Here is a 72,089-nt window from a genome sequence, read left to right on the forward strand (position 1 = left end):
ACAGTTTGAGTCATTATAGCCTACTGAGGACTTGTTAGTCAAGGGAGACAAGGGATCAGTGTAGAGGGGGTGTTAATTCAGGATCCATCAGATCCACCGGAGTTTTTTTTTTATTTATTTATTTTTTATTAGAATTGAATTGACTTTATTGCACAGGATAGTCCCTTGAGATTTGCCATCTCGTTTTCGAGGTTATTATTATTAGACTAAATGAAAAATCCCCTCTCTGTTCCCACTATAGTATCTCTAGTTAAGCGTCTGTTTGGATTTCTTCTATTAAAACCAATTCATTTCTAATGTTTTGTTTTTGAGAGTGGGTTTGTCATATGAACAGCTGATGGGGTCAACCCCCTGAAACCAGTTCAGTAAAATCCTGAAGTGAAACTGTAAACTGTATCAGTATCACAGGCCCACGGCAGGTCCTCCACATCCAGATCCACATCTAAATCCAGATCTGCTGCAGCACCATTACGCACGGGAAGAGGAGGAGGAGGGTGCATATATATTATATGGGGGTGGGGTCAGGGTATGATGGAGGACTGGGGGGGGGGGGGGGGGGGGGGGTTAGGCGCCTCTTTCCCCTGTTACCATGGGAACCAAATTTTAAAAACTATAGTTTCCTAAATATAGAGAGGGTTCGTCCTGTGTGAAAATGTTCAGACGCATCAAGGGAAAAACTAAAACAAAAAGCACCTGATCCGAAGTGAATCATGGGAGCTTTAGCCACGCAGGCCTCAGTCAGCTGTTCCATTTAACATCTATAGGCCTAGAAACTAGTGAGACCACAATCCAGACCAGAACCCAGAGTCCAGCTCAGACCCACTAGAAGTCTTTTCTCGGTCTATAAACAAGTGTTTTCCTCTGACGGAGGCCTGGTGGTGGTCTGTGCTGCAGCACCCCCCCCCACCCAGGACCCTGTGAGGGTCAGACCCTGCAGGCTCAGGCCTCATGGAAACTTTCAGTGCCTCATTACAACAATAAAACATCATCAGTGAGCGGATCAGACCCGTTCTCACCAAACCTCTCTTCGATAAAACACAAAACTTTCCTGCGCTCAGCTGGTCTCTCCTGGTTCTAGAAAGACCAGCTCCTTGAGTCTAAACCACGACAAAGGAAAAGTCCAAGTCCACCACGCGTCCACTAAATAACCTCTAACATTAAACTCCGAGTTGAGGCCACGAAACCCGGTTTTAAAGCGGACTCAGGTGGTCTTCAGAATCCAAGACGCGCACGAAAAGCGTTTTTACGCATTTATTTATTTAGGTGTTTTTGCGGTGTAAAGACTTTAAAGTCTTGGTTTAGCATTTCACATCCAATCCAGATCCTCCGGGACTCACGGCCTCACTTTTTAAACCCCCCCTCCACCATTGTCAAAAAAAATATGCTAATGGATATTAACAAAGAAGACTGAGGAACAATGGCGTTAAACTTGGTTTTACTTCACTTCTGCTCGTTTTCATTTGATTTTTCTCTGTTATTTCATTTCTCTTTTATTTTTTAAATCACTTTCCTGCAATCTCTCAGACTTTTATCTTTATTTTAGATCCAGGATCCGGATCGAATCACCCACAACAACGGGAACTACTTTCTATTCCGCCTTAAACTACTTTTTTGTGTCTAAAATCGCTTTATGATGAAAGAAATTTTAAATAAAATGGTAAAAATCTTTTCCCCTAATGTTGAAGTTATGAAATATTAAATATATAAATCAATTATGATGGTGGAATAATCGGTTTGTCAGTTGATGAGTGTGTTAATAGAAGTGTGGAACAGCTGGAAGAATAAAAAGAATAAAACCGAAGTCTTTTGTTTTCTTTCTTTCTTTCTTTTGTGGATTTTACTTCTTTTTTTTTTTTTACTTTGCATGTTTCTCTCTGAATAAAGAGACTGAGTTTTCTGCATCTCAGTTGTTGTTGTTTTTTCAACAATTCAAAAGGAGCCTAGTTTTGTTTTTTGCACTGTTCAGTCTATTGTTATAGGCTATTTATCTTGTTTTATTTTTGTAGAATTTTGTCTTGTTTTTTTATTTCATTAAACAATATATTGGACATTGTTTTTTTTCCCACCAACCTGAGGACGGACGGTCAGAGTAGCGGGTACAATAAACCCAGGCCGGCCACAGCATCGGCTTGGCTCCGGGGGCCGCGCTGGCCTGGGGGCTGAGGCAGCGGTCCTCGTCGCCCGCTCGACCCTTCACAGCCGCGTCATCATCCCCGACTCTCAGGTCAGGCGTCCTGGCCTCTGGGTCCGGATGCTGGTCCTCGGATGCTCCCGTGTCGTCGTCCTCCTCCTCATCATCATCACCATCACCACCACCCTCGCCTCCTGCTCCACCCTGCTGCGGGTTGCCAGTTTTGGGAGCCTTATTTCTCCCCGTCAGCTCCTCTCTCCGTAGGATCACTCCCAGTCCCAGACTGTCTCTGTCCCGGACCAAAGTCCCGTCCTTCCTCTTTCGGCCGAAGTCCGGTCTTAAAATGTTGTCGATGTAGAAGTTGGTGATCCTGTGGGACTGCTGGTTTCCAGGCGGCTGGAGGAGAGGCAGAATGGCCCGGTTGGACTCCTCGCCACGGATGGAGTCCTCTGGGCGCTCCGGGTCTCGGCGAGCATTTTCTTCCATAATGATGAAGCCTGGCCGCCCTCAGGACCTGTTTCTGTGCGTCCTTTTTGCAGAGCAGTGATCCCACAGTCCCGGCGCGTCCTCTTCACCTTCTGATTAATTAATGAGAATAATTCAGGAGCTAATAATTCAAAGTGAGAGCTTTAAAATCCTGTTTGAACACTTCACAGTGTTTCTGCGGAGAAAAGGCGCCTCTTATGATTTTGACAAAGAGAGCTCATGCTTCAGTTGGAGAGGCCGCTCCTCATCCTCACACCTTCATCAAAACATGAAACTCAGCTGAAGAAGGGGAGGAAAAAAAAATCTCGAGTGTGTTTTTATTTCTGCGGCTCTGCACAAAATCATTGAAGCTTCCAGCAGCTGAAAGAGTCTGATGAAGACGAAGCTCAAATACTTTCACTACGGATTTTGGTTCTCATTTCTGATTGGCTGCGAGGGGCTGCCATGACGTTAAATTACGGGTTCTCCGACACGTGCCTCGGACCAATAGAGGCGGAGAGCCGCTGTCACGTGAAGCTCCCGGAATTCCCTGGAGGCGCAGATTAACCCAATCCACGGTCAGTGTGTGGTGCGTTCACTGCACAGCGGAAACGTCTCATTATTGCAGCTTTATTTCTTATTTTTTCCAAGTGGTGGTTCTATTGCTGACCAGATAGCCTCGGTCCGGACCGGGTCAGACCAGAAATCCCTGGATCAAGCCTATGACCTCTGGTCTGGGGTCCAGCAGCCACAGGTGGAGGTGATGATGTCATCAGACTGTGGGATCAGGGTGGAGCTGGAGACAGTAAACGCATCTTCTGTAAACAGAGGTGAAGTGCATCAGCAGGTGGTCTTCTTAGAATTTACAGGTATGTCACTCTGTTAAGACTTCCAATTTACTACATCACCTGAACGCAACAAGGGTCAAAGCCTGTCTCTTCTTCTTCTTCTTCTTCTTCTTCTTCTTCTTCTTCTTCTTCTTCTTCTTCTTCTTCTTCACGTGTTCCTGTTTAAATGATTTTGTTATTGTGTTGTTCAGAGCAGGTTCTGAGTCTTGAGGCCAGCAGTGTGAGATCTGAGCCTTTAACCCAGGGTTTGATCATTTCCAGCTGATCCAGGGTCACAGGAGGTCAGCAGAGAAACAATCTGCCTGTCTCTAATTGGCTGAGCGAACTTGTCCTTTTTTAATTGTTGTAAATTAAATGCATTAAATGCTTAAAGAGACACCAGATTCAGTGTGTTTCTGTATTTTGTGTGTGTGTGTGTGTGTGTGTGTGTGTGTGTGTGTGTGTGTGTGTGTGTGTGTGTGAAACTGTCATTGTTTTTTTTTTTCTGAAATAGCCTAAATCATAACTTTGTTCTGTGTCTTCATGTAAAACAAAACAAATGGCTGTAGTGTAGTGTAGTGTATAGCTACTGTTGCTGTGCTCATTGGTTGAGTTCATAGGCCGCCTCGTGCTGCAGCCAGCAGGCGAACACAGACCGCTTCGCTCGTGTTCGCGCCGCGAACCCAGGCGAAGTCACGTCCGTTCGAGCTGAAACCATCGCACCGCAGATCAGTGACCCAGACCAGGACCTGAAGAGTCAAGTCAAGTGAAGACACCCCACTGGACACAGTGCGGGTGTGTGTCGGTGTCAAATCAGTGTGATTTTGTAGGCATCCTGAACGCAGCATCCGGTTGTTGATTGTTGTGCCCCTTACCCAGAGAGAGAGAGAGAGATTTTTTTTTTTTAAATCGGCAAAAAAAAAAGTTATTGACAATTTGACAGAAAAGCAGTTCATAGAGAGAGAAATAAAGAAAGAAAGAAAGAAAGAAAGAAAGAAAGAAAGAAAGAAAGAAAGAAAGAACAGGTATTGCTATTAGCCTATATGATACGTTTAATTTCCGTTGGACCATGTAGGCCTATTATCTCTAATGACTGGGACTGAACCGCGGCTCATGCGGGCGGAGGACAACCCCGTATCTGCAACTTTGTGTGTAAATGGTCTGTTATGAATCTTATAGCTGTAATAGTTTATATTACAACTTTAATTTCAACAAGCCTATTTATGTTGTAGCTATAGCCAATATTATTCTCATAGTCCATTATCATTATGTAAAATAGCCTACTATTTTATATTATGGCAATTATATCGTATTCATTACGCTTTCATTATATTATATTATATTAAATTATATTAGCTATATTATATTATAGCCTATTATATTATATTTATATTATATTCTAGTATATAATTCTACTGATTTTTGTTTTTATCTCATATGTCTTCAGAAGTCTTATGTAAATTATTAGTCATATTACAGAAGAATTAAGGATATCACAGAATTTGATGATTAAACCTCCCTCCGCCTTCCCTTCATCTTTTTCTGAGCTGCGTGTCTCTGCAGCTTGTTCACCTTTCGCGCCTCCAGGACAGAGTCAGTGTGATGTTATGAGGTCCCTGACATCTGATCTGAACTCAGTTTAGATACGTTTCTCAACAGGCCTCTTGGAGCTCGACGTCCACGCGGGTTTCCTCCTCCTGTCAACTATATACGACAGCTGTAGGCTACGAGATGCGGTCCACCTGTGACCTTATTTGAGCCAATCACAAGCTCTGGACGTCTAGCATGCAGGTAAGACACAGGTATCTACGGCTACAGCATCAAACACCGCTGGAAGTAAAAAATAAATAAATCCAGAATGTTGAAATCTGGCCTATCTGTATAAATAAAGGTTAATTTTAAAAATAAAACAAGAAAGCTAAGATACATGAATTTCAGCACGATGAAGAGGAGCGGGGTTATGAGGTCATCAGGGCCGTGTGTGTTTAAATTAAATTTTCTCTGTTAAAGTCCAGGGGAAGAGTGAAGCTGTGGTTCAGTGTGGAAATGTTTTTGGTGGATATCATAAATATAGATGAGCTTGCTGTTGGCTCCATCACAGAACTGTTTCATCCTCACAACCAGTCACACCTGACTCTGATCCTCCAACCAGACCAGGGAACCACAACCACATACTCTGGACATAGAACTAAAGCATTGATATAACAGTCAGACTCCACATAGTCTGAGTCTTAATTCATCTATTGCACGAAGCACGTTAGTTCTTGAAAACCTTAAACTGTCTGTGTACAATGCATTCTGGGGAAATTAATGAAGACTTTCTTTTTCAAAATTGAAAAAAAAGAAAGAAAACACAGATTTATCAGTTCACTTTACCCAAGCACAAAATTATTTCCCTTTCACACACAAATAAATTAACACATATGACAAAATATGACATTCAGCAAAGAGCGAAACAATTGAAAGTAAAATTTGATTCTGGTCTCCAAAAACTTTGGTGCTGCTGGTCAGGCCAGGTGTCATGGGATGGTACCATGGTAATACTGGTCTTAGGGCTGAATTAAATGAGAGGAAATGTTTTTGGTATAACATTGAGTTTGTCTTTATTTTCTTTTGCGTAATATTGGACTGATGTGTGAGCAGAGTGAAGACGGGCCTGACACAGGTACACACAGACCACAGCGTCAGTGATGTCCTGTCTCAGCCCGTGGTATAACGGACGTCCTCTCTGAGTCCTTGCATGCCGTCTCATTGTGCTGGTGTCCAGATGTGAGATGAGCCTGGAGACAAAGCAGAGGTCAGCTGAGACCATCAGCTTCCTGTCCCCCTTTACAAAACCTCCCTGAAGGGGAGGAGGGACGAGAGGGGGACACTTCCTATTCCTCTCTGTCTGCTCTGCGGGGACGAGGGTCAGTGATGACACACTGATGATGAGTGGGTATCTATCTATCTATCTATCTATCTATCTATCTATCTATCTATCTATCTATCTATCTATCTATCTATCTATCTATCTATCTATCTATCTATCTATCTATCTATCTATCTTGGAGGCACAGCATAACAAGAGTCAGAGTCCTACCTGGACACAGACCCAGTCCTTGTCCTCCGGTCCAACATGCTGACAGGCCTGTTGCTCTCTCTCTGACTAACTGCTCTGATCCTCCTGGTCGCCGTGCCGTGGATAAACCCGGTGTGAAAGCAGCCTGCAGCCTGCAGGCCGCACTGACTGGCAGAGCCTGGTCTCCCGGACCATGGCTCGGTCCTGCATGACTTAACAGCAGCGCTGGCTGACAAAGGAAGGTTTTGCTCCGGTGCTTTTTTAATTAATTCCTCCCTGACTTTGTCCTCTGTAGAAGAAAAGGATGCAGCGCACACAGGAGACAAAGCTTGAGCCGCTCTTCTTCTTCTTCTTCTTCTTCTTCTTCTTCTTCTTCTTCTTCTTCTTCTTCTTCTTCTTCTTCTTCTTCTTCTTCTTCTTCTTCTTCTCCTTTGGTCTTTATGTGTTCTAAAGGAACATGGACAGGTTCTTCAGGACCAGCCAGAGCCTGGATGTGTCTTGGATGAGGTTTAGTTTCATATTACTTTGGTTGTCACCTTGCAGTTTTTCTCTGTTGTTTTTCTGACATCAGAAACATCATTCCCACAATTCAATGCTATTTTCAATAGTTTATCATTTCCCAACATACAATAGAAATTCTCCTTCTATTTGTACTACAAGCTTTATTTGTATCCACACAGTTTACTATTACAAGGTTTTCTCATTACGTTGATGTGTGTGTCTCATCTCACTCGGACAACTCATGAAAACAGTTTTAAAGAAAGAGAAAAGCAAATCACACACACACACATGTATTGTGAATTTACTCTACTTTAATTGATGTCATCTTCTAAGTTTGATTGCATAATTGTGTTTGTCTATTTTATCATGTATAGTTTATGCCTTTCCACAGTTTTATAATTATAAATTCATTCTTTGAATTTACAGATATTGCGTTTTTATTTCCTTGAATGCTTTTACACATTTTCATAACTTACATATAAATCCAGAAATTGCAAGTTGTGTGTGTGTGATTGTTCTCGGTCTTTTAAACATAGAGGGGCATTTCAAATTATAATAATGATGATCATTTATTTCAGTACTTCAATTCAAATAGTGAAAATTTTCATGTCTTTATTTTTCATTTTTAAATTGTAATGATTACGGCTTACATTTAATGAAAACCCAAAATTCAGTAAATCACACAATTAGAACAGTGAAAAAGTTCACTATTGTAACCTAATGGTGTCACCTGTAAAGGTTTCCTGAGCCTTTACAGTAAATGGTCTCTGGTTCAGTAGCTCCACTATCATGGAGAAGACTGCTGTCCTCCATCCTATTCTACTTTATTCAGATGCATGTATAAAGTTTAAAGTAATCTGATTGAGAACTCTGATGTGATGCAGGACGGAATAATGGGGACTGGTCTGTTATTCTGTCTGATGAAGGCACAGACTGTTGTTAATTTTACAGACACATCAACACAATAAGGAAACGTCTTGAGCAGTGAAACGTGTCAGTACGATGGAGGTCTGTGCAAACACAATGAGAAATACCCATATCATACCTTAACATATACTTGCAAACACAATAGGAGAAAAGTGAGCTGTTCTAAGGACGTCATTAAAAGCTGTGAGAATCATATTTATATGATATATATCACTGAGAAATGAAAACTTATGTGATTATAATAATTCAGTTTTTTTGTTTGTTACCTTGTCAAAATCCCACATGTGCTCTGTCACTGAAAATGCCGTCTAAGAAATATTTTTCGTTTTCAACTGAAGAGCAGCAAAGCACTCAAAAGTACATGAAGTGAGACTTAAACAGACAGTATAGGGCGCATACCAAATAAATCAAAACAATAACAAAATGCATAACAGTGTGGAATCATGGTACAGTAAGGCAAGGCAAGGCATGTTTATTTGTATAGCCCATTTTTACAAACAGTTTGTCTCAAAGGGCTTCACTTCACACAGCATCACAACAACATCCTCTGCCCTTAGACCCTCACATCCACTGAGGAAAAACTCCCAAGAAAAAACACAAGAAACCTCAGGGTGAGAGACAGAGGAGGGACGCTCATCCAGGACAGGCAGACGTGCAATAGATGTTGTATACAGACGGGAAAACTGTTTACAACACGGAATATGTAAAGTGGGATTGTTCAGTCAAAGAAGAGACAGTGAAGGCAGCGCCTGGTGGGCAGGCTGGTTCATACAAAGGGAGAGCAGGGAGAGCAGACCAACTTAATGGGAGTACTGGTGGGCAGACTGGTTCATAAACAGGGAGGGCAGGCCGGTTTACAGTAACAGCAGGGGAAAGGAGGTGATGCAGGCGGTGGTTGGTGCAGAGGGATGGAGCTCTGGAGAGATCTGACAGAGTGAGACACCAAGGCCAAACTACAAAGTACAACAGATAAAGACAAGATAAAAATATGTGAGAGGAGAGGAGAGGAGAGGGTTCCATGTAACCAGATGTATCCCCCAGCAGTCCGCCAGAGTAGACCCTCCAGAGAAGAAGGGTCTGGCTGGTCCACCTATGATTCTGCGATCGGACGCTCTGCCCTTTTGGAACTCTTTTAACCAGTCACAATCGTTGAGGTTGGCGCCATAGCAACAGTGCGCTTGCAAAATATTGCCGGTTGGATTTGGGTCCGCGGTGAAACGACAGTCTTGACGGATATTTATTCTTTTGTTTGGTTTAACGGCGGTTGGCAACTGCTGACGGATATGTCGTCTTCTGTTCAGTTCATGACATGGATGTATAATAAATCTATGGTTCGATTCCTGTTGTTGTTTGTTGATCAAACTTTCAAACTTTATTTATTTGTATAGCACCTTTCATACATATAAAAATGCAACACAAAGTGCTTTACAGTGTTAAAAAGACCCGACCCCCCCCCCCCCACACACACACACACACACACACAAACGCATGCATACACATGCACACACACACACACATATTTGAAAGTATATGTTAAGGTATGATATGGGTATAAGGCTGGGCACTGACACTCAGCTGTTTGATGTTTCCCTTTACCGGGCAGACTGCTGCAACACGGAAACTTCCGCCGGGTCAGTCAGCAACATTCACAATGATAGTTTTGGCTACAACATGGGACCTTTAATGGCTACATGCTTCATAATACACTGCATTGACCATGTCTGATTTGTCACATGTTGAATTATCTGTTTTGGTTGTTTACAGTTACAGTAGGCCTAATGACAATAAAGGGGTGAGGTTGTGTGACTGGTAGAATAACCAGAAGATCTTGGGGTTTCTCAGTCTGTGACCTTGACCTGGTGCATAACAACCATCTCCCTTTCCTTTCCATTATCTTCTCTGCCACCACGTCCCATCAACTCTCTACCAACCATCAGGCAAAGGCTATTATTATTCCAGCTAAATATCATACTTCAAAATGCCCTAATTAAAACTGTGCTGCTTGTTCTGGTTAATCTGATGGTGCTGATTGAATCTGGGTGGCAGTAAGTACCACTGTGTGTAAACCCTGGGGAACTTTTCTATTAGACACTCTCTGGTTTCGCTCTGTCTCTTGGAGGTCATTCTCTCGTTTTCAATTAACAGCCTGGTTTTTAACATTGTGCCGCTGTTCCAAAATGTCTGATGACAACATTTAACCTACAGAGATAAAGTCTGGAGGAGGAGTGTGTGCCGTTTGAAGAGTCTCCTCTGCAGCTGCTGCTCATCTTCTTCTGCAATGCAGGTTCAGGTAAGGCTGTTTGAATAATGGCAAAAACCTTAATAAAGATTATTCTGATTAATATTGAGATCATTATTATTTAACACTTTGGAAATACATCATATTATTATTATCTCTTGCAATTAAATGCAAAGAAATGATGAAAAATAAATCTAAAAGCTTAGATTAATAGATGAAATAATAAATGAAAGCATAATAACCCAATAAAAACACTTAAACAATAAAAAAAAATACACAATACATCTCACATTTGATTTTCTGCCTTTAGATCATCTATGTGTTCTATTTCTTCAGCTTGTTCCCTCAAATGAATCAAAAAGAACAGACATAGAAATGAAAGTGTCCTGATTACCAGAACTTTAGTGTAACCACATTGTGATGTGGATGTGGCCCAGGGCTTCCAGTGTAACTGAATCAACAACCAATCAGATTACATGTATCTGGGTGGATAAAATGCAGTTGTTGTGAACATTTCTCATGGACATTGTTAATAATCATAATAACAATGGCATTGTATATTTCAATAAAAATGTTTCTTGTGTTTTTTTTTTTATAAATTCAATATGTTGTCAGTCTCTAATTTTAAAATGCTTCAGGACATTACAGTGTTGAGTGGTGCAGTGGTCAGCACTGTCCCCTCACAGCACAAAGGGTTTGAACCCTGGTCCAGGCCTTTCCAGAGCAGCTGTCAATGTCTCCTGCTGACAGGTATTTTATGACCAAGTGTGTCTGATTCCCCTAAGCTCCAGAAACTATTAGTTTATCACCATGAACAATAGTTTCCTCAGATCCACACACACACGCACAGATAGGCTATGCTTCCTAAATTCAAACTACATGTGAGATGATTTTAAAGGACTGAGAGCCACAGACAAAGAAGTGATGGTTTAATTATTTCATTTGTTGATGAGTAACGTATAGAAGGAGTTGTTGAGCAGACTGATGTGTTCACCAGGACATGGATACTTGATTTACCTTCATGTAAGAACCCACAACACAACAATTTATATCTGCTCTAATTGACTCTAGCACATTGACTCATGTGTTCATTCAGAATCAGTGAATACGAATAAGAATGACTTTATTAATCCCCAAAGGGAAATTAATTTGTCTGTCAGCTCATCTACAATTTGCAAAAGAATTATAAAGCCTGATGGCTGTAGGTACAAATGTCTTCTATATCTCTAAGTCCTGCAGTAAAGAGAGGGGAGTGGTCCACCACTGCTGTCTTTTTTTCTTTCTTTCTTTTTTTTTGGTCCATCAAGGTGTTATGAAGTGGACGAAATTTAAAAACTTTGACAATTCATACCAAACCAACCGTACGTGCTACAGTTTTGCAACTTTCGCCAAAATGTAGCCCCTTTAGAAATGTTTAATAATAATGAAGTCCATCACTCTATTTTTTCAAAAAAGAAAACTTATCTCCTCCCACAATCTTTGCTCAATTGACACCAAATTTGCTGTACTGTATCTTTGACTGTAAACAGTAGTGTCAACATCCATCTATCCAGCCTCCGCGACCCGGTCCCGGATGAAGCAGTCTGAGCAGGGACCCGGACTTTCCTCTCCCCAGACACTTTCTCTAGCTCTTTCCCGGGAGGTTTTAAGGTGTTCCCAGGCCAGCCGAGTGACATAGTCACTCCAACGTGTCCTGGGTCTTCCTCGGGGTGTCCAGTGGGACATGCCTGGAATACCTCCCCAGGGAGGTGTCCAGGGGGCATCCGATTCAGATGCCCGAGCCACCTCAGCTGGCTCCTCTCGATGTGGAGGAGCAACGGCTCTACTCCGAGCTCCTCCTGGGTGACAGAGCTCCTCACCCTATCTCTAAGGGAGCGTTCTTTCGGTCATGACCCAAAGTTCATGACCATACACAGGAAAAATGAGAGAGTAATTTTCTCAGAGTTACCATTATTTTACTCTAAAAGAGTATTTTTTATTCATTTTGGATAGTAATTATTTCCAATGGCCACTAGAGTAGGAGGAAAAAAATAGAGTAAATCCTATTGGAGTAATTTCAAGAACACGCCCACTAATTTTTCTTAGGTTTCGTTTCTGCCGCCATTTTCTATCCCACCGGTGGAAGGTCGAGGTGAACGGCAGTGGTGGACGGCGGTAAGCCAGGTAAGTCAGCAAAGTACTGAAATCGATTTTATTTAAGATAAAATGTCAGCAGAATTTTTTGTTGGTTTACTTGAAAGGTAATTTGTGAGTAACATTGCAGCTGGCGAATGTGTGGGTCTCACACACTGCAATGTCGATGCTAACGTTAGCTTCAACACAAACTATAGCCTAAGTTAATGTTAAATGTGAATTTAAACCGAGCCTCACTCTTGTTAGCTTAATTTACCACGTGTGTGTTTTATTGAGCTTAATTTTTACTGACCATTTTATCGAAGGTTTACTCTGAATTGAGTTGTGCCTCGGTTAGCAAGTGTTTGAATTTTTTTTTTTTATGGACCAGTCTAGTATGTGTGGACTGTTTTCTCTGCTGTTCGGTTAGCAAGCATGTGTGTTTTACTCTGAGTCATGAAGTTTTACCAGACTTGTTCTTCGGTTACTAAGTGGGTTTTTGTGTGTGGACCGCAAGCACGTGTATTTTACTCTGAATTGAGGCATTTACAACACCTCACTGTTTTATTTGCTCTTCGGTTAGCTAACCGACATGTGGACCGTTAGCAAGCACGTGTATTTTACTCTGAATTGAGGCATTTACAACACCTCACTGTTTTAATTGCTCTTCGGTTGATATGTGAACTGTTAACAAGCACGTGTATTTTACTCTGAATTGAGGCATTTACACCAACCGTTTTAATTGCTCTTCTGTTACGTTAGCTACCGACATGTGGACCGTTAGCAAGCACGTGTGTTTTACTCTGAATTGAGGCATTTACACCGACCGTTCTGATTGCTCTTTGTGTGGGCCGTTTTCACCTGCTGTTTGGTTAGCAAGCATGTGTATTTTACTCTGAATTGAGTCATGTAAGTTAACGAGCGTATCCTCGAAGACATGTTCGGACAACTTTTTCAAAAACATGAATTAATTTCTGAACCGTTTGTGAAAAAGACTAGCAGTAACACAGTCACAGTCTCTCACAGGGGGGGAACAAATTTTTTTTTTTAAATTTCTCACGTGTGTCTACATGCAGAGAGGCGGCAGTTTGAGAGGCTGACTGGCAGAGTAGAGCTGGTGAAACGCTAGCATGGTTGTTTAAAACACCATCTCTGATCTCTGCCTGCACATAGATTTCCATTACAAGTCCCATATTTAGTTTTTGTTGCCTTCTGGTCTTCCATTTATCAACATTGTCTATTTTCCAATTATACTGTATATAACACTTTTATGTGAGCCAAAGTCATCATCTACTATTGTTGAGATAAGATAAATGTTGACAAAATGTATTTATTTGCTGTTAGTAGTTGTTTATCTGGCTTCACATCAGCTTCAAAACACTTAAGAGTTTTAATTAGATGCAAATGCAGAGTGGTATCAAGCCTACCTGTAGATAGGGCTTTTGTAATACATGAATTGTTGTGCTCTATATTATCTTAGTAACTGTCTTATTTTTTTTATTTCCCATAAAGGATGCAGGCTGTAAGAGTGAAGTACCGAGACCGCCAGAAATACATTTGTTATGAAGGGCAACTGACCTTCAAATCATTTTTGGAGTGTGGTGAGTGAAACAAATTGCACAACCTACTGAGTGTCATGTTTAAATTAGTGGTGCTGTCTTACATTTATTATTATTATCATTATTATTGTCAAGGACCCATAGAAGTATATTTATTTGATTTTGGACCCCCATCTCTAAATGTTGTTTCGTGTACCCTGAGAAAAAGAATGATTTGAGTTAGAAATGTTTGCTGTAAAAGTATATTCAAAGATTTGCTTGTGCTATGAGCTTGCAGGTCTGCAATCTTGAATATATATTTTTTTATTGCTAAAGTATAAAATCGTTGTTTTTAAGTGGTTCAGATCTAAAGTGACACAGATGTGTGACATTTTATAATAAAAATAAGATTAATGGCACAACAGAATGTCAATCTTGTGCAATATTGTTTTGTCTTCACAGTTTCCAAGAAATTTGAAATTCCTACCTTGGACTTAAAAGTCTATGATGATTTGAACACTGAAGTTGACGAGGATGCGTTTGCGTTTCTTGTAACGAAACCAGACCTGGGTGTGCTTGAGGTCTGTTTGCCCACGGACTCAGATTTTGAGGGTGAGTCACTTGTTAACTTGGAGTCTTATAATCCACGCAGTCCTGGCTAACCTTGTAATGCAACATAGTAAAGAGACTTATCCACGTTGCATCATATTTTGAATAAACATGCCTTTTCAGACACTAAAGAAAGCATCTGAGGAATAACTAGCTTGGTGTGTGGATCCATCCTAATCTATTGTGATCTTTTACATTATTCTTATTACAGATGATCCCCTCTTGCTAATGACATGTTATTATTATCACACCTGTTATGTCAACATGCTAGATTCAGTGAGCCCCTCTACAAGCCACTCCATTGCCAGCAGCAACAGCTCCTTTCTCAGCTCTGGTGCAGATAATGAAGGGGGCTCTGATGACACCATCATTTTGCAGCCTAGTCCTGCCCAAAGAAACAGAGCCGACGTGACTCGTCTCGCTCAGGTAGTAAGCTTTGCAGATGGAGAGATCAAGATCAAGATTCTGATAAAAAGGGTAAGGGGGGGGGGAAATGGCCAAGTAAATTTGCAGAGCAGTACGGGGCATGGTTTACATTTTTGTCACTGTAAATGTAATGGGGCACCAAATCCCTGTGTCCCTCACCTCTTTTTTCCTCTCACACTTAGAACATTGAAAACATTCTGAGGGAGAAACCTGGAGGAGAGAGGATCCTTGCAGAGTATGCTCGGAAAAAAAGCCTAACAGATTCCAGAAGACGTGACATGGTGAAGATATTGGTTGCACACATGGCAAGTGAACATGGGTATGTTATGTAATTAATATCCGACCCTAACATTTATGGTTTTATTTGGTGCAGACCAAGTGCTGAAGGCATCGGCATAGCACTACTTTTGATTGGATCTCATACGTGTGTGTGTGTGTGTGTGTGTGTGTGTGTGCGCTGTAGGACAAGTCCTTCAAGGCGTGTTAAAGAGGACTACGCAAAGGGCATCACTGCCTTGTTTCCATACCTGGCCGATCCCCAGGGCACTTTGGGCTATGTAAGTACATAAAACAAGTCTAACCTCTTTACTCATTACTTCTGGTATTGATTAAAAAAAAAACGAGTGAGATTTCAACTAAATATTAACATTTCTGTATGCTGACCCTTTCTCCTAACCTCAACAAGTTGAACACAGCAGATGTTAGACTGGTTGATCTTGATTTTAGCAATTCTCCAGACAAGGACATGTGTTAGTTTTTTAAGGAGGAAAAACAAAACACTTTCTTGGTTTTTAGGAGCAGTATTACAATCCAGTAGATGGGAGTGGATTTCTTGCATGGAGAGTGAAAACGCTTCAAAAAGAAGCCTCAGAAGGACAAAAGAAAAGAAACCCTCAGCCACTGACAGGTACATGATTTTGAGTGTAGTCAGATTTTTTTTATGAGAATGGGCTTTATGCACCGCTCCACTACTTCCTGAACTTCAGCCAACTCCTTTATTTCCTGTCTTACATTATTGGACCAACTGATGAATTCAGGTGTGCCTGATCATTGTTGTGAGGTCAGACATACCTGGATTAATCAGTTTGTCCGATAATGTAAGACAGGAAATAAAGGAGCTGGCTTAGATTCAGGAAATAGTGGAGCTGTGCATAAAGCCCATTCACATGTTTAATTCATTTTTAATGTGCATAGTCCTTGTTTTGTTACAGTGGTGGGCATCGCAGGGGGTTTAGCAAAAAGACGAGTGGTCGTCTGTGTAAGGGGTGAAAGTGGCTCAACTTTTTTGAGAAGTAAAGAAAGTATTGCATCAGTGTGTGGTTTCACTGTTACATGTCACTGTTTACTGATCACTGTTACAGGTGGTCCAGATTCTGGTGACAGAACCCCCTTCAGTAAGGAAAACAAGCTAACCACAGAAACCCAGTGTCATGAGGCCATCGCACTGATGAAGCATACAACTGATGAAGCAATCATCAAGGAGAAGATGAGACAGACCTTCACCCATCGCCAAGCAATGGTTCATGACCCAGTGAAGTCCTCTGAAATATTCACCACCTTTCCAAGATTTCTTGACATCACGGGACTGGTATATCACTCTTAAACTGCCTTGCATTAAAATCAAGCTGAAATGAAAAATGAGTTTAAACAGACCACATCCCTGGTCATCCCTGGTGCACCTATTAACAATGTATGCCATGTTGTTTTCTGTATTCCATCTTGTCTGCAGATAGAGCAGGATTTCAGTCTGATGTTTGGTGATGACATCTCTGCAAAGTTCCTGGAGAAGTGGCCTACTCACTACAGGCAGAAAGTCCTTGAACAAAGCCGTGGCCTCACCCAGACAAGCGACCTTGAAGATCTCCTTCATAACGCTGAATCCACAACAGAAGAACTGGAAGATGGTACACTCGAATTAAAGAAATAATAATGGAAGAGGGAAATGGTTTTGGAACAAAAATATAAACATTGTAGTAAAAATGTCTTTCTGAATTTGCTTGTATTTTCAGGATGGGACAGTGAGATGTCCTCCATCTTGCTCCTTATCCACCTCATGCCACCATCACCTCATGGCCGCAACAAGAGACCAGGAAAGCTCTCCGCCAGACAAGCCATTGAACACCTTGTGAAATTTATCAAGGTAATGTTACAGTTTAATTAAAGTTTAAGAAGGCTCACTGTTCTGTCTGTAATATTAAACCATAAAACTATACTCTTGTGCATGTGATGACCATGCTCATCTGTAATCAGCGAGTGCCCTGTGATATTTATCTGATTTGGCTCCCCACAGATCTATCACCATCTGCCTCAGATACGCTAATATGAATATGTTTATTTCTTTTACATTTAGCAGAATAAAAGCTTCATTTTAAAAAAAATAAATAAAAAAAATAACGCTCATGGTGGTGGAGCTGACAACAGTTGAGTTTCCTCTGCTGCAGCTGAAAAGCTGACATGTGGTCAAGACGTAGCTAATGACCTGCCACTGTCTCACGGTGCATTTCATTATTATAAACTTCACCCTCAGAGCTGTCTGTCCTCAGACTGTCCTGACCTGTCCCTGAACATCACACAGGGACAACATGGAGCTGCCTGTGTGATTGGTTACTAAGTTTTATTCATGTTTTCATCAGGAGTTCAACAAATCAGTTTATGCTATTGATCGATTTAAGTAGTTAAATACAGTAATCATCATTGTGTAGTGGCAGGAAAGACCATTTAATCTGTATTCTCACTGTTCTCAGGTCAAATATTTATATGCGATTAAAATGTGATTAATTTTGATTATTAATTACAAAGCCTCTAATTAATTAGATTCATTTCTTTAATCGAGTCCCGGCCCTATAAAAAATATAAGACTGGAAATGTAATGGTTCATCTTGCATTTTGTGGCAATAAGTGATTCTGGTGGTGATGATGGGGCCTTAAACTGCAACAGATTAATTTGAATAGCAAGACTAATTAAGTTTTCTTGTCACAGACTGGGACCAGTGTTGAGGGGCATCTGGACACCATCACAGAGAGCCGTCAACCCTATCTACTGGCTGTGGGGACCAAGAGGAGCGCCGTACACAAATATTTCATTGTGATTGACAAACATGCAATCCCGTGTCAGTCACCAGATTCTCTTGCCTCTTTTGACGAGCTTTTCAAAGCTCATTTCGTCTTCGCTACCTCGTACAACAGGGATCTGGCCAATGTCTACCACTTCTTGCAAACCGCTGTTTACCAGATTGATGCTGCTACCACCAAGGTGAATCCCAGGGTCAAAGAGATGAGAGCTCGGATGCTGCACTGATTTGATAGAGATGTTTTGTTTTATTTGCAAAGGTCCTCAGGCAAATGCCAGACTCTTGCCTGACTCTTGAAAAGATCTCCATCACAGAAGTCATTAAGAAGATCTTCTCTTGAACTGGAATGACTCTGCATCATCTCTTTTATCTTAAATGAAGTCTAATGTTTGCAAAATTGGGATATAAACAAATTTATCAGTAACAACAGCTGGATCATAAGTTCCTGTAGTACGATTGCGCTGTGTATCAAATCTTGTACCAAGAACACATTCAACGGGTTCCACCCTTCCCCACTTCTCTGTGAAATACTGCCTTCTCTTAGTTTCAGAATTTAAGACACCAAAAGGATTTTCAATATTTTCAAAGCACTGATCAATTTTACACTCAACCTCACTTTTGATAGGTTCCTGTAAAGATAGACACTGCTTCACAGATTCTTTTGCTTGATTATGGTTATCATCAACAATCTCTTCCATTGAAGTAACCAAAGAGTTAATGATTGTTTCGCCTACACCTGCCACTTTAAGTTCAGCCACTGTTGCAGCACAGCTGTCTACAAGACTCTTATTAAGAAGGACTGGGTCAGAAGGGGCACTGTTTGATGGAAAGTCATCAAGCATTTTTATGCATTTAAAGTTGTGTGTACTGCAGAAGGACCTCATGTTGTTGATGTCAAAGAGCTTTTGTGTTACAAAGCATTTGATATGCAGATGTCATACAGCAATGATGATTCAAGTTCATTTATTGTTCCATACTGTTTCCTGTGATAAAAGAATCGCTAAGCTGTAACTGTTGCACTAGGGATGAACAATGGATTTCTGAATTTCTTTGCCCATAACTCATATATTTTATTTATTTATATTTTCTCCTCTTTTATCGAATCCACCCAATTTCAAAGAGCACATTGTGTCCAAATTGTGATGGCCCACCAATTGGGCGTAAATGTTTTGGCTGGGCTGATGGCTATTGCAAAATTTTACAGCCTTATCTGCAGCTGCTGATGGCGTGGTGATAGTGTGCATACAGTACATGTTTGCAATATTCTATTTGTTTTCATTATGGAATTATAGGGAATTTGTCACCATGAAAGACTTTTTTTTCCTCATATTGATTACTCTGTCCATGGAGTCTTATTCATGCAGATTTTGTTGCAGGTTTTGAGGGCATTTGAATTTTTCATGTATGTTCAATGCTGTCATATTACAAAGGCCAAACGGTATGGACATGTATATTATGGGTGCTCATGTGTTATGCATTTAAGAAAAATACAAGTCGTGTATTGTTGAACATTCATTTCTGGTCTTTTTTATTTAAATATTTGATTTAATCCAGAGTTATCATTATTAAAATATATTGAGTAAAATACAACTAAAATACTTACTCTGTACAGAGTAGTAACTGCCTCAAAATAGAGGTCAAATTCTACTATGAATAGAAGAATTTGACCTCTATTTTGAGGCAGTTACTACTCTGTACAGAGTAAAATACAACTCTATTTATAGTAGAAAAAGAACTCTCTTATGAGGCAGTTACTACTCTGAACAGAGTAAAATACAACTTTATTAATAGTAGAATTATAACTCTATTATGAGGCAGTTACTACTCTGAACAGAGTAAAATACAACTCTATTAATAGTAGAATTATAACTCTATTATGAGGCAGTTACTACTCTGTACAGAGTCAAATACAACTCTGTATTGAGTGAAATGGTGTTGGAGTTGTTCTCATTTTATGCTAAATAGAGTAAATTTTAATCTTGTGGAGTAAAATATGAACTCTAGATGGAGTAGAAATAACTCTGAAAATTTAACTCTATGACAAGAGTAAATTTTACTCTTTTTGGACTGGGACCAAATACTATCTTTTTGGGAGTAAAATTTTACTCAAATTGAGTAAAATTTACTCTTCAAAATTTCCTGTGTAGGTGAGGGTAGGAATGTAGATTGACCGGTAAATTGAGAGCTTCGCCTTTCGGCTCAGCTCCTTCTTTACCAAGACAGACCGATACAACGACCGCATTACTGCGGCCACTGCACCGATCCGCCTGTCAATCTCGCGCTCCATCCTTCCCTCACTCGTGAACAAGACCCCAAGATACTTAAACTCCTCCACCTGAGGCAGACAAGACAACATCATCAGTGAAAAGCAGAGATGAGATCCAGTGGGTCCTGAACTGGACCCCCTCCGGCCTCTGGCTGCGCCTAGAAATTCTGTCTATAAAAATAATGAACAGAACAAGTGACAAAGGGCAGCCCTGCCGGAGTCCAACACGCACTGAACAGGTCTGACTCACTGCTGGCAATGCGAACCAAGCTCCTGCTCCAGTCGTAGGGACCACACAGCCCTTAGTTTTCGATGTGATGGTCTAAAGGCAGAGGATGTGATGCCATGTAAAGCCCTTTGAGACAAACTGTTTGTAAAAATGGGCTATACAAATAAAATTGCCTTGCCTTAGCAGAGGGCCTCCGACTCCATACTCCCAAAGCACCTCCCACAGAATGCCAGGAGGGACAGCCTTCTCCAAGTCCACAAAACACATGTAGACTGGTTGAGCAAACTCCCATTGAGCGCCCTGTGGAGGGTATAGAGCTCGAGGGCATATTCAATTTTCCTGAAAAAAAATGACAATATTTTGGAGTCATGGTCGATGAAGTTTAGCAAATATCAGAATTTTATCTCAAAAACTGAATTTTTGAAAACATTTTGAATTCTGCTCTCATGGGAACAGTCAAGAGAGCAGTCAATGTAAGAATGGCATTTTTGAACATCCGTTTTTCCCTTGTGGAGCAAAACACTTATTGTTAAAGGGGAACTATGCAAGTCCGGTCGCTTTTCCTCTGCTTTGCTAACCCTCCTCCCGACCACGTGCATTATAATGTACAATGTTATAATGTGCATATTTGTGTGATCTTATCTGTCATAAACAAGAAATTACAGGTTATGGGGCGCGTCTGTGTCGTGGTGCTGCAAAGATGAGATCTGGGACACCGGGTCGGAGGCTCTTGGAAGGTTGGTTTTCAGCCAAGAGACGCTACGTGGAAGGCAGAGAGCCTCCATTTTCCCTGTCATTTAACTATCACAATTACTAGCCTACTCAGAAAGTGTTTGAAATAGCATAGTTAAGGTAAAAATCCTTCATAGTTCCTCTTTAAAAACGAGTGGCCAATATTCCCACGCTGTCAAGATGCAATAGGCCTAGAGACTTGTCTTAAAGCAGAAGTAAGCGAAATGTTTGTGTTAATATAAGTCTTAAATAGTTATATCTTCCGACAGCAATCACTTTCATAGAGTGTTTGGTCCAAAACACGGGTCTGTCAGTCACTCTGCTCTGCTGTAAGCCGAGGAGAAAACTTCTTGTATACTTCCTTGTATCCTACAAGCTTTATCCAATGAGGAGAGAGAACGGCATGAAGGGCTGTGTGTGCAGCCAAGGGATGTGTGTGAATGTGGTGACGTAGGGACGAGGACAAATAGATCCATGACGAGGGCGGGGGCTGCTAACTCCATCAGCTGACAAAAAGTTAGCCAAAACGACCGGATCGCTTACTTCTGCTTTAACAGAATTATGGACATTTTGACAATTTTTGAAATCTGCCTTGACAGCTGCTGTCATCATGGTGACTGGCTTTTAGTCCTTTTATGAAGCCACACACCGGGTCTCAACTCTAGCCAATTAGCTCATTGAGTTAGAAGATGGTTCTTGGTGTCAGAGGTTGTGAGTTGAAGCCTCAGCCAAGGAAAAATAGACATTGTAATGCTGATGTTCTTGTTGTCTTCCTATTCTACTTGTATATCAGAATTGCCAAAATGTATCTAGGCATCTAATTGCCTGGCCCCAACCACTGCTGCGAAGCAGCTTCAATTCACCGTAGTCTTTGAGGTGTTCAGTAGGAGACAGTTTTTGTGACTCCAGTAAGGCTTTTATCAGATCAGATTCCTGTCAATTCCTGATACACACAGCAGTGTCATCCGAGTATTTCTGGATGTGGCAGGACTCAGAGTAGATATTGTATGTTACCACTATTAATATATGAGCACTGTGTTAATATGATAAATGTGTGTGTATTCACACAAAATTAACAGAAATTAAGTGACCAGACTGGAAGAGTCAAATCCACTGATTAAGATACAACTGTCATACCTGAGAGAGGACATCAACACCTTAAGGAGTAAATGTTCCTTTATCGTGCCTAAAGAGAGATGATGTCTATATCCAACAGGTGTATTTGGTCATCAGGTGATCAGTCTGAGCATTAATGTAGCTGTCAAATGGCTCATCCAATCAGTGTTCTGCTGGCTGTGTCTCACTCTGATCCCGGTGATGGCGGAGTGGGGGTGATGTGTGAGGATAAGGTCCAAAATCGACATGATGCATAATGACAGGTGGTGTGTCTGCGGTAATGTCTAGATTTGATACCAGCGAGGTCAGGAGGTGACGTCTCCACCAGGGGTGGAGCTGTCACAGAGCTTCTCCAGTCACTGCTCTCAATTTGCTGCAGCTCCGTTTGTCAAGGTCTTTTAGCTCTGAAGCAGCTATGATTCACCATGCAGCACACACACACACACACACACACACACACACACACACACACACACACACACACACACACACACACACACACACACACACACACACACACACACACACACACACACACACACACACCTACCTGTGTGGACTGTACATGCCTGACAGCTGATGTGACACACACTAATGAATGAAGCAATTAACTGCTGCAGGAACCAATTGTAGGAGAAATGATGTGTTAGAAAATTAGCCACATGAGCAGAGAGGCAGAATCTGTCAGATGGGGACAGAGGGGGAGCTGTTGGACGGCCCTAACCCAGGACAAGACCCCCCCCCCCCCCCCATCCCAGGAACTGCTGTGTGCCAATGTTAAAATGTTTAGATATTCCCTATTTCGTGCCACATGGGGACATTGTCCTAATACCAAATACTTTTTTTTTTTTTTTTTTTTTTAAATCTTGGCAAAGATATATGAACCTGGGGCACTTTATAGCTCAGTGGGTTGAGCAGACACCTCATATGCAGAGGCTACCGTCCTTGCTGCGGCCGGCCCCGGTTCAAATCCCAAATCTGGTGGCGCTTTGCTGCATGTCAATGTATTGTATTGTATGCTGCATATGTACGGACAGGTTGATTGCTGTAATTTCGCTGTACTTATAGTGACAATAAAGGCTAATTCTGATTCCCCCCCTCTCTGCCTCATTTCCTGTCTTTCTCAACTATCCTATCAAGGCAAATAATGAATACTAATATATTTATATGTAGGCTACAATTAAATATCTTAATATAATTTATAAAAAATAAAAATATTATATAGAATATAGATCATAGGTTCCTAACCTAGGGTCCGGGCTGCCCTCAGGGAGGCGACAGAGATCTCAGGGGGGCAACTTTGTTTGTTTTATATTTTAAAATTTAAAAGTCCCAATAACTCCCATTAGGAGGGCTTGAGGGGGAAAAAAGGGTTGGGAACCGCTGGCGCTGGCATAGATGATGTGTTTTAGAAATTACTTTTTTAATTGTTAGTTTTTGGTGTGTGTAGTCCACAGTTTGTTGTACAGCATGACAGCTGCAGTAAGGCAGTGAACAAGGCAGCTTTAGTTTGGTCCGCATTTTTCTCTTTAGAACAGTAAACGATCACACCCTGAATTCATAATGAAGACATAACAGAAAGTTTTTTAGTGATACTTTCAACAGTGTGACTTGAAGGACACTCAGAGGTCACAAACCCGAGCCAAGGCCAATGCCAACATACACCAGACACATACACACACACTGCACACATTGTAGCCTACACATACACCAATAAATTCTCTCGGTCCTACTCAAAGATCCAAATCTGCACCAAAGTATTATGGTTTATTCTCTGCCCCATGTTTCACCCCTCCCTCCACAAAGTTCGGTACTTTTTGTATAAACTCCGCTCATAAATGAACAAAGACACAAAATATATCCGTATTGAGGATGGTGATAAAGAAACAATGGCAACGAAATAACAAATCAAAACCCAGAAATTATGAAATGTCCTCACTTCACCGTCTGGACGGATAACCCGCGTTACGCGTTTAGAAGAACTGTCCAACTGTCATAAAACGGGGGTTTCATTGTACTTAAGAAAAACATAGTTATACATCCCTGCCCCTCTAAGTCTGTTGTATTAGTCATCTGTATACGTCCGCTCTTTAAATAGCCATTATGTGCTATACAACGCCTTAGATAATCAATAGAAACTTTGTGAATGACTCGGTAATAGTAATGGACAAACAGACTCCCCCCCTCGAAGAATGAGCGAATGCAGCGGTCCAAGGCGCGCTCAGTGGTTTGGCGCTACAGAGTGTCCCGGGGTACAGCGGTTCGCTCCAAAGTAGCGGCGGCACCGAGTACCGACGCTCACTCACTCCCCTCTAGCCCCGGCGTCAAGCCCGGGACCTTCATGGACAGACATGTCTCAGGAGGAAAACGCTGTTGCAAACGAACTTTTCAAAGACGTCAAGTTCTACGTTGTGGGGGACATTGACGAAAAGGTGAGCCTCTGGACGTTAGCTTCCTGTAGCTAAGTATGTAGCATACACTAGCTAGCACCATTCAATGTGAACGAGGTGCTACCAGAGGAGCTAACTAGCTAGGTATGTGGGCTGACTACATGAGAAACAGTGAGCTGACACTGAGGGTTTAGCAGTCTCTCCGTGCTGGCTCGTGTGCAGTGTTGTTTTTGTGGTACACTGAGAGTGTAAACATTTGGATAGAAGCTACTTAACCCTGTACTTTAGCATTAGCACAGACATTTAGCTGGGAGCTCTTGGGGCTGTGGCTTATCTCGCTAAGCTACTGCTAAAGGCGGTGTTTGGTTGGGTGCTTGTTTATCCCAGAGCCTCGGGTCGCACCGCTGTCACTGCCTCTGAAGTGACTCGTAATGAAACATGTAAATGTAAATATAACCGATCAGACTCTGAGGCTGCAGCAACCTGTCACTGTTAGCATCCTGCTGCATAGTGCGCCCTTGCACTGCGCATGTGCGACAGCTGTTTCAGTCGGCTGTACCGGAGACCTGTGGCACAGAGCTGGACTTCCTGCCAAATAGTGACCCCTCCAAGTCCTTGTTTGAGTTGTTTTTGCATGTTTGGTGCAGACACGTATAAAATCGTTCATCTATAACTACTGCAACTACCCGGTGTTTACAATTGGTGGTGCACAACAGCGTAGTCAGGCGACATGGCAGATTATCATGTTACTGTTCAAGAGAAAGAACATGAAAACAATGTTCTTTTCATCCACAATGTCAAGCTGCTTCTGGAGTTTCGTTCTAGGTTTTAGCTCAAATGATAGTTTATCTGATTTCTTGTTTTACTCCAGCACACGTGGCTGTCTCCTGAAAACTGCTACAGAATATTCTTAACTAAGTCTGAACAGTGACAGGATGAGATCTAAAACATAAGGCCCAACAGTATGAGGATTTGTGAAGTCTTAGGCAGAGGATCCGTGCGGAAACAGTGGCTACTGGCAAGACAAAGAGTGTAAACATCAGGATTTAAAGGCAACTGCACTGTGACTGACACTTTGTTGACGTCCTGCAGTCTTTGAAATCTATTCATTCAATAGGCTTCAAATGTTTGAACGTGTTCAATAGACATTCTGTAGTGTCAACACATTATGACAGTGAATGTTTGCTTCATTTTAACTGGGATAACTTCTAGTGCAGGTCGATCAACTAACCAGGCAAAGTTGCATTAAATGTTCATATTCTTCCTCATTTGAAAACCTGCTGCAGTCATGCTTATGATCTTCTGACTTTATTCACAATGAATAATTGCTATGAAGCATGGAATTTAGAAATATTTTTTAGAACATTTGTGTTTTGCTGCGAGTTCTTCATTTTCCCATTCTGTGACCTTTGGCCGGTGTCTTGCATGTCAAACACAAAATAGATCAGGTCACCCACTGATTGTGAGGTTGGTGCTTTGTTTAAACCTTCCTCCAGCCCACATGCCAAAGTGTCCTTTTATAACATACTGAAATGCACTTGCTCTTTATCAGTGTTGAGTCTGACTGACTGAATGGTCTGTCGATCCCCCAGGTGGTGCAGCTGCTGAAAGCAGGAAAAGGGAAGGAAGTATCCTACAATGCTCTGGCCACACACATCATCGCAGAGGACGGGGACAACCCTGAGGTGGGCGAGTCCAGGGAGGTTTTTGACCTGCCTGTTGTCAAGGTAAGAGTTGTGTCACATTACGTCTGTGTCTATGTCTTTTTTTTTTAAATATATGTCCCTAAATCGATGTTTTCTTTCTTTTTTTCTTTTTTGAAATCGGCAGGTCACCATAAAACATAAAATGCAATGTTTGTATGTGATGATGGTTGAGGTTTAAAGGGATGGTTCAACATTTTGGCAAATTGGCCCATTGCCATAATCCGTTAAATTCGTTACCTTTAATTGTCGGTGCAAGCTGTTTTTAGAACGGCAGAGCAGAACCGCGAGCTGCTCAGAGCTACGCTACGGAGGCTCATGGGATTTCTTGGTTTCCCTCATCAAACTCATCAAATACACAATCCAACAACTCCAAAACGCTCTGGTGGACAAGTTGTGACCTGCACATTCACCACGCTATGAGATAATAATGGAACATTATGAGACAGAGTTGTTTTCAAGGTAAATGCAGAGACTGCTTGCTGAAAAACTGCCCTCGACAGGAATGCGCATCAGCGGTTTTGCATGAATTTACCTCGAAAACAACTCCGTAAACAAACCATAAATGATGAAGAATGAACCTACCTCTCCCTTCATGTTTTCCAGCCTTCCTGGGTGATCCTCTCAGTCCGCTGTGGAGACCTGCTACCGTATCCTTCCACCACCAGAATATGTGTGAACACAATACCAGTAGTTATAACAGTGTATTAATGTTTAGAGTTGCAGAAATCAAAACTGTTTTAGAGGATTCGCAGACCTAAAACGTCACAGAACAGGTAGCTGCTTTACTTTTGACTGTGTTTTTTCCCATAACCCTGAACACACCACAGAGTCACCGGTTTCTCCCCAGAATCAGGCCAGATATTCTTTGGTGTGACAGCTTGTCTTCCCAGGGTAAGTGTGTGTGTGTGTGTGTGTTGTCTTAAGGAAGTTTTCTAAATGTTCATATCATCAGATTTACCACAGGTACTCGAGGTCAAATTTGATGGTCCTGTATTTTTTTCTTGTGTGTGTGGACACGTGTACAGCTTCCAGATGATCTCAATGCCCTGTGGGCTTACATCGCCTTTCATGGAGGAGAATGTCAGCTTAACCTCAACAAGAAGGTCACTCACCTGGTGGTGAAGGAACCTAAGGGGGTAAGTGTGTGTGATTGGGATTAATTCACTCAACTTTCTGTCAGAACATTCGGTCCATCAGTGCTCTGATGTAAAAACAGCTCTCCTGCACAGGAAGTGGAAGTGAAATGTTTATCTTAATGGACACAAGTGGTTATCAAATGTGTACTTGTTGTATTTGTCCTTCCAGGCCAAGTTTGAGTGTGCCCTGAAACAGCCAGGCATCAAGATCGTAACCCTGGACTGGATCACAGACTCTGTTAAAGGTAATGGGCCTCATTCACGAACCGTTCTTAAGAACAAATTTGTTCTTAAGTCCTACTTATCCAGAATTTGGTCTTAACTAAGAACAAAATCTACGAACAGTCAGGAGAATACTTACGCACTTTTAGGTGCTGAGACTTCTGCAAAAATAACCGATTATAGCGTTTTCTTTTGTTCTGCAGTTGTATGATATTATATGATTTGAATAAGAATTATTTTCTTATCTTTTATGATGTTTTTAATAATCATATATATTAATAATAATAATTGACAAATCATTGCAGTCTCTTAAAAAACATTATAGACACTTAATTCATATCAGTTGTTGTTTTTTTCTCTTTTTTGGGGGGGTGAGGGGGCATACAGCTGCCGATATGATTTTTTTTTTCCTAATTGCGGGCTGCAACAGTGCACTTACTGCAAGTGTTCACACTATACACAACAGTTTTTTTTTTCATATGTGATAATATGATAATATTTATGATGGCACACGTGAGAGTGTGGTCTCTCTGATAACAACCGAAGAGCTGCATCCACTGCTGACGCTACTAAATATAGCCTAAATATAAATATAATAATATGAACTAAATATAAGCCTTTTGTTTGTTTCTTTGTTTCATTCCTGCCGCAGTAGCGCCACTTCACTACTTAAGTTCTTTTTACGTTTGGAGTCTGGTGCTCCCTCCCAGATCCCTCCCTCTGCTCAGTGCCTGTGGGTGCTGTGTGCACACGGCCCTGCAGTCTCAGGCCCCTTTACGGGCATTGATGGGGCGGTTACCTATGCTAATCCTATGTTAATTAGACTCACCTGGTACACGCCCTCAACTTACGAGGAGATGGCATTCATCAAGTAGGAACACAGCTGCGAACAATTCTGAGGCTTACGAACGCGTTGATGAATCTGATGTAGGGTTTTCTTAAGGAACCTCTTAAGAACAACTTAAGAAAGAATCTTAAGAAGATTCTTAAGAAGATATTGGTGAATGAGGCCCAGTCTGATGTAGTTTGTATCTAGATCACAGATTATTCTGATAACACAGGGTTCTCACTTTTGAACACATTTTTATTTTTTTTAATTATTAATTTTGCACGGACATATCATTTAAAATAGTATGAACAATTATTATGATTGGGATGTGCGAAGGGGAGGTATGAAACCCAAAAGTGCTTATATGAAAACCTCAACCATGAAGAACAAAATCAAAAACCAAATTTATTACGAATAAAGACAAGAAAATAAGGAACAATTAAATGATAACACATGTTTCTGTCATACGGATGTAATAGAACAGATACTGTGGTACCAAGTAACTGGAGTTGTGATCCTATAGTCTGACTATATGGCTTCAAAGGAGGCGAATCACTGCACATTTCACACTCAGTACTCGCTGGCTTGCAACTGGGCAGAGCTGAGGTTGTTAAGACTTCAAAGTACACAACTGATGCTTTTTCATCCCATATCTTTGGTTGTAGCTCGTCAGCCAGATATCTAGTGTCTAATATTATTTGAATATTTAACATAAGATGGGTTAGAAATTCGAACCTGATTTGGGGGGAAGATTGACAGCCCTACCTGGTACCAGGTACTAGGGCTAGTGGAAAAGCAAAAAAAGCGGGCCATGCCTTGCCGCTCTAGTGGAAAAGTGCCAAAAAACAGACACTCACTCTGCACCTGTGGTTGCTATGAGGACAGTGCTACATTATGTGCAATGTGCTTCATTGCAGCCAAATCTAAATGTGTGCATGAACCACAACTGTTATTTTACAGGCACGTTAACAAACAAAGATAAAACTGCTGTAATATCATGTGTGTGCTCAACAAAACAACTGAGACTTGATTTCTCTTTTCCAGACAAAAGCAGGAAGGATGAGGCTCTCTATCACCCCAGACTCACGTATGTGGAGCCTGAGGAAGAGGATGAGAGTGATGCGGATTCATACGACCAGCCGTCAGACGGAAGCTACAGCCCCCGGCGATCCCGAATGTCCAGCGGCGGCTCGTCCGGCGAGGAGTCCAGCCCCCGCAGACGGCCAGGGCCCAAAAAACTGAATTCCGTGTCCCCGTCGTCGCCCAAAAAGCCCGAGCGTCGCAGCGAGCGCATGTTCGACGACTCTGACGACGACTCCTCCACGGAGAAGGAGGGCACCAACCTCAACTGGACGCCGGCCGAAGTCGTCACGCCGACGCCGCCCGTCTCGACGGGCACAGCCAGGCGGCGAGCCGGGCCGCCCGGCAGCAAAGACCCGGTGGCGTCCACGGGCAGCGGGCTGATCAACCTGTGTGCCACCGTGCCTCCTGTTCCCGGCAGCGGAGGAGCCATTCCTGCAGAGGCTCGCTCTGCTGCCGCCGCCATCAGCCACAGCACACAGCAGGGTCAGTGGTCGCCACGACATCCTGTCACTTTCTTCTGGTGTCACAACACCGCCTGAGTTGCAGGGTTATTATAGTTCACTAAACTAGCAGTGATTTTTTTTTAGTAAACTGAAATAAAAATAAAATGACAATTTCTCCAAAAAGGAGAACTAAATAAAAACTACAATGAACAATGCAAAACTAACTAAAACTAAAGTTCAGTCAGATAACATCAGCTTAGTTTTAGTTTTCTTAGAGATGTTAAAGCTGCAGGAAGAAAACAACACAGCTCAATATGGGATGATTTGGAGTACGACCCACAGGTAGATAAGAGTGAATGGAACATGATGAAGACTGATGGGAACGTTATGGGATGCAACTAAAAGGGAAAAATCCCACACATTTGGAAGTTCATCCTCAGAGGTCTCACAGGCTTTCTCAAGCAAAGTGAAAAACTAAATAAACACAAATGAATATTTTAAAACTATGATCAGCTTGCTGAGTTGTAGTTGACATCTTTCAAACTACATTTAAAAGAGCTTAAAGGTGTACAGAAATGGCCGTTTGTCCTGTTTGTCGCGCCGAGTTGTCACGAGCTGCAACACAAGTTTACCCGAGTGAGGAAAACGAATTTGATTGGTCGTTATCGAGCGGGCGGGATATTCAAAGCTTGGGGCAAGCCCGAGCTCCGTGTGTGTGTGCGTGTCTCAGACGTTTGAATGACGGATGACGGATCCGATATCCGTGGCTGGTGAATCGTGTACAGGCTGACGTATAATCCGTGCGCCTGCACTATCCAATACGAAAAAAAAAATACACACTTTCATCCCGGATTTACTCAAAAATAGAATTTTGCACAAAGTTTGGCCTACAACGTCTGAAAGATGAGTTATCACATTAATTTTATGACCCAAAGTGGGCTCAAATTCAATTTTCTTTTCTGCACACCTTTAAGTTTTTCTATCATTACATAGCTAAAATTAGCATTAGCAGCTGTCTACTTACTGATAGTTCAGCATCAAACATCCCTGTAAACGCTTAACACTGCATCCTGACATACAGTGAGCGAGCAAACTGGTGACAAAATCTTACACGAAAGTGTCCTGATATGCAGCGCAGAGTATATTCTATTGGTTCAGAATCCAAACCAATCAAATTATTGAGGGATGTAAACAAACTTCTGGTGCTATTTTTAGATTCCTGACATTTCCTGGTTGCCGCTTTTGACAATCCTGTGCCATCTTGGAGTATTTTTTTTTAGTCTTTTCAATGCAATTCTCTCATATTCTCCTTTCTGTAACTAGCTTGTCAACAGGAAAACCATCTAACCAAAAGTCTCACGGGAAATCTTAGGTAGCTAAAGCTGTAGAGATGGGTGATATTTGGCAATGTCATAGAGTCAACACTGATTCAGTGACGGTTCAGTCGGGTTGAGTTAACAGAGTGTTCGACCAAAGCTTCACACAGCTATAGAAAGTTCTTCAGCAGGTTGAATTCCTTTAAAAAAGTTTTTAGTTTTTCCAACTTATCTAAATGGATGAATTTAAGTAGTAGTAGTTAGTAACTGTTGTAAATAAGTATTCTATGTTTCCAAACCAGAATCCTGCCACTGAAGGTTTCACCTCTTGCTGTTTTAGGTCTGTCTGTTCCAGAGGGAATCCCTGGCTGGAGTCCAGCTGCACGAACCCTCCGCAACATCACAAACAACTCCGACATGCCGCCAGCCAATCGACCTGCCAACGTAGCACATGTAAGAGATCCACAGATTAAGAATCAGGTGCTCATCGTCTGCCGTCTCAAGAGCCCCTCGTCACAGTATCATTCTGATACGAGCGATGAGTCAAGCTTGAATGACTCGCATCATTTATGCCAGTGTTTTTCTTCAATTTGCTCTTCTTTCTCCTCTGTTGCAGATCATCCAGAATCTAACGGGCAACCAGACCAAGCCTCTGGAGCAGCAGGCCAATCAGAGCCACATCCAGGCGCCCAACAGCACCAACCCTCTTCTGTTCAGTCAGGCCAAACTGGCCGGCCAGCCCCTCACGGCAGAGCAACAGCTGCTGCAACAGCAACAGTCGCACCAGGCCGCTCAGCAGCAGCAGCAGCAGCACCAGCAGCAGTCATCACAGCAACAGCCGCATCCCATGATGCACCTCCAGCAGCAGCACCAAATGATGCAGCTACATCACCAACAACAACAGCAACAACAACAACAACAACAACAACAACAACAACATCAACAACAGCAGCAGTCTCAGGTTGCACAGCAACAAGGATTCCCGCAGTTGCCTCCACAGCAGCAGCAGTTCCTGCAGCAGCAGCAGCAACAAATGCATCAACAGATGTTTTCGCAGCAGCAACAACAACAACAACAACAACAACAACAACAACAACAACAGCAACAACAACAGCAACAGCAACATGCATTTTCCCAGCAGCAGCTGCGGCCCCAGCAGCTCCTACGGCCTGGTTTACAGCAGCTGCAGCAGCAACAAGCCCTGCAGCAACAGCTTCAACAATTCCAACAGCAGCGTATGCAGATGTTGCAGCAGCAGCAGCAGCAACAACAACAACAACAACAACAACAACAACAACAACAACAACAGCAACAACAGCAGCAGCAGCAAAATCAGCAGCAGTTACACCAACAGCATTTGCAACAGCAGCAGCAGCAGCAGCATTTCCTGCAACAGCAGCACCTGCAGCAAATGCAGCAGCAGCAGCACCTGCAGAATCAGCAGCAGCAGCAACAACAACAGCAACAACAGACTCTGCAGCATCAGAACCAACAGGTGCTACAGCAGCAGACCACCACGCTGCTGCCTCAGATGCAGCAGCCCCCCCACGTCTCGCCGCTGTTCGGCCACGAGCATGGGCAAGAAAGTGAGTACAACCACCTGGTCTGACACACTGGTCCATAGTGAACCAGTGTGTAGGACTGACCACAAGCAGAATCACTCTTGGAGTTCTTGCATTTATACAAAATTGAATGGAATTTCACAATGCACAAGTTTATTTAACCAGCTCCTCAGAAAGATAGAGAGACAGAGAGACAAGGAACTGAGAGGACGCACCAACACACATGGACAAACATGTCTATCAGTATTTCCGCTAGGATTTTTTCAAGTAGTGGCGGCGATGCGCCACGATCAATTACATGTAGCGGAAACTCTATCAACAGGAGCAGAGTGGTAAAATTACAGTTTTTACTCTTAGTTACTCTTATTTGTCATATTAGAACGATGTGATTAGAATAAATGTATGAAAGCAACTGATGGCTTTGAATACACCCACATTACTTACTGTGTTGAGTTGTATATCCAAGTTAACACCATCAGCAGGTTGACAGTGAACAGTCACATAGATGTGGTTGTGTTAGGTGTTGTGGTTGACTGACTCATCATCAGTCAGTCAGTCAGTCAGTCTGCGCTCACAAAGCTGATAAACAGAAGATGTCTGCAGGCAGGGTTATCAGTGTGGCTGCTCCTTTGTTTCAGAATCGCCGTTACAAAGATACTTTGAAGGTTGGTTCACACAGAGCTCAAACAGAGGCAGAGACCTTAAAGATCCTTCCTTCATCATTCAACATTCTTAAGATTAAAAATTCAGGTCTTGTTATAAAGTCTTGAAATGTTTCTGTTGGACCTGCAGAATAACCTCCTCTGTTCTAAACATCAGTCCCACAGGACGGCTTCCTGCTGGGCTGTGTGTTTGCTATTGCTGACTACCCTGAACAGATGGCTGACAAACAGCTCCTGGCCACGTGGAAGAGGGTAAGACACTCCTTCATTCATTCAGTCCTTTACCTACTCACTCACTCACTCTGTGGTGTCCCTGTAGGACTTGGTTGGATAAAAGAGCAGAAGTCTGTGTTGTCGTAAAATTCCATGAATCATGATAAAAACAACAAAGTGAACAGATATTGCTGATGACTTGATGTTACTGAACTCCACCCTCAGGTGATCCAGGCCTGTGGAGGTGCTGTTGACACCACCCTGACCAGCCGCTGCACACACCTGCTGTGTGAGAGCCAGGTCAGCAACATGTATGTACAGGTGAGGCTGCGTGTGACCCCGAGACACTGTGAGTCGCTCTGTTTTTTGTATTAAAGGGGAACTATGCAAGTCCAGGTCGCTTTTCCGCTGTTTTACTAACCCTCCTCCCGGCCATGTGCATTTTGTTTTCAACGAAGCAGACGAGAAATCAATCCATGGAGCGGTACATAGGTTTATGGATAACATACGATGTTACAAATGTATATTTATGTAGCTTAATCTGTCATAAATAAGAGATAATAGGTTACAGGGCGCGTTCTAGGTGGAAGGCAGAGAGCCACACCGAAGCTGTTTAATTAAGGTTCCAATGTAACATAGCTAAGGTAAAAATCCTGCATAGTTCCTCTTTAATGTATAAAAACTGTAAACTCTCAGACAGCAGAGGCTTCTTCTGTAATGACAAGTGAGCATGCCGACAGCACGGTTTGGTTAAGTGAATCATGTTGGTGACTGATTCTTGTTGACTGACGTTGATGAGTGTTGTTGTGTGTGACAGGCGCTCAGGGAGGGGAAACGCTGTGTAACCGCCCACTGGCTCAACACTGTACTGAAGAGGAAGAGGATGGTTCCTCCTCATCGGACGTTACATCTGCCCTTCGCCTTCCCTCCCGGAGCCAAACCCTGTTCTCAGCACGTAGGTCCACGTCCGTCACTAACCTGAGCTCTGCCAACAACAGCTCCTCTGTGACGTGTTCTCTGGTGTGTGATGTTCTCCCTCACTGTCTGTCTTCTTCAGATTATCTCAGTGACGGGGTTCGTGGACGCCGACAGAGACGACCTGAAGCTGATGGCCTACCTGGCAGGCGCTAGATACACTGGATACCTTTGTCGCAGCAACACAGTCCTCATCTGTAAAGAGTAAGACTGGGGGGTTGAAGGAGTGTTTTCTGGGGCTATCATGTGTAGAGGTTAGGGCTGGGCCATAAATTGTTGTTTATATCTCTTATTTTTTTGCTTTTTGTGTGTGATTGCAAAACAATATCAAAGTTAAAACCTATTTTGAACAATTTCTTTGTCATCATTAAAGGGATAGTTCACCCTAGAATGATATTTCGCTCATTATCTACTAGGGATGAGCGAGTACAGCATTATCTGTATCTGTATCTGTATCTGTTAACCATATGAATTATCTGTATCTGTATCTGTACTCGGAGTGGGCGGGGCCTAAACCGGAAGTGGGCGGGGTTTAACCCAGAAGTGGGTCGGGTTGTCTTGAAATGGGCAGGGCTTTAACCGGTATGTTATTTTAAGCATGCAATTGATAGCCTATGGGTTGATCAGAAATTGTTATATTTATTGCTAATTAGAAAACTGTTTACAGGACAGCATCAGCATTGAGCTTCAGATCAATGGTTTTGATCACGATAGCAAACAAACTATTTACACAACAAGTTTTGCAACAATGAATAGCCTACAACACATGCGGTTGCAATTATGAAGGAAGATGTAATGAACAAGAGTTTTCATACTCAACAACTTTTTTTAAATTTTATTTCCACACCAGGTGTGTGTGTGAGAGTGAGTAAGAGAGAGACAGAGGCACCTGAGTGTCAGCTACTCTCTGTGTATCACTCATTATTCTGTATCACTGATCATGAGAGAGAGAGAGAGGGGAGGGGGGAGAGAGTGTAGCTTAATTTGTAATTTACTATTTTTTATGAAATACAGCAAGAAAGTGTCAGACACTCAGTGCGTGAAGTAAAAAAAATGGTTAGAGCCAGCTGACGGTTAAAAAAAAAAAAAAAACTCCGACGACCGACAGAGAGAGGGAGAGAGAGAGAGAGAGAGAGAGAGCTTGTGTGTGAAAAAAAAAAAAAAACCTCCGTCAGGCAGAGACGCAACGCGAGTCGGCACCACGTCTGAACGAACCCACGTTTACCAGAACTCTACTGGTTAATAAGTAAGTAACTGAAGTAAAAACAAAGCTGAAGCTGAAGAAAGCCTAAACGTTAAGGGAGAAGACCGGCGAACCTGAGTGACTGAGGGAGAGACAGAGAGAGACAGAGCTGTCAGCTGTTCTGTGTGTGAGTGATCAGAGCGGGACACAGCAACACACCTGCATGTGTGTAGGGGAGGGGCTGTAGCCTATCGCAGAACGCAGTCAGCTACCCAATGAGGATTTTCATTCAATCTTTTTTTTTTTTTTTCCGAGCACAGATATTGACTCGTATTACTCGTTTAATACTCGTACTCGTCAAAAGTGCTTTATCCGTACCGGATACTCGTTTCAGCCGAGTATCCGGCTCAACTCTATTATCTACTCACCCTCATGTTGACTAAGGGCTGGAAGAATTTTCAGAGTCCACCGTCCCTTCTCTGAGTTACAGGGGGTCTTGGCGTAGCAGTGCATTTCAATGCAACGGTTGCAAAGGGACACCAGAGCTCTTCGTAAAAAAACACACACAAAAAAACATCCAAATACCTCCATGATGCTCGTATGTAATGTCCGTCTTGTGCTGAAGCCCCAAATTGCGTAATTGTCCCGAAAAAAATTAAATAAGTCTATATTTTAAGCTTGTTTGTAGCGGAAGCTTCTCGAAGCTCCTCTTCCTGGTCCGTCCAAATCTCGTGTGATTCGCAGTAACCGCACTGACGCCGGCGCAAATCACGCGAGATTTGGGGCTTCAGCACAAGACGGACATTACATACGAGCATCATGGAGGTATTTGGATGTTTTTTTGTGTGTGTTTTTTTATGAAGAGCTCTGGTGTCCCTTTGCAACCGTTGCATTGAAATGCACTGCTACGCCAAGACCCCCTGTAACTCAGAGAAGGGACGGTGGACTCTGAAAATTCTTCCAGCCCTTAGTCAACATGAGGGTGAGTAGATAATGAGCGAAATATCATTCTAGGGTGAACTATCCCTTTAAGTTTAAGCAGGGGGGGAATAAATCGATTTAAATCATGAATCAGATTTGTTATGAAAAAAAAACAGAGATTTTGTTTTAGGCCATATCGCCCAGCCCTAGCAGAGCTTGTTGAAATATAATTAATACGCAGGTCTTCCTACTGTGACTTATTGCTGTAGAACTGAATGAAATCCACAAACAGAACTGGGTCTCCATCAGTGTTGAGCTTATTTGGAGCTGTGCTGGAGAAGACTCTGATGTGGTTTTCTTGCTGATCTCTTCTCAGACCCAGTGGACTTAAATATGAGAAGGCCAAGGAGTGGAAGATCCCGTGTGTGAACGCCCAGTGGCTGTGTGATATTCTACTGGGCAACTTCGAAGCCCTCAGGCAGATTCAGCACAGCAGATACTCCATCTACACACACCCTGAACCACTGGTGCCTAACCCACAGCTGGTCCAGAACCTGCTGGGTGAGTACAGCTCAACACAGCATCGTTGAAACTGACCATCCATGTCCGACTCTTGAGTTTTATCATAACGGGACAAACGCCTCAAGAAGATCAATTAAAAACAGAAAACACCAGGGATGTCACATAATGAGACATCATTCACTCCTGAGTGGAGCATTTCCACAGCTGTGTGAGAGTGTGTGAGAGTGTGTGAGAGTGTGAGACACTCCTGACATGAACATGTGTGTTTCTCTGCAGTTGCTTGGAGGACGCCAATCAAAGTGTCTCCTGAAGCTGTGGCGGTGAGTTTGTCCAAGTGCTGCCTCAAGAAATGATCAACTATGATACATATGAAAACAGTCTCTCCAGTTCCTCCCTCTGCTCTCTGTCACGTACATGTGTGTTCAATTCTTTCTCAACACCTTGTAATTGGCTGTTTTAATTGTTTTCAGCTGTGCTTTATAGCCATTTTAGTCACTTTGAAGCATATTCAGCACTGCAGAGTCATGTTATTGTGACATGATGACACTGCAGCTGCAGCTCTACTGTATGTAGGACAGACACTGGTTTGGTTGTAAGGATGGAACTTCTCTTTAACGACACTGTGTATTTACAGTGACTTTTCCTTATATTTTTGGGGCATTGTTTTTGCCTTTACTTTATACAGGGATGCAAACAGCGCGCCTAAAAGCGAAACTCGCTTTTTTCATGACCAATTAGGTGACTTGTGTGAATCGTTCAGATCCGAAGAGTTTTTGTTTTTAAGGGGGGGGGGTGTCTCAGTTAGGGCCCGACCGATATGGATTTTTTGGGGCCGATGCCGATTACGATTATTAGGGGGAAAAAAACCCGATAACCGATTAATCGGCCGATTATTATTATTTTTTTATTAAGTTTTAAAATTGTATTACTATAATAATATATCTATATATATTATATAATATATAAATTAGGGCTGCCTGGTCGACCAAAAAATCATTAGCCGACTAAAATTTCATTGGTCGATTGGTTGCATGAAAAAAAAAAACATTTGAAGCCCTGTCTTGTCAAAATGAAGTCAAAAGTGAAGTGATATTGTACTTATTTGTTAATGGTGAGCACCCCCCAGCCCCCCGGGAAATTCCTCTCTTTTTTGGTCCTGATCCGTTTGCATCCCTGTTTATAGGACAGTGTAGAGAGACAGGAAAGCAGAGAGAGACCTGGGAAATGACATGTGCAAAGGATCCTGGTCGGAAGTCAAACCAGCATGTCGGGCATATACCGACATGGGACATGCTCTCTAACCACTCGACCACCCAGCACCCTGGGACGAGATTAAAATGGTCAAATATGTGTAAGACAGCTGCCTTTCCACAACTGCCCCTTCTGATAGAAACTTTAAATCATATAAATGTAAATTATAAATACTCAAGTCTTGTCATATATTTCAGTTGCCCACATATTTTGACATCCATCACAAGCTGTTGGATTAGTGTGTAGCTCTAAACCTTCACACAAGAGACTAACTCCCTACGTTCACCTCCACATGTTCAGGTCACACTGAAACAGTGTTTGACACCACAGGGGAGAGAGTGAACATGGTGTGTGTGCTGTGTTTGTGTTCTTTCTGGGTGACTCATCTAATTGTGTGTGTTGTGTTGTGTTGTGTTTGATGTGCAGAGTCTCCAGCTGATGCAGAAGCAGAAGCTCTCTGACACCACCAACCAGCCTCCAAACAAGAAGGCCAGGTGAGTGCAGCAGGTCTGAACCATCCACACAACACCTGCAGATGAACAGTGGAATGATGAACCTCGGTGTGTGTCTGTGTGTGTGCAGGCTGGAGGAGATCCAGTGCCCCAGTAAGAAGCTCCCTCCAGAGTCCACTCCTCGAGTCCTGTTCACAGGCTTTGAACCAGCACAAGTCCAGCAGTACACAAAGGTAAACTTAGTCTGATTGGACTGATCCACATCAGCCACCAGCTCCCTCCATGTGAACCACAGCTTCTCCACAGATGTGTGTGTGATGAGCTCTGTCCTCCCCCTCCCTGCAGAGGCTACACGCCCTGGGCGGTGAAGTAGCAGACGGCGGTCAGAAGGTCACTCACCTGCTGGCCACCAAGGTCACCCGCACAGTCAAGTTCCTGACCGCCATGTCTGTGGTCAAACACATCGTAAGCCCGGACTGGCTGGAGGAGAGCTGGAGGAGCCAGAAGTTTGTGGGTAAGGGTGGGTGTGTGTGTGTGTGCGTGCGTGCGTGCGTGCGTGCGTGCGTGCGTGCGTGTGTGTGTGTGTGTGTGTGTGTGTGTGTGTCAGTGTGTCAGTGTGTCAGTGTGTCAGTGTGTGTGTCAGGGCAGGAACTACAAGCTGAAAATAATCAGTGTAAGCTCATGTCACCCTATCCCAGGAAAGTCGGAGTTCACTGTGACCTCACAGACACATTTTCTGGCCATAACTCAAAAAGTCATGATGGTTATTGCTACAATTTAACATACTACAATTTAACATGTCTAAACCAGTGATGGGAATAACAGTGTTTACAGTTCTCGATTGTTTACACACATTTTCTGAAAGCATGCCTCATACTCTCAGAACTCTACACACAAATCCAAAAACACACACACAATGGGCAAAACCCCTCACTTCTCCTGCAAAATGAAACTTTACATTCAAAACAATGTTATTTATTCTCAAAATGCTATTTTAGTCTCAAATGACACACACAAACCATTATATGACTAGACATTTATAAGAACCAGTTGAACACTGATGTGCTCAGTGTAAAACACTAGGATGAATGGAAAACACTTCTACTCCATTCATCATAATGACTTAGGCTTTTTTTTTTTTTTTACTGTAACTACAGACAGTATATATATATATATATATATATATATATATATATATATATATATATATATATATATATATATATATATATATATATATATAAATGTGTTGTAAAATTGTATTGTTTTGATACTCAGAACACTCAAATACACGGTAACAAATGAAATGCGTGAAGACGCGACCGAGGTGGTCGTGTGACGATGCAGCTGTGCTGATCTGACCACAAAAGAAAAAAAAAGAGTTGCTCGGGGTCAGCTGGTTTACGGCCGAACAATTTTGAAAGAGTGAACACATAATTTTGACATGACACTGTAACATGTGGCTCACCTAGTAGAACAGCACTCTTTGTAGTCAAAGACTTTGTTCTAGTCTAGGTTCGAATCCTTCCATCAACATGCAATTTTGGTGATCAATGCATTTTCTTTTCGCATCATCATTATGATCACTGCTATATATATATGTGTGTGTGTGTTTGTGTTGTGTGTCCTCTCTCTCTGTTTGGTTTCTCTCTTTTTGGTGTCAGTCCATCACTGCCTGTTATGTTGCCCTTTTTTGCTAAAGCTCTGATTGCTAAATGTAAAACTGTGTGACAGGTGTTTACCCATGAGTCAGTGTGAATAGTAGGGAAACTAACTTTAGAATTTTGAATAACAGTGTGTTACTCGTGAAAACAAGAGATTTTCTTCATGAAAATTGTGCCAAATGCAGAGAATTGTGTGTAGTGTTTTGAAAAAAGTGTGTTATAGAACTGCAAATTGAGTGTAAAGCAGGAATTGTGCTTGTAGTTTAGCAGACTTGGTTCAGGGGGTTGGTGCATGAGTTAGATGTTGAGGCCATTGTGCCTCAAGAACCAGAAATTGTGTGTAAACAATTGAGAAAAACTGTAAAATAACAGTGCTACTTTTTCCATTAACGAGTAATCAAAAAAGTTACTGTTTCCCCCATTATAACGCCGGTACCTAGCCTAGAAATCTAGACGCACCCTAGCGGCAGCAAAAATATTTGCTCCGTAGGTGGGTCTAGAAACGAGCCATAGGAACTTTTTGAGTCTCGAACACCGATTGTGTTCACCAATCACAGCGCTCTATCTGTTTAGAGAGTCGTTGGGCGGGCTTAACGTGATGACGACATACATTTTAATTGGCTTGTCAGGCTAACGTCATCCTGCTCTTTGCTCTGATTGGTCGTAGCGCTAGCTAGCGCTACCCTATTGCGTGCAGAGGCAGTTTGAAAGACAGCCTTCATCCCGCCCCCTGGATTGAGCCGAGGTCTACCGGTCGTTTCCAGACTATACATTTTAGTGATATAGTCTGGCTCGTCAGGCTAGCCGGTACCGTTACTGACAGTAAAATACGCCGTTAGTTGACTCTAGAAGTCCCATCAGAAAATAATACACCCGTTTCAGTGTAGGACATTATGTGCACATTTTTTTCAGTTCCTCAACTGTTCAGAATAAGCCGTTTATCTGGAACTAACCAACTCACTACTCACTCAGTATTCCTCCACATAGACAGGCTCTGCGACTCCACCTCTTCCACACGCCGCTGATCTAAACAGCTGATAGGCGGAGTGGTACAGCACGTGGCAGAGCCTGCCTGTGTGGAGGGATACTGAGTGAGTTGGTTAGTGCAGTAGTTAGATAAACGGGGCTTAGGGAGGGAAGTCATTTGACACATTTGAGCATTTCATAAAAAAGAAACGCAATATTTACTTTCCTTGTAATGAATTACTTTTATCATTTAGTAACTCAGTTATTTTTTGGGGAAAGTTACATGCCCAACACTGGTCTAAACAGGAAGTGATGAATCCCTGTGATGTCATCATGCTCTGTTCATCATTTAACCCCTGAATCTTGGGAGGACAAACAGTGACCATGTTATTAACTTACGTTATTGGAAATAATATTATCAACTGAAAACCTTTTTCTTTTCATAAGTATGTTTTCCCCATTGTTTGAAACGATGTTTTCTCACTACTTAACCCTGTGCGTGTGTGTGTGTTGCAGATGAGCAGATCCACACTCTGAGGGACGCAGAGGCAGAAGTGTTGTTCAACTTCAGTCTGGAGGACTCACTGAAGAGAGCCCACAGTGCTCCTCTGTTCAAGGTCAGACCACAGCTCCACCACATGAGTCCAGCTCTCTCTGGTCCTTTACCACCTCTCTGACCCGGGAACACACCGTCTGTGTGGTCTGTGTGTGGCAGCTGAAGTTGCTGCGTGTTCTAGGTTTTTTTTTTGTTAACCAATAAGATTAAAACGCTCTGTTGAGTGTCAGTGACTAGGCTTGTGCCGATCAGCAACCTGATCCTATTGTCGATTAAGGGAGGGGTCGATGATGTTTCTGTTGTTGCAGGTTTTTTTGCTGTTATAAAACACAGACAAATGCGCTGCAACAGCTGAGCCACACCACATCCACTGAGCTCTGGCTCAGCCGATCAGCGCTCAGACGGCGGCTAGATCGTCCTATGTTGAACTGTTTTTATAGCTACAAAGTGCAGCGTGTAGGCTACATTTGTTGTCTGGTCTTCCTTCACAGGGACAGCGCTGCATACCTGGCACATACTGTCAGTCCTCCTGTGTAACCTTTTGCTGCAAAATAGTGGAAGTCTACACGTGTCGACACGCCCACATGAGTTGACGACATAAGGAGCTAATTAAAAAAAAACAACTATAGTATTCATCGGTCAAAGTTCTTCTTATTGGTTAACGGTTAAACAGTCAATCATGTGCACCCCTAGCGTGTTCACATTGGCTTCATTTCTGCTGTGTGTGTGTGCTGCAGCTCTGTCTGATGCAGGTTTGCAGGTGACTGGGATGCAGAGTTTCACAAAAGCACACACATGCAGCTGTCACACTGGTTAAGAATCAGGGCAGTTGTTATCGCATTAACTTTGACAGCCCTAGTTTTTAACAGTGGAATGAAAACCAACAGCCTTTAACACTGCAGAGAGTCAGGCCTGTGTCTCACTGTCTGTCTGTTTCTGTGGTGGGTGCTGCAGGGGAAGTACTTCTACCTCACCCCTGGGATCTGCCCCAGCCTCAGCACCATGAAGTCCATCCTGGAGAGCGCTGGAGGGAAGCTGCTGGGCAAACAGCCGTCCTACAGGAAGATCATGGAGCACAAACAGAACAAGGTCCTTACAGCTGCTCTGCACATATGTAATACTCTGGAAAACACCGAGCGTAGTCGCATCATTTACTAGTTGTTGCTTTCCAGCCTGTAGCAAAACATTTTTGTCATTCGTGGAAGATATGATGATGATAAAACCTCTAACAGGATTCAAGATAAAACAAACTAAAGGATAAGCAGTAGTCTGAATGAAGCAGACACTCACACACCTGAACATAAAACCTGACTTCTCTGTCACTTACTACATCCTGGTGTTTTTTACAGAACCTTCCTGAAATCATCTTAATTTCCTGTGACAACGACCTGCACCTCTGTAGAGAGTACTTCTTGAAAAACATTGGTAAGACACACACACACACACACACACACACACGGTCCATCTTGTATTTACATGCTGACTATTGCAGTTGTATAAAGGAGAAGACAACAGAGGTGAAACAAAACAGGACAGAAAGCAGCTGGATTCCCTGTGAAGCTCAGTCACTGTGTCACAGCTTCAGCCTCGGTCTCACTCCTCTTCATCTTCTGACTGTGGTGACAGCGTCTCACCTTCACTGTACCAGATACGTGTTAGATATTTGCATGTAATGTGCTGCTGTGTAAATACAGCAACAGCGGTTTTAAAATCAGGATTCAGCAGAGCAGCAGCTTATAAACTACTTAAAGCAGAAGTAAGCGATCCGGTCGTTTTGGCTAACTTCCTGTCAGCCGATGGAGTTAGCAGTCCCCGCCCTCGTCCCTACGTCACCACATGCTTGCACATCCCTTGGCTGCACACACAGAGAGGACCGCCCCTTTATGCCGTTCTCTCTCCTCATTGGATAAAGGTTGTAGGATACAAGGAAAGTTTTCTCCTCGTCTTACAGCAGAGCAGAGTGACTGACAGACCCGTGTTTCAGACCAAACACTCTATGTAAATGATTGCTGTCGGAAGATAGAACTATTTAAGCCTTATATTAACACAAACATTCTGCTTACTACTTTAACAATATAATAATCTTTATTCATTGAACATTTTTCAAAACAGCATTACAAAGTGCTTTACAAGGCAGCAGAAAAACAAAGGTCACAGAGGAAACAAAGAACATAAAATCAAAAGACAGGTAAAAGAGAGTAGATAAGAAAAGAAAAAAAAAATCAAATGTTTTATGAAGGAATTTAAAACAGATACTGACACACTGACCTGATCTACTTGGACAGGTCGTTCCAGACAGCAAACACCCTCTCTCCTTTTGTGTTCAGTAGTGACCTGTGTCGTCTTCGTTAGGGTTGGGTATCGTTTAGGTTTTATCTGATACCAGTGCCAAACTGGTACTTTAGAAAGTGCCGATCAGGTTTTTCCTTGCCGATGTTATAAACCACATAGGCTACACACACCTGCATAGGCTACACACACCTGCAGCTGTGCAGCGCTACATCCAGTGTGCCAACGTCTAGCCTCACAATCAGTGCCTCAGTTCGCGATAACACAGCAGTTTGCCATGGAGACGTCCTTGATCGCGTCCCAAACAGAGTCAACAATCAACAGGTGTCCCTGAAGAAGGGAGGGAGGAATAGGAACACAGAGCGTCTCACTGCAGCGATCTCCTGGGGGAGTTGTTCCAGCAGCGGCCTTGGCCAAGGGTGCTGCGAAATGCAGATTAGATTATGATTGTTTGGGTTAGGGCGAGTACCGTATTTTCCGGACTAAATGTCGCACCGGAGTATTAGTCGCATCTGTCAAAAAATATGTCATGAAGAGGAAAAAAACATATATAAATCGCACCAGTCTAGTCACATTTATTTTTTAAACATTTAATTAATAGCCCGGTCTCATATAATGGCCGGGGCTTTGTTTAAATGAACAAATAAAAGCCAGCACCAAATAGCCTACTACAGGCCGGGTCAAAAAAAAAAAAAAACTGACGAGGATATGATCAGAAACTCTTTGTGGACTGTCTGTGATGGGAGTGAAGCCGACCTGTCCTCTGCTTCAGAGAGGGACAGCCTTGCACTGTCGGACCTGGGTCTCTGCTCCGTGTCCGGAGTTTGGTCGGGCCCGGAACAGAGACCGAAGACGGACCACAGAACACGCTGTGAAAATATTCTGAAAAACAACGCGATTTATAATACGGAAAATACGGTAGTCGGATTTCAATAGACTCGACTTACTCTGTTCAAGGCAATTTAAAAAAAAACTTTGCTCGTATAGGCACCTCTATGTCACACACAACAAAAACTGACGTGACAACACATGTAGCACCGGCACAGCAATAGAGCTAAGGGGGCGGTAGGCCTAATTAAAAATTCAGTGGCACTGAAATCTGCGTTGCTTTTCTGTCTGGTTACTCCTGTTTACGTTAGCACCGGTGCCATTATGGTACTGAGTATCGGTACCCATCCCTAGTCTTCATGGGCCACGTTACACTCTGTTTTCATACCTGTTCCACTGTTCGACAGCAGAAACGGAACAATATGTGGATGAGAAAACCTTCATTAGGAATTCAGCTGTGTTAAACATATCTTTTCTTGGAGTGTTAGAGGAGTAAACATCTAAGCAGCAGTCTAAATGAATAAGTACAACATCTCTAGAGAATGACACACCTCCACATCATGGGGTTCTATTAGTTTAAAACAACATCCAACCATGTCTCAGAAAACAAACCCACCTCCTGCCCAACATTTAGCTCCGCCTCCAACACAGTTAGCTGACTTTCTCAGAGGGGTCGTACTCACTGCAGCGTAGGCCATGATGTGGGGTGTGTGTCAATACTCCTGAGGCGTAGACCTTGAACCATGATGTTCCAGTAGATCTCATGCTCATCTCTTTTCTCTTTGTCCAGATGTCCACAACGCTGAGTTCATCCTGACCGGAGTTCTGACCCAGAAACTCGACTATGACTCATATCCTTTACACCCAATCACAGCTTCACAGCAGACCGGGAACAGCAATATCTGGGGGAGAAAGAGTGATTCTTAGACTCGAGAAAGCTGATAAATAAATAGCTTTTATTCTTAAGTTTAAAAGTGGGACTAAATTCCACAAATTCTAAGCACTTAGAGGGATAGTTTGGCCCATTGCCATAATCCCTATACATTTAGGAGTAGGTTCGTTACCTTTAATTGTCAGTGCAAGCTATTTTTAGAACGGCGGAGCAGAGCCGCAAGCTGCTCAGAGCTGCGCTACTGAGGCTAATGGGATTTCTTGGTTTCCCTCATCAAACTTATCAAATACACAATCCAACAACTCCAAAACTCTCTGGTGGACAAGTTGTGACCTGCACATTCACCACGCTATGAGATAATAACGGGACATTACGAGACAGAGTTGCTTTCGAGGTAAATACAGAGACTGCTTGTTGAAAAACTGCCTCCAACAGGAACGCGCATCAGCTGTTTTGCATGAATTTACCTCGAAAACAACTCTGTCTCGTAACGTTCCATTATTATCTCATAGCGTGGTGAATGTGCAGGTCACAACTTGTCCACCACAGTGTTTTGGAGTTGTAGGATTGTGTATTTGATGAGTTTGATGAGGGAAACCAAGAAATCCCATTAGCCTCCATAGTGTATCTCTGAGCAGCTCTGCCCCGCCCTGCCCCACCGATCTAAAAACAGCTTGCACCGACAATTAAAAGTAACGAACCTACTACTAAAACTATAGGGATTATGGCAATTGGCCAATTTGCCAAAATGTTGAACTCTCCCTTTAAGACTAAAATGACACTCTAAGAGGCTTGATAAATACGGCCCCAGATCATTAAAGCTGCAGGTTACAGTTTTTCTCGATTGCTAAGACACATTTCTTGAAAGCTGCTCACCTTTTCTCTAAACTGTGAACACAAACCCCAATTTTCAAGCTACATTCACAAAACCTCAGACTCTTCTTGCAAAACCAAACTTTCACCTCAAAACAGTTTAATCTGTTCTCAAAACTGAACTATGTTGTCAAATCGTGCCCCAAGTCAATCAAAATTAAAAACACTACTGAGCAGCCACTAAACACTACATAGAAAAATAGAAAACACAATGCTCAGGACATGAAGCTGGAGAAATAAATGTTTATTGTTCACTGTAAGCTAAATGCATGTTGCAAAACAAAAAACCTGTGCATTTAGCACATCTCTCCTTCCCTTTCTTTCACCTTCCTCCTTCCCTCCCCACGTCCATTTCGTCCCCTTTTCATTCCTTCTTCTTTTTCCTTCCCAGTTCATCCCTCCTTCCCTCCCTCATCCTCTCTTCCTTCATTCTGTTGTCTCTCATCTTCTCCTCTTCCTCTCCTCCTCTTCTCCCTCCATAAATGCAAAACAAAAAAACTGTGCATTTAGCACTTGTATATAGTACTGTAAAAAAAAACACAAAAAAGCACAGAAATCCTGTGCATTTTACACGTAGCACTTGTACAGTACAAAAACAAACAGATATCTTGTGCATTTAGCACTTGTATGCAGTAAGCCTACGTAAAAAAAAATAAAGTACAAAAATATACAAATGAGAAGTGCATACAGTAACTCAGCCACAGCATCATTTCTCTGTTCTGTACTGGGTCAGGCCACAGGACTTCACCCTCAACTGGCTTATATATGTTCCCTCACATCATTAGCCACAAGTGTGATAAATTTTGAGTTGTTGTGTTCAACCGGTGAAACTTGTGCTTTAATTGTGTTTGACTTTTGCCACTTGTGCTCAGCATTATGCAACACAGGTGCATCACAATGAATGTGTTGGGAAGTTGTGTCTAAACAGGTGAAAAGTGCTTATGATTTTGCCAAAAGAGTGACTGATTTAATCAGTGGGTTCAGGCAACTGAGAATTTGGTTCAGACAATAGGGTTTAGTGTTTTAGCAATTGAGAAAAACTGTAATAGCAGGTTGTGAACAGCCAGAGTCCAGGTTATCATGGGGGTGGTGATGTTGTGTTGTAGGATGCAGTGTGTTAAACTGTTACTGTTGTAAACACTTAGACAAACAGTCACTTTCCTTGACAGTCACACGTATAAGTTCACTTGATGGTGACACAGCGACAAACTGAGGAGGAGACAACGTCGACGATGATGAAGCCCCCGTGTACAGTCCAGCCACACTGACTTTTCTATGTTTTTATTTCTGTGCATAGACCTGAGTAATTTTGTAGCTTTTGTTACCTGTTGGAGAATAAATAAATAAATAAATTGATGTTATTTTTGTGAATGTTTACATCATGAGGATTTTAACCTTTTTCCTGTTGTTCTGATAGAATGTGTAAAAGCTTCAGCTGCTTTTTGAATAAAACTACATTTGTTTGTGAAGCGTCTCCGTCTCCGGCCGCGTGTCTTTCTGAGGACTTTTATGTCAGAGCTGTTAGTTTGGGACTCGTCTCCCACGTCCATGGTGGAGAGAAGGACGTTTGAGAACAAAAGCTGCGTCTCTCAGCCTCTCGTCGCCGTGGAGATGCCTCTTCAAGGTATTCCTCCCAGGTTTCTGCACATAATTCCTGATAGATTTGATTTAATTAACTGTTAATGAGGGTCTGGGGTAGTTACTGGTGAAGTCCTAATTGGTGGCTGTCAGACAGATAGCCTGGGGTCATGTGTGGGTGGGGGTGATGGTTGGGTGGTGGTTATGGGGAGGGGGGGTGCAGCGTCGCCTGCGGTGCTGCCCTCAAAACTACAGCAGACTGAATTAGACGCAGCCTGAGCCAAGGTCATGTGCTACATATTCCATGTGTGTGTCTGTCTTTGTGTGTTTACACGAACACCAGAGGGGGGCGGTCTCACCTGAAGGTGTCGGAGCTGTCCAACAGAACCAGCACTCGTCCACCCAGAGTCCAGACCGAGCCCCCACAGAGGTTCTGCCCCCTCCAGGAGTCACACAGGGAACTTCTCCATCTCTGTTCAGCTCCACACTGAACCCAGTGGGTTCACACAGAGGCTGTGACCTGCTGCTCCACTAGAAACATAAAGTGTGTCACTGTGGCTGTGGGATTAGTCCTTTTTTCTCTTTCTCTTTGTATCTTTATTACCTCTATTTATCCTGTCTCCTGTATTATTTTAACTGCACCCATTCCCACAGGCCACATCAAGCTTCCTCTGGCACTATTGAGACTATAACTGAACTGCCCAATCTGTATCTGCAGTGATGTCAGTTACTCATATAGTCAGCCCACCGTTTCAGTTTTTCCCCATTGCTAAAACACTCTTCTTGAAACCTTTTCTCAAAACCAAATCTTAAACTACATTCACAAAACCCCAGACTTTCCCATCAAAGTCAGACTGTCACCTGAAAACCAGTTATCCTGTGTTCAAAACCAAACAATATGTTAAGATCATACACAGCAAGTAAAAACATATTCACCACAGAGCATGTCATTGGACACTGCATAAAATAATTTCATCCAGAGCATGTTGTTAAGTAAAAAAAAATAAGTTTATGCATTTAGCAGAAAAATATCATAGTCAAAGTGGTATCTACATTTAGCACTTTAATAAAAAAATTTTTTTTTTTAATATATTAAAAAAAATCTAAATGAAAAGCGCATTACTGCACAAAGTCACTGAGATTCATTCTCCAACATCATGACGATCCCACACGGTATATTTCTGTCCATTGTAGATGGATACGCATCATGTGCCACCTGTGCTCTGAACTGATTTTTATCTCGCAGTATTGGTCTGATCACATCATTAGGAATGTGTGTTCAGTTTTGATTTGTCGTGTGTAAAAGTGTTCACAAATGTATCACAGTGTGAAATGTGGTTAATGACTGAGAATGTGTTAAAGGTTTTGGAAAAAAAACAGAGTGGATGAGTTTTGCAAATTGTGTCACAGTGCCTGAACAGTGTCTAAGGTTTGGCCAAAAGAGTGTTTGATTAAAAAAAAAAAAAGAGTTTAGGCTGCTGAGAATTTGGTTCAGAGAACAGGCTTTTAGTGTTTTAGCAACTGAGAAAAACTGTAAACAACTATGCAGTTTATTTTCTACATTGATATCAGGGTAACACTATTTGACACCTATCGCTAAGCAGTTATAGCACTGTATAACTAGAGTTATTAACACTCATAACAATAATCATAACACACTATAAAGCATTTTATCATGACTTATAAGGTATTATAATACGGTATTACTGTTAGTAACTCGCTGACAATGCCCACATCGATAATGCATTATAAATATAGTTATAATGTGTTATAATTGGCTTATAAACATGTATAACTATCATTATAAACACTCATAAATTACCATAAGGCTTTATAACAATAATCATAACACATTATAGAGCATTTTATAATGGCTTATAAGGTCAAGTATTATGATAAAGTTATAATGCTCTATAATGTGTAATGCTTATTGTTATAAAGCCTTATTATAATTTATGAGTGTTTATAATGATGATACATATTTATAAGCCAATTATAACACATTATATATAACTATATAATGCATTATCGATGTGGGCATTGTCAGCGAGTTACTAACAATTCTAACGTATTATAATACCTGACCTTATAAGTCATAATAAAATGCTTTATAGTGTGTTATGATTATTGTTATAAAGCATTATGGTCATTTATGAGTGTTTTATAGTTATACAGTGTTATAACTGCATTATAACTCATAAGTAGGTTTTGTTCATATTGTATGCAGTCGGTCGGTTCATCAGTTCGGTTCTTCTGAATCTAGATGAAACGAAACATCCTGAATCTTTACGTGGAACAGAAACAAAGCCACAAAGTCACCCGAGCACCATTATGAGGTGGAGAGCTGCTCCTCCCTCCAGCTGACGTCCTGCTTCCTGTCTGCTGCCCATGTGCTTTTCATGATGGCATCATCAGATGGATAAAGAAATCCATATAAGCAAGAACATCCTCTCTCACACACACACACACACACACACAATTTGGGCAATCCTAATTAATTCCAATTAGAAATGCAAATAAGGAGGCTCATCTTTGATTAAGCAGCAGTCGGGCTCCTTGTTGGTTTGTGATGTCCTCCGCTGACGCAGCCCAGTTGTGGGGAGAAGGAAAGGGAAAAAGTATTGGGACACAGAAACTGTTGTAATTAATTAAAGTAATTAATGCTTTGAGTGAGATATTTCTAATTAGTCCCCAGTCCCTCCCTCTACTGCATCAGACACAGTTTTGGCCTGCTCCTCAGGATGCAGAGGAATTACAGACTAATTACACAGAGACGGGCGCTGGGATTCATCTGGCCCCGCAATTTACATGTGAGCTAATTAGCATATGATGGAACTAATGACTAATAGTTTTGCCAATTATGGGGCTGGGCTTGCTCAGTGCACGTCTCTTAGATAAAAATGTCTATTTCCAGACCTGACAAAGAGAGGAGCAGGAGCAGCTCCTGGTCCAGGGTCAGTGAGCTGCAGGGGGGGTCAGAGTTCCTCCTTCACTCTAGCGGGACAGGAGTCTGCAACATGTTCAGGCCAGGGACCCCCAAACTGATGGAGAGATGGAGCAGGGACCCCCTACTATATAACATTGTGTATTGTATTACTGTAAAATTCAAATAATTTGTGACATTTGAGTAATTAGATGTGTATCATGTAAATAAATTATGCAATTAATCATTTATTTTCATTATTCTGAATTTATATGCCATTATGTCACCAAATCATTTCCAGGAAATTGTAGCTAGGTACAATAGCGCATAATAATTAACCCAAATAACTTCAGAATCAGATCAGACCAAACCCAGATAAGTATTAAGATAAATAAATCTCTCCAGATCATCAGTTCTTTGCTTGTACTTGGCTTTTCTCCATTTTTTTCATTAGGTTTTCTATGATGAACCTTGTTTATCTGTCACCTGAGACTCCTGAGTGGAGGACTGGTTCATGTCCTGGACTGATCCTCCCCAGGTCCAGTTCTACTGATGAACCCACACAGAGTGCTGCAGCAGGTTTGACACCATCAAATCCTCCAGTCACAGCTTCTCTGTGTCCAGGTCCGGCGCTGGAATACGAAAAACTCATAAAGCCCGCACACCATCAGTAGCTCCAAGTAATGGTTTATTATCACTGAGTATCACATCACTCACTAGGTGATAATAAACCATTAGCTTGGAGCTGCTGGTACTGTGAGGACTTTGTGATTTTCCTATTTTGTATATTTTTTTGTCTGGCACCTGGCAACCTTTAGATTTTGGGATGTGCATGCATTCTCTATTGTTTTTCAGGTCCAGTACTGCAGCACAGGTCAGTGGTCAAACATCATACTTAGTTTTTGTGTATGGTGTATTCATTTCTGGTTATTACATGTTATATTTCCACTTGAATGGTCATGTGTATGTGTGATTTTGTATATTTTTGTGTGGACTATGGCTTCAGCTCATGGGGATCCTTAAAAAAAAAAAAGATACTGGTGACTGAGGCCTGAAGACAGACTAAAAGTGACTTAATGATACTAATTTCAATCCTTACAATCAGCATTAAACCACAGATGCTTGTATTTCTATCTTCCTCCTGTATTCATGTTCCTGGTGGTTTGGCATTGAGGTTAAAGGTGAGACAGCGAGTAACCTTAAAGAAGTGCTGTTTTATTGGAACCTTCTCACTGTGTCTCTGCTGCCCTCTACTGACACAGCTCAGCACTGCACTGTGGAAGGAAGCAGCAGACGTGTCAACACTGTGGAAGCCCTTTATTACTCAATGAGAGCCGACAGTCTATACAAGCAGAACACACACTTATTTACAGCAGTGTAAACTCCACACAAACCATCGAGGCATGCACAGGCTCATGAAACAACAACAGCGACAGTTGGACCGTGTCGTCAGGTTTCAACAACAAATACTTAGTGATGGTGCAGAGTGTTCCAGCTCAGAGGGAGAACACGGGTCAGATGAGAAGATGAGCGTCTATCTCTGTGTCCTCAAAACACATCATGGACACACAGTGGACATACAGTTGGTGGTGGCTTTGGACCATTAAATTCTTATCTTTAGTTTTCATTTCCATTCACCTGGATGAAATGAGTAGCCTATGAGTTTTTTTTCCTTTCCTCATCAGCGCCAGCTGGTTTCATTTATTACATTATTCTTATGTAGTGCTTTTCTAGTCTTAGCCATTCAAAGTCCTTTACAACATAAGTCACATTCACACACACACTAACTCATACAGTAATGGTTATCAGGTAGGTGTTCAGTTCCTCTTGTGTTAGGGTCGCCACTGACCCGTTTTTAGGTTTTTAATGCATACACCACTTACATTTTTGTTTATTGCATCAATGCTTTTTGACTTTGTCAGGAACCTCTATTTGAACACAATAAAACTTTTTTTTTTTCCACAAAATTCTAAAATTCTCTGGTCAAAATTATAACATTTGTGTTGTTAGGGTCGACCAGGTTATAACGATAAGAACAATAATGAGAGTTCAAACTGAAATCATAAGTGCAAAACCAACAATTTCGCCTAACAACGTAACCTAAAGATGAGAAACAAATGGGATGATAAATAATTGTATTTGCTGAGTTTTACAGCTGATTTAAGACTCGGGTCAGAACCGACCCTAACACAAGAGATGGTAGCAGAAAGCTGACAAGAGGAAGGTTACATTGAAGTCAAGGGGTAAAAACTGACAAAAAACACCAAAAATATTAAAACCAACATTTTCATGGATAAGGAAGCCTAACAATGTAACCAAGAGAAGAAAAACAAATTGGATGAAAAGAAATGCTTTTAGTGTATTTTACAGCTGATTTAAGACATGGGCTAACGAGATGGTAGCAGAAAGCTAACATCATCATGATAAAAGTCTCCGTGTCCACTGGGTGGATGATGGGTGGACACACTCTGCTCCAATCTCATCTTCTCATCTGACTGAGCGGCCATGTTTCAGACACAGTGGCCTGTGTCTCCACTCTGGCTGCTGTCACTTCACACACCTCATCACAGACACACACACACAGCAGAAACACTATAACACACAGCTTTGTTAAAGGAGGCTACAATATATAATTTCTATACATAACAACTGCGCCGGCTGTACAGAACACTCTGTAGAAACTCTGTGTATTGAGGATCACAACTTGTTGTAGAGAAATCTTTTCCACGCACACACACACACGCACACACTCCTCATCCTGTGCTGCCAAACTGATGTAGAAAAATGTATTCACATAATACCATAATGAATCAATATTATTCTGTATCTATATGATAGTCCAGGCAAAATAGCGTTTTACGACAGACTAATTGTGTTAATATAATTTTGTTCACCATACACCATTTCTATGAGGTGTCCACAATAACATACTAAAAGTCCTAAGAAATCCTAGTTGGGGAAATATATAGCTTTTTCCAGAGCTATATATATATATATAGCTCTGGAAAAAATTAAGAGACCACTCCCAAAATGATCAGTTTCTCTGGTTTTACTATTTATAGGTATGTGTTTAAGTTGTTTTATTCTATAAACATTTCTCCCAAAATTGAAAAAAAAATGTCATTGAGAGCTTTTATTGGCTAATGACTAAACTAGTCTAAATAACAAAAATATCAAGTCTTTTCAGACCTTGAACAATAATAATAATAATAATAATAATAATAATGCAAAGAAATCATGTTCATATTTATTCCTAAAGAACACAGCAAGAATATTTTAACTCAGGAAAAGAAAAGAATGACTGTCATACATGTAGAGATGCTTTTAAGAAACATTTTGTGAAAAGTGGTCTTTTTTTCAAGGAAACTTGTAATACAAAAAATGTTACATTTCATGGATACTTTCATTGTGTAAAGTTTCATTGTGATAGCAGTAAAGGAATAAAAATAGCCCCATTGGGGTGTATTGTTTTCTGGCCTTAGTGGCACCATAGACTTTATAAGTAAATGAATCTTGGATTGATGAGAATTAAACATATTTCCCCAACTAGGATTTCTTAGGACAATTAGTTCTATTTTTGGGTCCAAAATGAGTTAGATTGCCTGGACTATGACCTGTGACATCACAGTGGAACGACAGCCGCGCGCACACACACACACACACACACACACACACACACACACACACACACACACACACACACACACACACACACACACACACTGATTGTCTGAAACACTGCACCTGGCTCCAGCAGGTGAGGAGGAAAAAAAACCACAAGGTTCAAACGTCAGAAAATGTTGAAGTAGAAATGAGCAGGTTCATCAAAAATACAAATCTAGTTAGGTGCGACTGTGACATCACAGGAAGACATGAAAAGAGGTGAAGGTGTGGACACCTGCTGCTGGTGTATGCTGTGTGGGTATACAGCCCCACCAATACTGGTTATCTGAGGCTGATCCATCGACTGGCTTCTCAGCATAAACACACAACTTTGAGAACATCTCAAAAGTCTGTGTCGCTCGTGCTGCGACCTGCTCCTCTATCACCTCATGAGCTCCCATGATTCCCTGCTGAGCGCTGCCCACCTTTAAACCTGAGAAAGGTGCAGCCGGGCAATATAAAGAAAAATCAAACAGCTGATGTTATCATGAACTAAAAAAAAAAGAACACTAACTGGATGCACGAAGCCTGATCCTGGACCAGATCCTTGTTCCCGTGGAGCTCAGGGATTCCTCGCCATTTTTACCTGGTCTGGTGTCATGAACCATCTGTTCATGTCAGACTCCACATCATCACAGTGTCACAGCACCCCCTGCTGGAGCACCTCAATAATCTCACACACTGATTTTTGCATAAAGAAATAAAGTGAATATAAATGTCAGAGAGGAACAGTCATAATAAAAAGACTGGATGTTGTTGCAGAATTGTCCTGAGCGGATCGTTCACAGTTCAAAGATAAAACTAATTTCAAATGATCTCACACACGTCTTTGGTGTCACAGATATCTGCTTCGGTAAGGTCATCCATGCTGACGCTGGGTCGGCATGGAGACGGCCTGGACACACAGTTTATGGGGCCTGTGTAGCTTTGGATTGTCTTTTTATTCAGGTTCTAAAAGGTTTATCTTTGATCACATCATCCAAAACGAAGGTAAACATCAGTATCTACAGTATTGCTGTAGGAGGAGTTCAGAGTCTGTTGACCACATCACCTGGACACGCCCCCTTTTCTCTCTCTCTCTCTCTCTCTCTCTCTCTCTCTCTGCACATACATTTTTTAAAATCCACATCAAACATCACACTGAGTCCCTTGAGGCCGCCGTCGCCCTTGTGAGCCGTCCAGCTTGACTTCCTGTGCACTTCCTGCCCGGGCGTGGAGAGCCGGGGTCGGGCGCTGCCACTCGAACGCTCCTGGCGCCGTGATTCACCGTGGTGGGGAGGAGGGAGGAGCAAGAGGAGGAGGACGGGGAGGGAGGGGAGGAGGAGGAGGAGGATGGCGACAGGGAGGAGGAGGTGGAGGAGGAGGAGGAGGGCGAGGATGAAGAGTAGGAGGATGAAGTGTAGTAGCTGTGTTGGAGGGAGGTAGGGGTGGAGGTGGATGAGAGGACGAGGTGATGCTGGCGGTTGCTGCTGCTGCTGCGAAGCCCGTGGTGGGCGGGGCTGGCGTTAGCGTGGGATGGCGACAACACGTGGCTAGATGTGGGGAGGAGACGACTCAGATTCAGAGACGGGATTGAAGATTTGTGAGGAGAGGAGGAGGAGGGAGGAGGTGGAGAGGGGGAGTGAGGGGGAGAGTCTGAGAAGGAAACCGAGGAGGAGCCCTTCACATAGGAGGAAGAAGAGGAGAGGGGACACAAGGAGATCTGTCTCCTGGAGCGCTGGGAGAGGGAAGGAGAGGGACAACAGGAAGGAGGCTTGGAGACATTTGAAGGAGAAGAGAGAAGACAGTGTTTCCCTGAAGAGGAGGGAGGGGAGGAGGAAGCTGAGGAGGAGGAGGTGTCTGAGCAGTGAGCAGTGGACAAAGAGGCAGACGGATGTTTCCCAGAGCTATGGAACAAGGCTGGGATCTTAGAGGCACGCAAAGCAACCGCGCAACCGTTACTATCCCCGGCTGCTCTACTGCTGCTGACAGCCTGCAAACAGACACCATACAATAAGTCAACCCCAACTACACACACACAGCCACCAACACAGGACAACACACACACAGTCACAGGGCAACACTCACACCTGTTACCTGGCTGTGGCCAGTCTGTCACTTTGTCAAGGTCAGAGATGTTAGACAGTCAGCCTAATACTGAGGGAACCTGTAACTGTAGGAACCAAATGCTAAGGGAATCTGTAAGTGAGGGAACCTGACGCTGAAGGAACCTGACGCTGAAGGTAACTGACACTGAAGGAACCTGAAACTGAAGGTAACTGACACTGAAGGTAACTGACGCTGAAGGAAGCTGACACTGAAGGAACCTGACACTGAAGGTAACTGACACTGAAGGTAACTGACGCTGAAGGAACCTGACACTGAAGGAACCTGACACTGAAGGTAACTGACACTGAAGGTAACTGACACTGAAGGAACCTGACACTGAAGGTAACTGACACTGAAGGAAGCTGACACTGAAGGAACCTGACACTGAAGGTAACTGACGCTGAAGGTAACTGACGCTGAAGGTAACTGACGCTGAAGGAACCTGACGCTGAAGATAACTGACGCTGAAGGTAACTGACGCTGAAGGAACCTGACACTGAAGGTAACTGACGCTGAAGGTAACTGACACTGAAGGTAACTGACGCTGAAGGTAACTGACACTGAAGGTAACTGACGTTGAAGGTAACTGACACTGAAGGTAACTGACACTGAAGGTAACTGACACAGAAGGAACCTGACGCTGAAGGTAACTGACGCTGAAAGTAAATGACGCTGAAGGTAACTGACGCTGAAGGAACCTGACGCTGAAGGTAACTAACGCTGAAGGTAACTGACACTGAAGGTAACTGACACTGAAGGTAACTGACACTGAAGGTAACTGACGCTGAAGGTAACTGACACTGAAGGTAACTGACGCTGAAGGTAAATGACACTGAAGGTAACTGACGCTGAAGGTAACTGACGCTGAAGGAACCTGACGCTGAAGGAACCTGACGCTGAAGGTAACTGACGCTGAAGGAACCTGACGCTGAAGGTAACTGACGCTGAAGGTAACTGACACTGAAGGAACCTGACGCTGAAGGGAACTGACGCTGAAGGTAACTGACACTGAAGGAACCTGACGCTGAAGGTAACTGACGCTGAAGGTAACGGACACTGAAGGAACCTGACGCTGAAGGTAACTGACGCTGAAGGAACCTGACGCTGAAGGTAACTGACGCTGAAGGTAACTGACGCTGAAGGAACCTGACACTGAAGGTAACTGACACTGAAGGTAACTGACGCTGAAGGTAACTGACACTGAAGGTAACTGACACTGAAGGTAATTGACACTGAAGGTAACTCACACTGAAGGAAACTGACGCTGAAGGTAACTGACGCTGAAGGTAACTGACACTGAAGGTAACTGACACTGAAGGAACCTGACTGAAGGTAACTCACACTGAAGGAACCTGACACTGAAGGTAACTGACGCTGAAGGAACCTGACGCTGATGGTAACTGACGCTGAAGGTAACTGACACTGAAGGTAACTGACGCTGAAGGAACCTGACGCTGAAGGTAACTCACACAGAAGGAACCTGACACTGAAGGTAACTCACACAGAAGGAACCTGACACTGAAGGTAACTCACACTGAAGGAACCTGACGCTGAAGGTAACTGACGCTGAAGGAACCTGACACTTAAGGTAACTGACGCTGAAGGTAACTGACGCTGAAGGTAACTGACACTGAAGGTAACTGACACTGAAGGTAACTGACACTGAAGGAACCTGACACTGAAGGTAACTCACAAGGAACCTGACACTGAAGGTAACTCACACTGAAGGAACCTGACACTTAAGGTAACAGTCAGTAACTTCAGATCCTTCAGTAAAATGGTCTGCTATTGTGTGGTATGGCGTGGTAAGGTAGGGTTTAGTCTGATGTGGTCTGCTCTGGTATATCATAGAGTCTTTAGGCTTCTGGTCACTGTTCAAGTTAAAATATATGTTCCTCTTCTCCCGGCTGTTTTGTCATTAGAGATTTGACACCGAGATTAAACAAGCTCAACCCTCAACATACAGCGCTTAAGAGGAAGACACTCCTCCACCCCATAAATATGAGGGTAAACAGCTGGATTACAAACATCCGTAAACTGTTTTAAAAGATTTTTACACCCAGCTAGTATTTCCACACCTCACTGCCAGATGAGGAACAGCTGGACAGTGGACACAGTGAACATGCAGGTTACAGCAGGTAAAGATCGACTCCCTGATCCACGGACCCATGTCAGCTGTGTGAGGTGTGTGAACACCTGCAGCTGAGCTGGGATGTGGGGATATTAAAGGGCATTACTGCAACATCAGGGAGTGGATCCTGAAGAGGTGTGCCAAGGTGAAGAGGAAGGAGAACAAAGCTACAAACAGACAGAAGGAGACTCACATCTTCACAGGTTAAAGACAGATACACTCAAACATTTAAAACGAACTGCAGACACAGTAAAAACACCTGAACAATTGCTAACAATACTAGAAAATTTCCTCTGGGGAAATTGAATGGGCCACGGGGCTACTGACGGTTTTGCCATCTCTGTCAACATGGGAATCAAACCCACGATCTTCAGGTCAAGACAGAGCTGATCAGACAGACACATGATCATCTTTCTATAAGCACTGATATGGAGATATGGAGGAGCTGTAATCACATTAGGTTAAGTGTGTGTGTGTGTGTGTGTGTGTGTGTGTGTGTGTGTGTGTGTGTGTGTGTGTGTGTGTGTGTGTGTGTGTGTGTGTGTGTGTGTGTAATCACATGAAGTTACCTGTGTGTGTTAGAGTGTGGGAGAGGAGCATTTGTATGCATTTGTATGTTACCTGTGTGTGTCTGTAACTGTAATCACATGAAGCTGGCTCTAGCGTCTGTGTGTGTGTGTGACTGACTTGACACATGTTATGAGCTGCATCCTGTGTCAGTCTGATTTAGCTGTGTCTGTGTTTGTAAACATTTAAACGAGCGCCAGGTGGATTGTTTATGAAGTTAACGAGCTCTGGCCTGAGAATCACAGAGGTTACCACGGCGATAGTGGCCCCCCAGGCTGAGACAGACAGAAACGTGGAGAAAAAGAGCGATTTTCTGCCTCTGCACCGGTCTCACATTTAGGCTTACTGTGACAAAACGGTAGCTCCTATCAGAACAAAACACAGACCACGTTGCTCTAAGGACTTCCTGAAAAATTTGGTACGAGTTGGTGTTTCTACAGTAAATATTTTGGAGACGCTGGCAGTTTTAAAACATCAGTCCGTTCCGCTTCTCTCAGAAAATATTTGTATTGGAGTCAATGAGGAGCAGAGACAGACGTGGCCGCACTCAGAAGCTTATTCTGTAAATTCTGTAAGTCTCTCTGATATTTTGAGCACATGATATGAGAGATAACAAGTTTGTCTTACAAATTCTGAAAAAATTATGTGTGTAGAGTGTAAATTGTGGCCGGGCCGAGTGTGGAAAGAGAAAAAATCTGGAGTTTTTCTGGCATCTCTCCCACTCTAACCGATGATGTCACGCGCTCTGACACGAACATTCCGTGCAATACACAACCATTATAATCTCATAATTTCTCCAAAAATGATCATGGTCATTGATCAGGGATTGATCAAAAACTATATGACCTATCAAAACGTGGAGTAATACACCAATACACAAGACTTGTGTCTACTGTTTAAAGTTTAAATGAAGTCTCTAGGTGAAAGTATGCCTGAGCAGTAGACGTTTGTTAAACTCCAATGATTGGTCTTTTTCGCTCTTTTTTTTTCGCCCGTCCCATTGACTTCAATGCAAAATTTTGCGCAGTTTTTCGCGACTTATGTCGCGAAAAATTCGTAAACTGTTGAGAAAAGTAATAGCACCCCGATCCCGATCGAACCGCACGTTTTGATATATAATTTGTCGCAGGACTAGTAGCGAATCGAAAATCGTCCGGAAGATGAAGGAGAATAATAAAAAGAAGAAAAAATCCACACAAGTCCCTGCAGCTATTTCATAGCTGCAGGGACCAGGGGGCAAAACCAGGGGGCTTTGCCCGGGCACTGGTCCCTGCAACTATTTAATTGCTGTTGGGACCAGTGCCCGGTGCGATTGCCCGTGGCCCTAATTATATATCGTTTTCAAGCTACTGAATAATGGAATGAGTCACTATTACAGGTCTATAGAGTTAGAGCTCCCTCTCATCTATCTGATCATAGGTATATAGTCTAAGTAGTTACAATAAGTAATTTTTAGTATGGGTGATTTCAGCTGAGTCATTTTCTACTTGACATCAATGAGATGTAGTATGCTCCTTCATAATAAACAGCTTCAGAGGATGGTAGCTACTGTTTCTCTGGGAGCACTGTTTGTTAGTTTGTGATAATGATCATCACTGGCCTAACCTCAGGGCTCCTCAAAGGTCATTTACCTGACTCTGCTGCATCTGCGTGGCCTGCTGCTTAGTCTTAGGCGACTTCTCAGGGGAGGAGGAGGAGCGGCGGGACTTTGATCTCAGAGCAGATGAGCCGGAGGTGATGTTGGACGTCTGCAGGGACAAGAGTTAAGTTAGTCCAGACTACAAGCACTGGACAACATGAAGGAGATCCCACAGTGTGGGAGCTGTTTCCCCAATTTGTATTTTGAGGGCTTAGAACCAGAGTGGTGTAAGTGACATTTCACCAACTTTACAGGAGGACCAAAGCAAAAAACTACCATCTGACTTCATGTACTGATTTCAGTCTTTCATAATAACAAAAAATCTTGTTGATGTCAGTATAGTTAATGTACAATATTTTTACAATTATTCAAAAAAGAAAACAAATCTAAATTTTTCATCTGGTGACATGCACTGTGTAAGTAAGTCTTTCTTTTTCATAGCAGTGATCCCAGATGGATATGTAGGATCCTCAAAAGAGTATGCCCTTTTGATGCCAAAAGGGCATGACAGGGTTTCCCCATGACATGTGGTGCACTTATGCCCTTTTTGCACCAAATGGTTTAGTGGGTTCAGAGTTAAGTCCTTTGGTTTTTGATCAATAACTCTAACTTGATTAAGAATTCATTTGCAGCAAAATGAGCTGATCAAGAGCTTTCATTTAATATGGATCTCCATTTCGCTCAAAATTACACTCTGGTTCCCATCCCTCGATTTCTCATTTTGAAATGAAAAGCACAGACTGCACAGACACTGTAGCACGGCAATCAGTAAACACATGCTTTGCTGCAATTGTCACCGAACCATAAATATGCACCATATTTAGCAGAACTAGCCCCTGATTACTAGAGACAACAGTAAAAAGGAAGTCGATCTTTGAAGCCAGGACACAAGATCCTCCAACTGACAGAGCAGTAACAGTCACTTTGTCCCTCCCTAGTAGTATCACTATTGGCTGCACGAGGACACAAAGTGAGGTTGTAAAGGACAGACTCGTAGAGCAGAAGACATGAGTCGGGCAGAGTGAAGAACCCACCACCATTCCACCACCAGACCACCACTGAAGCAAGTGAGCTCCATGGGGACAGAAACTTCAGACCTGTTTCCTTGAGGAGGGTTTCCCCGTGTCGAGTGGTGGCTGTGGTTTGGCCTTCTTACTCTGATATGGGTTTGAACCCTTGGGGTTCTGGGGGGCCGGGCGTTTGGACGGGCTTCTCTCCCTCTCCCGTTTGACTTTGTGCTGAGTCCTGTCAGCAGAGGCAGAATCGGGGGACTGAGGATGAGGAGAGGACTGAACGGCAGAGGGGGAGGAGGGGGCGCTTATACTGCTCACGCTGATCTCCAGCTGTTTGATGGACTCTTCCAGACTGCCAATGGAGTCTAATGTGGTCTTGCAAAGCTCCTCCACCCGGCTGTGTGATGTGGGGAGTCTGGGAGAAGACACTGTGTCCTCTCTGTCATAGCTGTTGCTTTCACCAAAGTCAAAATGTTTGGCCGTGCTGATCTCACAACCCCTGGACTCCTTGGTCTGGTTCTTGGTCTCCTTCCCCAGGTTGCTGTCTAAGGCTGTCTCCTCCACTTCTTCATAGACAACGACCTCCAGGGTCTTCTTTCCAGTCTTAGACCCTGTTCGGATGGCCTGGCTGATAGCAGCTAGTTTGTTTTTGGGGAATTTGAATTTGAATTTCCTCTTGGTTTCTGTCTTTTTAGGTGAGTCTGATATATTCTGGTCCTGGTCTTCAGGAACCGAGTCAGTATCTGGTCTTTGATGATTTATCTCAGTGATGCAGAGTTTCCTCAGGCCTTGCTCCTCTTCCTCCTGCTTCATCTGCTCTTCATGCACTGTACTCTCTGGAGAGAGGATCCCAGCAAGATCCTCCTCCGACTCAAAGATGGTAGACAGGCGTTTGTAGGCTGACTGAATGTCCATAGGTTCATTCAGGATGACAATGATGGGTTTCTTATTGTCATTGTGCTCAAACCCTTGGTTGTCATATGACAGGTAAGTGGATTCTCCAGCCTGTGTGCCGGAGCCGTTCATCTGGACCTGATCTTTCTGTTTGGACTGTGCCTTGACTCTGCTCTTGGACCTCCTGAGGCTGATGCGAGCGTTTGAAGGCGGTGGAGGAGGAGGTCCCTCGTCGTCCCCTCCGTCGGGGCTCAGGCTTCCTCCATCTTCTGTGTACTCTAGGTCCCTCAAACTCTGCACTGTGGACTCCCGGTCCTGATGCTTGTCACTGTGGTCTTGGGTGAAGCTGGAGGAGATGGAGGGAGGACTTATGACAGGAGCAGAACGGAGACGCTCCCGGTCCAAGCTCTTGGATGAACAATCCCGTGGAGAGTTTTCTTTTTCTAAAGTTACGATTACCATCATATTTGACTTCTTGTCAGGTGGAACCTCTTTGACAATTTTTCCATGAGTGTTTCCGGGAGCCTTGAGGTCAGATCTTTGACTCGGTCCTTTCTCTAGAGTAACAACTGTAGTGAACTGAGTGTTTCCAGGAGCCTTGAGGTCAGATCTTTGACTCGGTCCTTTCTCTAGAGTAACAACTGTAGTGAACTTGACTTTATTTTCTGTTGTGGTTTGGGAGCCCACCTTTCCTCCTAGCTCCCTGCTTGGTGTCTCCATCCTCTCCATCTTCTTTTGGGTTGGTGTGGGCACCTCTTGGGTCTTCTGAACATCTTGTAAAACAACCAGCTCCACCTTTTTTACTCCACCCTGCTCTTCCAGTCCAGCTGCTGATTTGAGTTTAAGTGAGCCTCTTGGCTGAGCAGCTGACTGGTGGTCACATGTTGCCAGCTCAGGAAGCTCTTCAGATGTCCTCACCTCTACTTTCTGTTGCTTAGTTCCACCTGGAAATGCATTCTTTACTTCTGTAGTCCCCTATAATTAAAAAAGCGAAGATTGAACATGTGATTATCCGGGAATTACATTTTTTTTAAATTATTTATTACTCAAAATGAATACCAACCAATACATCCATGATACCAACACATATACATGCTGTATACATATACAGTTGGGGAGACTGGGGACAGTTGCAACAAGGGATGGTTGCAAACCTTATTTCTCCAATCAGAAACATGCTAGAGTAATGACACTTGCACTGCACATGCACAGTTAGACCCCTCTACCCACCAAGAATAGAGAAGACATATTCAGCATCTGCTCCTGCTTGTACTGTGACAAAGTTGTTTTAGAGGTATGGGAGTAGCTTTTTTCATGAGCTGTATTTTTGTATGAATTAATCCAAACCTACCTGGTTTACACTGTTTCGTTGACTATCAAATGACATGGTTAGCATGTGTCAGTGTCATTGTGTCTAGCTGGTACATGATGTTTTGCCATGGCTGATAGGGTGGGGACGGTTGCAACAACTGCCATTTGAAAGGAAGCACACTATGCAAATGCAAATGTATAAAGAAAAAAACCCAAACATATGTCTCCACACCAGTGGCAGCTGGAACCCAAGATACGGCACGGACCGGCACGGCCCGCTTTTTTTGCTTTTCCACTAGCCCTAGTACCTGGTACTATTTTTAGTACCTCCTCGGCCCTGGTTCCAAGCGAGCCGAAGTGATACTAAAACGTGACGTCAGCGGACTACCTTCCACTGATTGGAAAGAGCGTCGTCACTGGAAGAGTGCGAGCGCTACGTCCGACATGAGAATCAAACCCGGAAATTTCAAAAACAGAGCGGCAACAGCGCTGTAGATCTGTACCGAGACTGTTGTTATTCCTTCACCCAAGTCAAATGATGCTGTGTGTAAAACCACACTGTGGTCCGTAATCAAGGTGCAGACGAGTGAGTTTGGAGCTGACGAGAGGATCGAAAAAAGAGACAGACAATGTGGCCCTGCGATCGCCCCGCGATCACCCCCGTGCTGACCCCGCCCCCGCTGAGGAGGTACTAGAAGAACTCAGTGGAAAAGCACCTTCACTGAGCCGAGCCGTGCCGTGCCGCTCCGTGCCGTGACTGTGTAGTGGAAAAACGCCATCTGAGCAGCTCATGGCTCTGCTCCGCCGTTCTAAAAATAGCTTGCACCGACAACTAAAGGTAACAAACCTACTCCTAAAACTATAGGGATTATGGCAATGGGCCAGTTTGCCAAAATGTTGAACTATCCCTTTAACCTGAGCCTGACACACCTGGAGAAAAACAGCAGTCATGTGTGGATCCACTCCAGCTCTGCCTTCCAAACAGTCACAAACTTGTGGTACCCTAGCCAATCTGAGCTGGACAAACCACTTCTGAGACAGGATGCACTTCACAAATGACCTGGTGTGGACTGTAAAGACCAACTTCTACATTAAGAGAGACCTGCACATGCAATTTCTGACATGGATGAGATCCTCTACAGAGTCTTTACCCACGGCCTGTTTCCCCTCCTGCCCTCTGACATACACAAGCACATTGATCATGATTAACAGGAACAGAGAAAGATAGAATACAGGTCACATGACCACAGAACCAAGAAAGCTGCCACAAGAGGTAAATACTGAAGGTCAAAATGAATCTGTCTGGTATCAGCGGTGTTTTAAAGAAGAGAAGCTTGCGGTCACAGAAAGGTTAGACCAGTGTCACTGCAACACACACAGCACAATGTTAACCTTCTTCTCCTGCAGCAGTGTAGTGCTGTAGTTTGGAAACACAAGTCAGTGAAAGCAGTGAAATGATTATGAGAGACAGACAGAGAAGCAGAGAGGAAGTTAGTCAAGATCAATGATGTTAATCAAACCAATCAGGTGAGATGAACATTTTAATGTCTCACTGGATTAATCAATATAAACTATAATATATGACTTAATTTAAAGCCAGTTTCAAACTTTACTGACTCTATCAAACTAACCATGTTTTTTTTTATTATTCTTTTAATACTGAGTTGTTAATTATTAGTGCTGTTAGTCCTTTCATTTTACCTCAGACTGCATGTCTCTCTCTGAGGGATCTACCACATCCCTCACAGTACATTTCTCAAAGACCTGGGTGACAAGGGTGGAGGGTCCACAGTTAGAGTGAAGGTGTGGAGAGATAGAAGTGGGGGTCAGAGGTATTTGGATGCAGCTAATCCTTAAACATACCTGCAGCTCCTTGATGAATTTGTTGTCCTCTTCATCCTCCTCCTCCTCCTCCTCCTCCTCCTCCTCCTCCTCCTCCTCCTCCTCCTCCTCCTCCTCCTCCTCCTCCTCTTTCTCCTTTTGTGCTGGGGCAGGAGCAGGGGAGGAGACAGAAGCAGCCAGATGTGCAGGAGCACACATCTGGGGTTTGGGTTTGACCTCTGGTGGTTGTCTTGGTGGTTTGGGCTGAGGGACCACAGGGGGCTCTTTGTCCTGTTTCTCATCCTGAAACACATTCACGGAGTGAAAACACACAACAGCTGAGACACAGGGTTGTTTCATGTCAAGAATGGCTACACATTAATATTTATAGAGAATCTGTGGAGGCGTAATCATTTTGTTTGATTTTTGATTTGTGCTTCCTCAAGCAGACACAACACACATGCATCGGATATTTATGACTGGCATATGATAAAGATTATTATTATTCAAATATTTTTATTGATTTTCACATTATACACTCACAGTAGAACTCAATACCCCAGACAAGAGGGAAAGTATATAAATTATATATATGGAATACATGGAGGACCAGTATACCAATGTAATTGCTGCCTGCCAGTTTACGTCTGAAATGATGGTTCCTAATTCTTCCTCCCACTGCCTTGCTAAACGGTTAAGTGATACGACAGCCACCCAGACATTCATCTATCCATGCACTCTGAGAGGTTGTCAAAGAGAAGTGTTTTTTAACATAACTCCGCACCTGTAGATATCTAAAGAAATGTGACTGAGGGATTCTGAAGTCTTTCTTTAGCTGTTCAAAGGAAACGAAGTGCCCTTTCTTAAAAAGGTCCATCACACATTTAATCCCTCTCCTATGCCACAATTGAAAAGATGGATCTGTGAGAGATGGGGCAAAATTTATGTTTGCTAGAATAGGGGAAGTGACAAGAGCTTGTTTATGCTTAAAATGAATCCTAAACTGCGACCATATATTCAGGCAGCCAGAAATGATTGGGTTGTTCGTCCAACAACGTTTACTTAAAGGTAGTGGGGAACAAACTAAAGAGCGGAGCGAAACTGGATTACTCGAATACTGTTCCATTTGACACCATACTGGAGAGTCATCATCTGATGCATCAGAGACCTAGAATATAAGTTTGTGGATATTGGCCGCCCAGTAATAATACAGAAAACTGGGTAGGGACAGCCCACCATCTCCCTTCTGTCTTTCCAAATATTCCTTCCGTACTCTGGGTACTTTTTTATTCCAAATAAAAGTAGATATGAGCTTATTGAAGTCCTTAAAAAGGATTTAGGTATAAAGACTGGTATTGCTTGGAACAGAAATAAAAATCTGGGCATTGAGTGTTGGGCACGGAGTTGATCCTTCCGGCAAGTGAGAAAGGGAGGGTTGACCATCTCTCCATGTCCTGTTTAGCTTTGTTAAACACCGTTTTGAAATTGCTGTCAAACAGATCCCTATACTTGTGAGTAACACAAACCCCCAGGTAAGTAAAACTACCCTTATTAACAGAGAAAGGGAAGTCCTGGAATGACATCTGGCGTGCACATTTGGTGATAAGCTCAAGAGCAATAGGAGCATTATGATAAAGATGAGTGTTAATTCTAAGACACATATGTCAAATTCAAAGACACACATACCTGTGCTCCATCCGGCTCTCTCCTGGTGGTGAAGACGACCTCTCCTGACCTCCCAGTGGTCACACCTGAACTGACCGTGTGGAACCTGGAGAGACCACAAAGAGAATCCTCATGATGAAGTCATGTTGATGTACTGAGTCTGACCCTCAGTGGTGGGTGGGGGGGGGCTGACCTTCGTGGAGGGGGAGGGGGAGGAGGAGACCTGCTGCTCCTCTCTGGACTCTGCCTCATCTCCTTGTCCACGCTGGAGCGTCTGGGTTTCTCCACCAGTGGCCGCCCGCTGGGAACAGCTGATGGAGCGGCTACTGGAGCAGCTGACTGAGAGGTCGGTGCAGGAGCTGATGGAGCTTCTGACTGAGGAACCGATGGAGGAGCTACTGGAACATCTGGCTGAGGAACTGATGGAGGAACTGTTGGAACATCTGGCTGAGGAACTGATGGAGCAGCTACTGGAACATCTGGCTGAGGAACTGATGGAGGAGCTACTGGAACATCTGGCTGAGGAACTGATGGAGGAGCTACTGGAACATCTGGCTGAGGAACTGATGGAGCAACTGACTGATGAGTTGACACAGGGGATGATGGAGCAGCTGATGGAGGAGGTTCCACTGCCGCTGGAGCTGAATACATGCAAAAAGTGTTGTGGCAAATCTGAAGATATTTTAAATGTTACTGTGACATCAAATCAACGACATTCACCTGTGTCTGTGGAGTCAACCTCGTCACTCAGCTGTTCCACTGAGTCTGAAACACACACACAGATATATGAATTAAAAAAAACCTGCTTCTCATACTCAAGAACAGCTTTCACTTTGGAGATACATGGTTTCCACAGTAGTATGTGGAACATTGGGCCTCATGTAAGATCGACTTGTTTCTTCAGTGACATGTACAAGGTCTTTACTGTAACACACATATTTTCATAAGAAAGCTCATGAGTCCAGCTGTGTATGACACATTAGCGCAGTTACAAGTTTGACCAGGAGCATAATGTTCTTGCATTAGGCCCAATGTTGTTTTCAGTGAAGGGGGATGCTGCAGGTCTACCTGGTAGTGTCAGGTCCAGAGGCAGGTTCGGTCCTGGGGCAGGATCGCAGGGACCCTCTCTGGTGTCTGACACATCCAGATCAGGAATGGCCTTCATCAGGCTGGCCTGGGCCTCCTGGAGGACCTGGTCTAAATCTGTGATGATGCTGGTGGTCTGCTTGTCTTGGCCTGAGCTGGACTGGTCTGGCCTGCTGGTTTCTGCACTCACACCTTCCTCTGCAGTCTGTGGAGAAGCTCAGATATCTCACCAGATCATACTTTGACAGAAAATGATGTCTACTGAACAAAACTGTTATTACCAGATCTGAATAACTTTCAAATTTAAAGTCCTACAGTCGTCAATCCACTGTTCAACCTTCACATACACAGAGAGAAGAGAAGTCTGTTTGAAGACGGTGACACTATCTGCTCAGTTTTTCATCATCTTGTTTGAAAACTGAGGGCAGCTCAGATGCTCCAAATCCACAGCACCCTCAAGGAGAACCTCTGCGCTTCAGCTGACAGACTGAATTTCAAACTGCTGCATCTCAGTACAGGGGACAGATGAATAGAAGGCACACTCTCACTACATTTAAGTCCAGGCTTAAAACCTTCCTGTATGACAGAGCTTTTAGTTAGGGCTGGTTCAGGTAGCTCTGAACCATTTTATAGCTGTGCTGCTATAGGCTTAGACTGCTGGGGGACACATCTGGTTACATGGAGCCCTCTCCTCTCCTCTCCTCTCCTCTCCTCTCCTCTCCTCTCCTCTCCTCTCCTCTCCTCTCCTCTCCTCTCCTCTCCTCTCCTCTCCTCTCCTCTCCTCTCCTCTCCTCCTCTCTCCTCCTCTACTTTCCTCTCCTCTCCCCTCTTCTGCTCTCCCCTCCTCTCTTCTGCTCTGCCGTCCTCCTCTACTTTCCTTTCCTTTCCTCTGCTCTCCTCTCTTCTGCTCTCCTCTCCTCTGCTCTCCTCTGCTCTGCTCTCCTCTCCTCTCTTCTGCTCTGCTCTCCTCTCTTCTGCTCTCCTCTCCTCTGCTCTCCTCTGCTCTGCTCTCCTCTCCTCTCTTCTGCTCTGCTCTCCTCTCTTCTGCTCTCCTCTCCTCTGCTCTCCTCTGCTCTGCTCTCCTCTCCTCTCCTCTCCTCTCTTCTGCTCTCCTCTCAAGCAACACCAGCGTCATTCATCTGCTCCTCTCCGTCTAAGCTCAGGCTGCTACAGGCCGAGCTGGTATTTCCTTGACCTACCTTGTTGTGTGTCTGTGTGTGTGTTGTGTTGGTCTGGTCTGTGTGGTTCTCCTGTGTTTGTGTTCCACCTGCTGGACTGCAGAGCACATCGGCCTGCAGGGGGCCGGGCCTCCGGTGCAGGGCGGGACTGCCTTCTCTGCTGCGAGGCCTCACCTTCACAACACAACAACACCTGTTACACACTCTGTCCAACACACACACACAGACTCCCATCACCGGCTTCATCGGTACCTTTGCCACGGTGGGGGAGTCTCGTCCGTGAGTGGGTGTCAGTGGGGGGCTGGGGTGGTGGGGGGGCTGCATAACTGTGGCTGGTGAGCTCGTCATCCTGCGGGTCATGATGGGGGAGGCTGAGCCCCCCTGACTGACCTCAGTCCCAGAGAGAGGGGGGGTTTGGAGAGGGGGTCTGACAGAGGACCGAGGCTGTGGTTTGGGGGAACTCTTAGGACTCTGGGTCTTCGGGGGTCTCTGGTCTGTTTCCTGGACCTTTAGAGGCTCCATCTGGGGAGACTTACCCGGGGCGGTCGACTCTGACACACACCTGTTGGTAAGAGGACAGAGACAACCACACAGACGTCACAGACGTGATTCACCAGAATAAGTAGAGGTGTGCATCTTCACTGGCCTCACGATTCAAATCAATTATGATTCACCAGTCCATGATTCGGTTCGATTTGATTATAGGATGCATCTCGATGCATTTCAATGCATCACATCCTCAATTTCTATGTTGCCACACAGGACATGTCTGTTCTGATGATAGAAGTCAGCAGTGTAAAACTCAAGGATGTGGGACATTGAAACATCCCTGGATGCTATGAGTGACAGACAAACAGCCAATCATTTAACAGATGTGTAGTTCGGTTGCAGCACTGTATCTAGGTGTGTTAATTCATGCTCTCTCCTCTCATGTCTCTCTCCAGCAGTCCTTTCAAAATAAATGCATAAAACGCCTGGAAGAAAATGACTTGTGAGCTGGAAATCTTGCGGTGGTATCATCAAACTTTGAATTATTTAAATTTAAAAATCGATAATGTGAAATAACTGCATCAATTCAGAATTGTCCAATTAAGAATCTCAATGTATCTTTGAAACAGTTATCTTTGGCACTAATAAGAATAAGAGGAGTTGTACTTCAGAGTGGAGCAGTACCTGCGCAGGCAGCTGAGGGCCTCGGTCAAGGCTTTGACCCTCTTTAACATGGAGTCCATCTTGTGTGGCTCCTCCTTCAGGAAACGCACCGCCTCCACCTCCACCCTCAGTACCGAACGCATCTTCACCTGCAGCTCCGGAAACTCCCCTAGGAAGAAATGACCCATCACCTCAT

The 72,089-nt window shown here is 43.2% G+C and overlaps 4 protein-coding genes and 1 long non-coding RNA gene across 6 annotated transcripts in view; 3 read left to right on the top strand and 2 right to left on the bottom strand.

Moving 5' to 3' along the window:
• Positions 1-2,617, bottom strand: part of LOC311000988 (homeobox protein engrailed-2b-like) — a gene marked incomplete at both ends in the record, with an annotated part of 3,210 nt that extends 593 nt beyond the window's left edge. Inside the window, one exon of the mRNA XM_083991923.1 lies at positions 2,071-2,617. Within this exon, the coding sequence (XP_083848049.1) occupies positions 2,071-2,617 (547 nt within the window). The remainder of the gene's footprint in view (positions 1-2,070) is intronic.
• Positions 2,618-12,255: 9,638 nt separating this feature from the next.
• LOC311000170 lies at positions 12,256-14,776 on the top strand. 2 transcript variants are annotated; one of them, XR_014596075.1, is made up of 4 exons: positions 12,256-12,314; positions 13,776-13,864; positions 14,264-14,413; positions 14,622-14,776. It is a non-coding gene; the product is annotated as an uncharacterized lncRNA (long non-coding RNA). The 2 variants fall into 2 exon arrangements; XR_014596076.1 differs by having other exon boundaries at positions 14,682-14,774.
• A 528-nt stretch (positions 14,777-15,304) lies between these two features.
• Positions 15,305-18,134, top strand: LOC311000572 (uncharacterized protein; the record flags this gene model as incomplete). The annotated part of the gene is made up of 6 exons (XM_083991310.1): positions 15,305-15,393; positions 15,632-15,743; positions 16,198-16,424; positions 16,566-16,740; positions 16,846-16,976; positions 17,817-18,134. The coding sequence occupies exons 3-6, from the start codon at positions 16,284-16,286 to the stop codon at positions 18,132-18,134; spliced, it is 765 nt and encodes a 254-aa protein (XP_083847436.1). The 5' UTR covers positions 15,305-15,393; positions 15,632-15,743; positions 16,198-16,283.
• A 6,363-nt stretch (positions 18,135-24,497) lies between these two features.
• Positions 24,498-46,346, top strand: paxip1 (PAX interacting (with transcription-activation domain) protein 1; the record flags this gene model as incomplete). Its single annotated transcript, XM_083991311.1, has 22 exons — positions 24,498-24,682; positions 26,233-26,367; positions 26,950-26,993; positions 27,174-27,237; positions 27,372-27,482; positions 27,652-27,727; positions 29,578-30,099; positions 31,716-31,855; positions 31,992-32,961; positions 33,757-33,851; positions 34,038-34,133; positions 34,630-34,767; positions 34,870-34,991; positions 37,268-37,452; positions 37,690-37,733; positions 39,091-39,158; positions 39,247-39,349; positions 39,462-39,630; positions 42,263-42,363; positions 43,257-43,391; positions 43,652-43,727; positions 46,210-46,346. The coding sequence occupies exons 1-22, from the start codon at positions 24,602-24,604 to the stop codon at positions 46,344-46,346; spliced, it is 3,612 nt and encodes a 1,203-aa protein (XP_083847437.1). The 5' UTR covers positions 24,498-24,601.
• A 9,181-nt stretch (positions 46,347-55,527) lies between these two features.
• The window catches only part of LOC311000574 (uncharacterized protein), a gene marked incomplete at both ends in the record, with an annotated part of 126,239 nt that continues 109,677 nt past the window's right edge, over positions 55,528-72,089 (bottom strand). The window contains 15 exons of the mRNA XM_083991312.1: positions 55,528-55,537; positions 55,622-55,781; positions 55,863-55,956; positions 56,796-57,065; positions 61,766-61,882; positions 62,871-64,655; positions 66,114-66,168; positions 67,030-67,115; positions 68,499-68,583; positions 68,701-69,040; positions 69,198-69,242; positions 69,546-69,768; positions 70,763-70,915; positions 70,994-71,303; positions 71,915-72,062. Of these exons, the coding sequence (XP_083847438.1) occupies positions 55,528-55,537; positions 55,622-55,781; positions 55,863-55,956; positions 56,796-57,065; positions 61,766-61,882; positions 62,871-64,655; positions 66,114-66,168; positions 67,030-67,115; positions 68,499-68,583; positions 68,701-69,040; positions 69,198-69,242; positions 69,546-69,768; positions 70,763-70,915; positions 70,994-71,303; positions 71,915-72,062 (3,881 nt within the window). The remainder of the gene's footprint in view (positions 55,538-55,621; positions 55,782-55,862; positions 55,957-56,795; positions 57,066-61,765; positions 61,883-62,870; positions 64,656-66,113; positions 66,169-67,029; positions 67,116-68,498; positions 68,584-68,700; positions 69,041-69,197; positions 69,243-69,545; positions 69,769-70,762; positions 70,916-70,993; positions 71,304-71,914; positions 72,063-72,089) is intronic.

This window comes from Trachurus trachurus (assembly GCF_905171665.1).
Source record: "Trachurus trachurus genome assembly, chromosome: 17".
Classification (NCBI taxonomy): Eukaryota; Metazoa; Chordata; class Actinopteri; order Carangiformes; family Carangidae; genus Trachurus; species Trachurus trachurus.